The sequence below is a fragment of the Leopardus geoffroyi genome, chromosome X (assembly GCF_018350155.1).
Source record: "Leopardus geoffroyi isolate Oge1 chromosome X, O.geoffroyi_Oge1_pat1.0, whole genome shotgun sequence".
In the NCBI taxonomy this organism is placed as follows: Eukaryota; Metazoa; Chordata; class Mammalia; order Carnivora; family Felidae; genus Leopardus; species Leopardus geoffroyi.
This window is the reverse complement of record NC_059343.1, coordinates 45,743,493-45,815,581: the sequence shown is the minus strand read 5'-3', so window position 1 is coordinate 45,815,581 and position 72,089 is coordinate 45,743,493. Positions and strand designations below refer to the sequence as shown.

Sequence of the window (72,089 nt, the reverse complement as noted above, 5' to 3'; positions counted from 1 at the left end):
GGGGGAGGTTGTGATGAAGACTGAGTAAAAATAGGGCTAAAATGGTGTAGGTTTGGTGGACACAGCAAGGCAAGAATATTAAGTCGAAAGTTTCAAATTCCTTATGGTTGAAAAATGTCATTTGGCACTTTTTACTGAAGAGTTGATGGATCTTTCAGTTAGTTTCTGGAAGGGACAGTAATGTTATTTTCACCTTTTGTCTTCCTAGGCAAGAGATGATTTTGCTAGCAAAGTTATGTTGATAAAGCCCATAGAATAATAAACTCGTTATGTACATAGTAGGTTGTGTGCATGATTTCCTTTCTTATTTGCTTCCATATAACATGTCAGTTGAATGTTTCAGGTAGTCTATGGAAAGGAAGGAGAGGAAGAGGACATTGACCAGCAAATAGCTTTTTGTAGCTAAATTAGAATGTATTTTTAAGGTGACTCATATATTCCATCCAACTGGGCTTAACTTAAAGAAATACCTTGAATTGGGAAAGGGGTGTGTGTGTGTGTGTGTGTGTGTGTGTGTGTGCCCGCGCGCATGTGTGTGAAGCAGTTTAAAACAGTTGTGGTTCTTGGGGCGCCTGGGTGGCGCAGTCGGTTAAGTGTCCGACTTCAGCCAGGTCACGATCTCGCGGTCCGTGAGTTCGAGCCCCGCGTCGGGCTCTGGGGTGATGGGTCAGAGCCTGGAGCCTGTTTCCGATTCTGTGTCTCCCTCTCTCTCTGCCCCTCCCCCGTTCATGCTCTGTCTCTCTCTGTCCCAAAAATAAATAAACGTTGAAAAAAAAAAATTAAAACAGTTGTGGTTCTTTTTTAAGTGAGAGCAGTCATAATCCCCATTCTTTAATATATATGCATATATGTGTAATTTTTTTTTTTCTCAGCAGGCACTATCATTACCAAATTTTACTTTCTCACTCTCCTAATCCTTATTCCTATTGCAGTGCCCTCAGGAAGTGATTTAAAAAGAGTGAGAGACAGTGACTTCTCATTCTAACGCCTAATTAGCAGACGACAAAATTAATGTTATCCAATGCCTGGGTGGCTATGGGTCATGAGAACCTGAGTTTTGTTGATTTCTAAATTGCTCCCCTCCAACTTCAAGGCGTAGGCTCCAACCTGATGCCAATTTTAACTTCCTGTTTGCTCCTGTGGAATTTAAGCCATGGTCAACTGAATGGATTTATAAGCCCATATTTGGACTTGGATGGAGGTAAGTTGTAAGGTAGCTTTTGTGAAATACTGGACACAGCAGAAAGTATAAAAGACATTGTAGAGAGAAGAAAAATGTCCTTTTAGGTGACTCAGGAACTGTCTGTGGCTGCTGAACAAGGAGCCACAGCTGGGACTGACAGCAGCCCCTCTTTCTAGAGAAGGGCGGCAACTTCCCATAAGACCAGAGGTTTCCTTTCATCCAACCAAGAGAATCTGAGAACAAGCTTAAATCCCTACAGGACTGAAGCTCAATGTTCACAGACTCTGGGAGTGGCATTTCCCAGAGGCCCCTGAAGTGCTGACATCTAAGCTTAACCTGCTTGATGCTTAATGTCACATTATTTATTCTCCACCATGTGTAATGCAAACCTCACACTTCCCTCATGAAATGGGAACACAGTAGGGAAATGGGGCCCCTTGGCTAAGTCCCACAAAGTATGGCATTCAGCTGTACCCCAGCCCAAGCACAGCTCTGCACAGGATGCCAACCATACAAGAAATCATATGTACTCTTTTCTTGTGAGTTCCCTCCCATCTGTACCAAATGACAGTTGCAGTATACAAAACAGACAATGTTATCTGAATTTTTCATTTTAATTCCAATTAGTTAATATACAGTGTTATATTAGTTTCAGGTGTACAATATCGTGATTCAACAATTTCACACATCACCCAGTGCTCAACATGAGGCGTGCACTCCTTAAACCCCTGAAGGGGGACTACAGCATGTAGTAGTCATTGGGAATTTTCTGTAAAAAGACTACTGGTTTCCATATGGTGGTTTGTAATCCATAGTGGGTCATGAGATTAATGTCTTGGGTCGGCCACAAGCAGCATTTTAAAGAAATGTGATAAAATAAAACAGAAAATATCAGTGTCCTGCATATAGAATGTACCCATAGACCACACACACACACACATACACACACACACACACACACACACACACACTTTATGTATGTATGTATGTATGTATGTATGTATGTATTTTTTATATATTTATTTTTCAGATTGAGAGCGACAGAGTGCAAGCAGGAGAGGGGCAGAGAGAGAGAGAGAAGGAGGGAAACACAGAATCTGAAACAGGCTCCAGGCTCTGGGTTGTCAGCACAGAGCCTGACGCGGGACCCAAACTCAGGAATGGTGAGATCATGACCTGAGCCGAAGTCAGATGCTTGACCAACTGAGTCTTCCAGGTGCCCCACACACATACATTTTAGTGCCTACTGAATTATATTTAAAAATGCATATTTTTCATGCATTGCAATAGAAAAGTTTCAAGGTCACTAGTTTAGAAGGTATTAGACCAATGCCCGGAGGCCATCTCTTCAAAATACATGAAGAAGATGGGTTGGGACCTGCTCAGAGTAAGTTCATTGTCGTCAGTAGCTTTCTATACAATGCTGGAAATTGTCAGTGTAGTTTACTTTGGTTCAGCTTTACATTAGCCACTTGACCCTAAGCAAACTCGTGGAATCCTGAGGTTATAAGAAGAAAATCTGATGAGTGGTAAGGGGTTTTGATCATTATCTCTGTCAATGCCCAATTTTCTATTGTCTTTTTCTACAGCAGCAATGTGTGTTCATGGGTGTGCTTCTGCACTTATCTGATGCTGCCTTGATCCATTGTCTTTTTTCCTTTTCCCTTTATCATGCTATCATGTGCTTCTTTAGGAATCCAGTGACAATGCCATTTATGTTGTTCAGTGTTGAGTACCAGCACCCACCCAAGACTGTCTCTGTGGTGTGATTCCAGATGGAGTTCTGACTGACTGACTTCCCTTGGTTCCTACCCATTTTCTGACTCTGGTTCTCTAAATTTTCTGTGGATTCTGTGAACTACTCAATTTTTCCTCTGATAAATTTGTTTTTTGCAAAGCTAACCTTGGCTGCAACCAAGGGCCTAAACTGTTTGAGACTTTAGTAAAATGTGTGAAAAGTAGGTACCTGTCATTTACAGACATAGTGGTGTGTGGCGGGAAATCTGGGCTTGATTATCTGGCCTAATTGGGATTGAAAGCAATAACAATCCAGTTAGTATTTAGGGATGATAATTTTTCAGCCCCGGCGGGGCGGTGGGGAGGGGGGCAGTGTTTACATAGTTCATTAAATAATCATCTCGGGGCACCTGGGTAGCTCAGTTGGCTAAGTGTCTGACTTCAGCTCAGGTCATGATCTCACGGTACATGGGTTCGAGCCCTGCATGAGGCTCTGTGCTGACAGCTCAGAGCCTGGAGCCTGCTTTTGGATTGTGGGTCTCCATCTCTCTCTCTGCCCCTCCCCTGCTCACACTCTATCTCTCTCTCTCCTTCAAAAATAAATAAATATTAGAAAATAAAAATAAAAACAAATACAAATAATCATCTAATATACCTGACTCATGACAGAAAGTTTCTATTTCAAGGCAGGGAAAGAGGGACTAAGTTGTTGCTGCGGGAGAACAGTAGTAGGAAGGGTCTGAAAATTTGAAGGACTGAAGTATAAACAGTTTAATGAAAAATAACCATTGTAAATCTTTAAGCTATCAGCTCAAGATCCGTATTTCAGCTAGAGGGTTGAGGTAGTTGAACAACAAGTTGCAAGTTTGGCCCTGTAGGTTTCCTACTTACAATGATGAGTTGCATTCACAGCCTCACCAGATTTCTTTTATGTCGATGTTACGGTAAACAGTGAATTGGCATATGGCTGTAGACAAATTTTCATTGCAAATATTACATTTGCTTATAATCCTATTCTACTATTTTCCTTTCCATCACATAACTTTAAACCTTCTCAAGATTGGCTGTTTTTTGTGTTGATAACCAATTCTGTCTCAATACTTGGTTTTGAAAACTTCCTAACTCTCAGTAGGAGAAATCTCATTATGGTGAGGAGTAGAAAATAGCTGCAGAAAAAACAGAAACTAGTGTGATTCATAAATTGTCCATGTACTGGGAATTTTAAACTTTTTAACGTTTATTTATTGTTGAGAGACAGAGAGAGAGAGAGAAAGAGAGAGAGAGAGCAGGGGAGGGCCAGAGAGAGAGGGAGACACAGAATCTAAAGCATGCTCCAGGCTCTGAGCTGTCAGTACAGAGCCCAACATGGGGCTTGAACTGCAAGATCATGACCTGAGCCGAAGTCAGATGCTTAACCGACTGAGCCTCCCAGGCAGCCCTGTACTGGCAATTTCAAATGAAGGATTCTGAAAGACACCTGGACTTCAGAGATGGTGGTCAGGACAAAAGAAATTTACCTTTTACTCAAAAAAGATCTGTAATTGTGATTGGCTGTCCTTCACAATATTTCTTCCCCTGTCATTACCATTTAAATAAATAGCTCTTTTCTTTAAGGTGCATGCTTTTGAGTTTTCTCCAATCTTTTTTAAAAATTTGTTTTTAATGTTTATTTTTTGAGAGGGAGAGAGCGAGAGACAGAGTGTGAGCATGGGAGGGGCAGAGAGAGAGGGAGACCCAGAATCCAAAGCAGGCTCCAGGCTCTGCACTGTCAGCACAGAGCCTTATGGGGGGCTTGAACCCACACAATGTGAGATCATGACCTGAGCCCCGAAGTTGGACGCCTAACTGACTGAGCCACCCAGGTGCCCCTCTCCTTCAATCTTAAGAGGAACATTGACTCTCACATTTACCTGCTTGGAGGTAAAACAAAACAAAACAAAACAAAACAAAACAAAGCAAAAACAACCTATGACTTTGTTGAAGTTCTTATTTAAATCAGGTTTGTGAGTCAATGTCTCATTTCATTATCAGGGCTGTATTATTGGAGGCCTTAGATGATTGAAGCCCTTCCAACCCCAAACCCAAATGAACCTTCCTTGGCAGACTGAACAGTCCCTCTTCCCTTGTGTGATGAGGTTATTTTTGCCTTGCTTGAGGATGCTGATGGGTCAACTTGCAAGGAAATCTTAGTTCTCCCCATGTCCTGACATTTCCTACTTTTTCCAAACATAAAACTATAGTGGATCCCACTCCGAGGAAGTATGGTTATAAGGTTATATCCTGTAGTAGAGTGTTATGTGAAAAAAAGAACTAGAGTTACTCACTTATTTGTATCTCATCCTTTGGGTAATATACTTGGGAAAGGATTCTGAAGAGTCTACCAAGGAGGGAAAATATAAATTTAGATCAGGAGAATGTTATCAATATGAGTGTCTTTAAAAGAACTTTTAAATTCTATAGAGTAGGTCAGTCAGCTGAGTATATTGGACTCCTTACATCATCATAGAGATTCGAATATATCCTGTCTGGTACAAATATTTATTCTGTACTTGGTTTTTCTTTCACTGCCTGTCATCCTCCTCAACACACCATCATCTGTGATCTTACTGAATGTTATATACAATGTAATAATATCAGTATCTTGCTCGATATTAGTTCCAAGCAAGAAAATTGTTTTATAGACCACATGGAATTGGTGATCTGGTTTTACCATACACCTTTTTATCCAAAATCAGCTGGCTTTATACAATATTGAAATAATTCACCAAAGTCCCAGTGAGAGCGTTTTACTAGCAACCAAAGATTTTCTCCATGTTGCATGGCATATAGTTATAGACCTATAGTTATTTTGTATTGTTTAGGTTCTATTGTCCAACCTCTCTGTTCTTGCTCACCTGTGTTGCTCCTTTCTGATTCTTTGGACTATTTTCTCTTCCACCCTCCTTCCACCCCACTCCCATATGATGTGTGCTGTGCTGCTGCTGTTGGTTACCCAGTGTTCACACTAAGCCAATGATCTTGGCTTCACCCCTTTTAGATCTGTTCAGTTTTGTTGTTGAATATGCCAGCACGGGATGCATAGTTATCTAATACTATTGCAAAAGGAGAACTGACTTAGAGAAACTCTGAGAAGCAACTGTGGCTACATTGCCTTCCAAGTGAAATGATCAGGAGAATGTATTTGTAGGTGTCATTGGTGACACCTTGCAGATGAGAGCTTAACTGTATGCCAAGGGAGAGCTAAAGACCAACAGCAGAATATTGGAGTCCTCTGTCAAAGAGCCTCCATGGTGGCCTAGAGCTGGAAGGCTTTGCCCATGGAGACACAGAGGAGGAGTCTGGTGAGTCAGCTTGGACCAGGGGCCCTCAGGTGAGGGAAGGCAAGAGCATAAAACCTAATTCTATGTCCCCCACTGAGAAGAAAAGCTAGTAAAAACAAGATAAAAGGGGCCAGCCAAATGCCTGATGCTTGATAATCCCCTTGCATACTTTGGTTTTTTTTTTTTTTTCACAGTATTGTTTTTTTTGTTTTTTTTTTTAATATATGACATTTATTGTCAAGTTGGTTTCCATACAACACCCAGTGCTCATCCCAAAAGGTGCCCTCCTCAATACCCACCACCCACCCTCCCCTCCCTCCCACCCCCATCAACCCTCAGTTTGTTCTCAGTTCTTAACAGTCTCTTATGCTTTGGCTCTCTCCCACTCTAACCTCTTTTTTTTTTTTTTTCTTTTTTCCTCCCCCTCCCCCATGGGTTCCTGTCAAGTTTCTCAGGATCCACATAAGAGTGAAACCATATGGTATCTGTCTTTCTCTGTATGGCTTATTTCACTTAGCATCACACTCTCCAGTTCCATCCACGTTGCTACAAAAGGCCATATTTCATTTTTTCTCATTGCCACATAGTATTCCATTGTGTATATAAACCACAATTTCTTTATCCATTCATCAGTTGATGGACATTTAGGCTCTTTCCATAATTTGGCTATTGTTGAGAGTGCTGCTATGAACATTGGGGTACAAGTGCCCCTATGCATCAGTACTCCTGTATCCCTTGGATAAATTCCTAGCAGTGCTATTGCTGGATCATAGGGTAGGTCTATTTTTAATTTTCTGAGGAACCTCCACACTGCTTTCCAGAGCGGCTGCACCAATTTGCATTCCCACCAACAGTGCAAGAGGGTTCCCGTTTCTCCACATCCTCTCCAGCATCTAGAGTCTCCTGATTTGTTCATTTTGGCCACTCTGACTGGCGTGAGGTGATACCTGAGTGTGGTTTTCATCTGTATTTCCCTGATAAGGAGTGACGCTGAACATCTTTTCATGTGCCTGTTGGCCATCCGGATGTCTTCTTTAGAGAAGTGTCTATTCATGTTTTCTGCCCATTTCTTCACTGGGTTATTTGTTTTTCGGGTGTGGAGTTTGGTGAGCTCTTTATAGATTTTGGATACTAGCCCTTTGTCCGAATGTCATTTGCAAATATCTTTTCCCATTCCGTTGGTTGCCTTTTAGTTTTGTTGGTTGTTTCCTTTGCTGTGCAGAAGCTTTTGATCTTCATAAGGTCCCAGTAATTCACTTTTGCTTTTAATTCCCTTGACTTTGGGGATGTGTCGAGTGAGAGATTGCTACGGCTGAGGTCAGAGAGGTCTTTTCCTGCTTTCTCCTCTAAGGTTTTGATGGTTTCCTGTCTCACATTCAGGTCCTTAATCCATTTTGAGTTTATTTTTGTGAATGGTGTCAGAAAGTGGTCTAGTTTCAACCTTCTGCATGTTGCTGTCCAGTTCTCCCAGCACCATTTGTTAAAGAGGCTGTCTTTTTTCCATTGGATGTTCTTTCCTGCTTTGTCAAAGATGAGTTGGCCATACGTTTCTGGGTCTAGTTCTGGGGTTTCTATTCTATTCCATTGGTCTATGTGTCTGTTTTTGTGCCAATACCATGCTGTCTTGATGATGACAGCTTTGTAGTAGAGGCTAAAGTCTGGGATTGTGATGCCGCCTGCTTTGGTCTTCTTCTTCAAAATTCCTTTGGCTATTCGGGGCCTTTTGTGGTTCCATATGAATTTTAGGATTGCTTGTTCTAGTTTCGAGAAGAATGCTGGTGCAATTTTGATTGGGATTGCATTGAATGTGTAGATAGCTTTGGGTAGTATTGACATTTTCACAATATTTATTTTTCCAATCCATGAGCAGGGAATGTCTTTCCATTTCTTTAAATCTTCTTCAATTACCTTCATAAGCTTTCTATAGTTTTCAGCATACAGATCCTTTACATCTTTGGTTAGATTTATTCCTAGGTATTTTATGCTTCTTGGTGCAATTGTGAATGGGATCAGTTTCCTTATTTGTCTTTCTGTTGCTTCATTGTTAGTGTATAAGAATGCAACTGATTTCTGTACATTGATTTTGTATCCTGCAACTTTGCTGAATTCATGTATCAATTCTAGCAGACTTTTGGTGGAGTCTATCGGATTTTCCATGTATAATATCATGTCATCTGCAAAGAGCGAAAGCTTGACTTCATCTTTGCCAATTTTGATGCCTTTGATTTCCTTTTGTTGTCTGATTGCTGATGCTAGAACTTCCAGCACGATGTTAAACAACAGCGGTGAGAGTGGGCATCCCTGTCGTGTTCCTGATCTCAGGGAAAAAGCTCTCAGTTTTTCCCCGTTGAGGATGATGTTAGCTGTGGGCTTTTCATAAATGGCTTTTATGATCTTTAAGTATGTTCCTTCTATCCTGACTTTCTCAAGGGTTTTTATTAAGAAAGGGTGCTGGATTTTGTCAAAGGCCTTTTCTGCATCGATTGACAGGATCATATGGTTCTTCTCTTTTTTTTTTGTTAATGTGATGTATCACGTTGATTGATTTGCGAATGTTGAACCAGCCCTGCATCCCAGGAATGAATCCCACTTGATCATGGTGAATAATTCTTTTTATATGCCATTGAATTCGATTTGCTAGTATCTTATTGAGAATTTTTGCATCCACATTCATCAGGGATATTGGCCGGTAGTTTTCTTTTTTTTACTGGGTCTCTGTCTGGTTTAGGAATCAAAGTAATACTGGCTTCATAGAATGAGTCTGGAAGTTTTCCTTCCCTTTCTATTTCTTGCAATAGCTTGAGAAGGATAGGTATTATCTCTGCTTTAAACGTCTGGTAGAACTCCCCTGGGAAGCCATCTGGTCCTGGACTCTTGTTTGTTGGGAGATTTTTGATAACCGATTCAATTTCTTCGCTGGTTATGGGTCTGTTCAAGCTTTCTATTTCCTCCTGATTGAGTTTTGGAAGAGTGTGGGTGTTCAGGAATTTGTCCATTTCTTCCAGGTTGTCCAATTTGTTGGCATATAATGTTTCTTGTATTCCCTGATAATTGTTTGTATCTCTGAGGGATTGGTTGTAATAATTCCATTTTCATTCATGATTTTATCTAGTTGGGTCATCTCCCTTTTCTTTTTGAGAAGCCTGGCTAGAGGTTTGTCAATTTTGTTTATTTTTCCAAAAAACCAACTCTTGGTTTCGTTGATCTGCTCTACAGTTTTTTTTAGATTCTATATTGTTTATTTCTGCTCTGATCTTTATTATTTCTCTTCTTCTGCTGGCTTTGGGCTGCTTTTGCTGTTCTGCTTGTATTTCCTTTAGGTGTGCTGTTAGATTTTGTATTTGGGATTTTTCTTGTTTCTTGAGATAGGCCTGGATTGCAATGTATTTTCCTCTCAGGACTGCCTTCGCTGCGTCCCAAAGCGTTTGGATTGTTGTATTTTCATTTTCGTTTGTTTCCATATATTTTTTAATTTCTTCTCTAATTGCCTGGTTGACCCACTCATTCGTTAGTAGGGTGTTCTTTAACCTCCATGCTTTTGGAGGTTTTCCAGACTTTTTTCTGTGGTTGATTTCAAGCTTCATAGCATTGTGGTCTGAAAGTATGCATGGTATAATTTCAATTGTTGTAAACTTATGAAGGGCTGTTTTGTGAGCCAGTATATGATCTATCTTGGAGAATGTTCCATGTGCACTCGAGAAGAAAGTATATTCTGTTGCTTTGGGATGCAGAGTTCTAAATATATCTGTCAAGTCCATCTGATCCAATGTCTCATTCAGGGCCCTTGTTTCTTTATTGACTGTGTGTCTAGATATCTATCCATTTCTGTAAGTGGGGTGTTAAAGTCCCCTGCAATTACCACATTCTTATCAATAAGGTTGCTTATGTTTATGAGTAGTTGTTTTATATATTTGGGGGCTCCAGTATTCGGCGCATAGACATTTATAATTGTTAGCTCTTCCTGATGGATAGACCCTGTAACTATTATATAATGTCCTTCTTCATCTCTTGTTACAGCCTTTAATTGAAAGTCTAGTTTGTCTGATATAAGTATGGCTACTCCAGCTTTCTTTTGGCTTCCAGTAGCATGATAAATAGTTCTCCATCCCCTCACTCTCAATCTAAAGGTGTCCTCAGGTCTAAAATGAGTCTCTTGTAGACAGCAAATAGATGGGTCTTGTTTTTTTATCCATTCTGATACCCTATGTCTTTTGGTTGGCGCATTTAATCCATTTACATTCAGTGTTATTATAGAAAGATACGGGTTTGGAGTCATTGTGATGTCTGTATGTTTTATGCTTGTAGTGATGTCTCTGGTACTTTGTCTCACAGGGTCCCCCTTAGGATCTCTTGTAGGGCTGGTTTAGTGGTGACAAATTCCTTCAGTTTTTGTTTGTTTGGGAAGACCTTTATCTCTCCTTCTATTCTAAATGACAGACTTGCTGGATAAAGGATTCTCGGCTGCATATTTTTCCTGTCTAGCACACTGAAAATCTCGTGCCAATTCTTTCTGGCCTGCCAAGTTTCAAAAGAGAGATCAGTCACGAGTCTTATAGGTCTCCCTTTATATGTGAGGGCACGTTTACCCCTTGCTGCTTTCAGAATTTTCTCTTTATCCTTGTATTTTGCCAGTTTCACTATGATATGTCGTGCCGAAGATCGATTCAAGTTACGTCTGAAGGGAGTTCTCTGTGCCTCTTGGATTTCAATGCCTTTTTCCTTCCCCAGTTCAGGGAAGTTCTCAGCTATTATTTCTTCCAGTACCCCTTCAGCACCTTTCCCTCTCTCTTCCTCCTCTGGGATACCAATTATGCGTATATTATTTCTTTTTAGTGTATCACTTAGTTCTCCAGTTTTCCCCTCATACTCCTGGATTTTTTTATCTCTCTTTTTCTCAGCTTCCTCTTTTTCCATAACTTTATCTTCTAGTTCACCTATTCTCTCCTCTGCCTCTTCAATCCGACCCGTGGTGGTTTCCATTTTGTTTTGCATTTCGTTTAAAGCGTTTTTCAGCTCCTCGTGACTGTTCCTTAGTCCCTTGATCTCTGTAGCAAGAGATTCTCTGCTGTCCTCTATACTGTTTTCAAGCCCGGCGATTAATTTTATGACTATTATTCTAAATTCACTTTCTGTTATATTATTTAAATCCTTTTTGATCAGCTCATTGGCTGTTGTTATTTCCTGGAGATTCTTCTGAGGGGAATTCTTCCGTTTGGTCATTTTGGATAGTCCCTGGCATGGTGAGGACCTGCAGGGTACTTCCCCTGTGCTGTGGTGTATAACTGGAGTTGGTGGGCGGGGCCGCACTCCGACCTGATGTCTGCCCCCGGCCCACCGCTGGGGCCACAGTCAGACTGGTGTGTGCCTTCTCTTCCCCTCTCCTAGGGACGGGATTCACTGTGGGGTGGCGTGACCCGTCTGGGCTACTTGCACACTGCCAGGCTTGTGATGCTGGGGATCTGGCGTATTAGCTGGGGTGGGTAGGCAAGGTGCACAGGGGCAGGAGGGGCAGGCTTAGCTCGCTTCTCCTTAGGTGATCCACTTCGGGAGGGGCCCTGTGGCAGCGGGAGGGAGTCAGATCCGCTGCCGGAGGTTTGGCTCCTCCGCAGAAGCACAGAGTTGGGTGTTTGCGTGGAGCGAGGAAGTTCCCTGGCAGGAACTGGTTCTCTTTGGGATTTTGGCTGGGGGATGGGCGGGGGAGATGGCGCTGGTGAGCGCCTTTGTTCCCCACCAAACTGAGCTCTGTCGTCCGGGGGCTCAGCAGCTCTCCCTCCCTTTGTCCTCCAGCCTTCCCGCTTTCCGAGCAGAGCTGTTAACTTATGACCTCCCAGATGCTAAGTCGCGCTTGCTGTCGGAACACAGTCCGTCAGGCCCCTCCGCTTTTGCAAGCCAGACTCCGGGGCTCTGCTTGGCCGGCGAGCCGCCCCTCCGCCCCGGCTCCCTCCCGCCAGTCCGTGGAGCGCGCACCGCCTCGCCGCCCTTCCTACCCTCTTCCGTGGGCCTCTCGTCTGTGCTTGGCTCCGGCGACTCCGTTCTGCTAATCCTCTGGCGGTTCTCTGGGTTATTTAGGCAGGTGTAGGTGGAATCTAAGTGATCAGCAGGACCCGCGGTGAGCCCAGCGTCCTCCTACGCCACCATCTTCCCTCGAATCCTCCCCTTGCATACTTTTGGCTTCTGTAATCTTGTTTGCCTCCTGCCTCCATTAACTACCCATGTAGCACCATTGATAAGGGCCCCCTCCCCTTTATTTTTTGTCTCTCAACCCCTTACCACCCCAGCCATAAAAGGAGGCCGTGATGCCACGGTTTGGGGCCCAGCCTTTGGAGGTGACTCTGCTGGGCCAGCACCGGTGCACAATAAACAGTCTTTTCTGATTCCCTGAGTGTGTGTGGCTTGTCTCTTCCTGGGTGCCAAGTATTTGCTGTAACACCACAAGTATGGAGGGAAAGGCCGCCTTAGCTTCCCCATCCTTTTCCTCACCAAAGGTCAAAATAGGGGCATATTCTTGCCAAAAAAGGAGCCCCTTATCTGTCTACTCCAAAACTGGCTTTCTTCTGTTGAAGAATTGAGAAACTGGTGAGGACTGTGAAGCTTAGAGCTCTGTTGGAGTCTTCTAAGATGGTGGGAATGAGGAAGCCATGGTGTGTGTGTGCCTATACCTGAAGCCCAGGCTTCCTGGAGGAAGAAGGACTGAAGAATGTGTTACCACCTGGGGTAAGAGTATTGTGGATTACTGTTGTTGGGAAGCCAAAGCCCAGGAGGCTAATGTGTGCAAATACGCCTTACTGCTAGGGCTCATTAGCCCCCACAGAGCAAGAGTGGAAAAATCCATGCTGTGGCAGGCTTGTCAGCTTCTACAACCTTTTCCTTGGAGAGCCGCTTGAAATTGCAGAATAAATTGTCAAGAGTTTTTTTTACCCCAACATTTGACTTAGCGGAGTTGTGCCAGGGACCAGATTATGGAGAACTTATCTATAACCAGGGATCAATTTTAAAGATGTCTGTTTCATTTTAGTCTTTAAAAGCAAGTTTAATTCTTGTTTTCTTTTCTACGGATTTTATTTTAAATTATTTTTATAATAATAACAATATTCCAACATGTTTCAGTATTTGTTAGGCTCCGATGATGGCAGGGCACAACACAATGATACCTAGAGATGAAAGAACTCTTTATTACTTAAAGCTCCAAAAGAAAACAGGTTGCCACACAGGGCCACACAGGGCCACACAGGGCATTGTACCCAGGAAAAGGGTAACTTCAAGCTGGAACTGTAGAAAGCAGCTTATATATGGCAAGCAGAGTGGGGTTAGCTAAGTTTCATGGGTTTCCTGGGATTGGGTATTATAAATAATTCTGTAAGCGCAAGGAAGTAGGGAATGTCTGTGGATATTTGGCATCTGACAGTAAGTGTTGTAATTCAGGAGTGTTAGAGCCAGAGAAGGGAAGCGGTTGGACTTAATAAACTGTCCTTGAAGTGGAATTGAGAATTTTACCCATGATGTCTTAATTCGAACAAAATAGAACTTGTGAGATTTATTACAAACAGGTAGGGAAGCAATTGAAACCTTTCTTCTGCCTTGTTTCACTTTTATTTGTTTAACGTTATTAATGCTTTTACATATTTTACATCTTTATTCAAAATGTCAATCTGTGGATAATTCCATGTGTAAAGGCGGTGGGTGGATCCATAAGGGATGGAAAATCAAGTGATAAGGGCCTCCATAGGGGATTTAACTGTTAATTACCATTGCCAAAGTAATGTGCCACAAGAAATGACTTGGTAAAGGAGTTGGTCTTTTTACTTTTTAGTTCATTGAAAATATATTTTGTGAAGGCAGGGTTATTCATGGCATAAAACACTTCGTATCTTGTCCAAAAAGGAAAGAAAAAAATCCCATAACCTGGTTTTAAGAAATAAAATCATTGAATTAGGTGATTTAAACAATAGGAACTTTTCACTGATGTCATATTACCAGTAGCACAAATTAGTAAGATTTTCTATATCTATCTATATCTATATTGATAGATTAGTATAGATATAGATATAAATATAGTGTAAAGTATAAATCACAGCTTTTTTTTTGCCTTATGGATATCCAATTGTTGTACAGTCATTTGTTCAAAAAACAACTTTCTCCACTTAATTGCCTTTGCACCTTTGTCAAAAATCAGTTTTCCATATATAATTGGGACTCTTCTGGCCTCTCTTATGTTCCTTTGATCTATCCAGCTAGTATGATGCTAGCACAGTGATGTCTTGATTATTGTAGTTTTGAAATCAGATAGGATTAGCTCTCCAACACTATCCTACTTTTTCAAAGTTGTTTTGACTATTCTAGGTCCTTTGCATGCCATATGTATTTTTGAATCAGCATGTAAATTTCTATAAAACATGTATAAGGTTTTGATGGGGATTTCACTGAATTTACAGATCAATTTGGGGATAATTGATCTCTTTAAAAGATTGGGTCTTCTGACTCAAGAACACAGTATACTGTTGCATTTTTTAGGTCTTCTTTAATTCCTCTCACCAATGTTTTGTTTTCAGTGTTGTAGTGAAGACCAGAAAATATGAGCAATGACTGAAATGGACAAGAAAGATATAATCTGAGTAATGACTAGAGAAAACCTCAAACCAGGCATAGGACAGAAGTCCTGTTAGAGGCTGGCAGGTGGTACAAGCTTCCTGCAGTGGGATTCAGACATTCCTCCCCACAATGGTGAACAAAGGCATGTTATTGTTTTTGCCCTTAGCTGAGATACTTCAGATTCCAGGCCTCATTCATAGGTATTTTCTTTTGGAATGATATGAATACCATTCTCATACCTGATCCATGGAAACTAGAGCATCTTTAAGTTATATACAAATTATGTTAGGGTTTAGATGTTTATCTTTTCACTATGTAAAATGTCCCCCACAACTTTGTTCTCGTAAAGAACAATGATTACTAACATCCCAGAAATAAGAATAAATATAAAGTTTCATGTGGACTGTAATCTACTTTGTGATCTTGTCTAAGACATAGGGATTTGAATAAACCTTATGATATTTGATTCCTCATGTCAAGATGAGAGTAAAAAATGTGTTTCCTACTTGATAGCTATTTCCTCTTCTGTAACAATAGGATTTCTTTGGAATGCAATGCTTTAGGTGTAATCCTTTCTGTCTCTGTCTCTCTTTCTCTCTGTATCTCTCTGTCTCTCCACCTCCACATCTCTCTCTCTCTCACACTCATATAAAATAGCTTTCCTGATATTCTTCTCCCTCCTCATCCCTGTTTCTAGGCTCGCTATCTTTTTTTTTAATTTTTAAAAAGTTTATTACTATTTTTGTAAGTAAAAAAATTTTTAACTTTTATTTATTTTTGAGAGAGAGAGAGAGAGAGAGAGAGAGGCAGTGTGTGAGTGAGGGAGGGGCAGAGAGGAGGGAGACAGAGAATCCAAAGCAGGCTCCAGGCTCTGAGATGTCAGCACAGAGCCTGATGTGGGACTTGAACTCACAAAGTATGAGATCATGACCTGAGCTGAAGTCAGACACTCAACCAACTGAGCCACCCAGGTGGCCCTTATTATTATTTTTTTTTTTTTGAGAGATACAGAGTGCAAGTGGAGGAGGCAGAGAGAGAGGAAGCCACAGAATTCGAAGCAGGCTCCAAGCTGTCAGCACAGAGCCCAACGAGAGGCACGAACCCACAAACCTTGAAATCATGAACTGAGCCAAAGTTGGACACTTAACCGACTGAGCCACCCAGGTACCCCCCTTTTATTTAATTAAAGAAGTTCAGCTTTTTTAATTTAAATTTTAGTTTATTACAGCAAATACTCTGCATCCAGGAAGGGACAAGTGACACGCACTCGGGGAATCAGAAAAAACTCTTTATTTTGCACCAGTGCTGGCCCAGCAGAGTCACCTCCAAAGGCTGGGCATCTGGCTCAGGTTTTGCTGGTCTTTTATACATATGGGCTTCCAGGATGGGTGGAGCTAGTACAGTCAAGCTTCTGGATCCTGGCTGCAGGCTGATACAAGAGGCAAGCAAGATTGCAGAAGCCAAAATCATGCAAGGGCAGTATCTGGCCTTGGACATCTGGCTGCCCCTTGCTTTTTTTTTTTTTTTTTTTTTTTTTTTTACCAGCTTTCTTTCTCAAGTTAACATACAGTGCAATATTGGTTTCAAGAGTAGAATTTAGTGATTGACAACTTATATACAACAACCATTGCTCATCACACCAAGTGCTCTCCTTAATACCCATCACCCGTCTAGCCCATCTCCCACCCACTCCCTCCATCAACCCTCAGTTTTTTCGCTATCATTAAGAGTCTCTAGTGGTTTGTTTTCCTCTCTCTTCTTCCCCCACTGCCCATATGTTCATCTGTTTTGTTTACTAAATTCCACATATGAGTGAAATCGTATGGTATTTGTCTTTCTCTGACTGACTTATTTCATGTAGCATAATACATTCTAGCTCCAGCCATTGTCATTGAAAATGGCAAGATTTAATTCTTTTTGGTGGCTAAGTAATATTCCACTGTCTGTATGCATATATACATACATATATATGTGTATATATATGTGGTGTATATATATACCACATCTTCTTTATCCCTTCATCAGTCAATGGACATTTGAGCTCTTTCCATAATTTGGCTGTTGTTGATAATGCTGCTATTAAGGTGCATGTACCCCTTCAAATCTGTACCTTTGGGTAAGTATCTAATAGTGAAATTGCTGGGTCATAGGGTAATTCTATTTTTAACTTTTTGAGGAGCCTCCTAGGCTCAGTGTCTTCCCTTCACTGTGGCTCCTGCTCTCTGTCTTCAGCTCTCACAACTAGCGTGGCTGTCACCAACCACATACCACAGCTTCTCCACTTTTTGTTCTGGGTGTCTGGGGTTCACAATTAATCCAGGTCCAAACTGAGCTTTCTGCTAGACTTAGACTTAGACTTAAAGTGGCCTTTTACTTTCATTCAGGGAAGCCTGACTAAAGCCTTGGTTTCATGATGAATGAAGTCTTGGTGTCACGAGGCACAGCACAGCTATAGACTCTCCATGTTACAAGGATACCCACTGTTACCAGCAGGGGAGGGCTCATCTCCAAGACCAGGAAAGCCTCAGTGAAGGCAGAGGAGAAACATAGACTTAAAACATTCACACTTGAGAGAGTCTGGGTATGTGAGCCCCAGTCCTGGGTGTCCCTCAGGGCCTTCTTCTCTGCATGTGGACAGCTGAAGGAAGCCCAGGACCAGTTCTATCTCTTCTTCCTGGAGGACCCTGGTCTTCATCACTTTTGTTCAGTCTTTTACAGACGGCCTTCATTTTCCTCCTGCTCTTCTTCCTGCCAGAAGAGGCTCATTTCTGTGGTTAGGGGTAAGTTCTCATATTTTTAATCTTTTTCTCATTGAAAGGTTGATTTTTAGGCTTTTATTAATGAGACAGGTTGTCTTTTTAGCCTGAGCCCCAAGAGAAATTGGTCTACAGCTTGGCCTTTCCTGAAGGTACAGCCTTGATCCTAAGGCGTTAGGTACAGCCCCAACAGAGCCTGGGGTTTAGGAAAAGGCCCCAAGTCCCCATTCAGATTCTGACCATCTGCCATCTCTGCCTCCACCCAGTCCCCTTCCAGCCTGAATTCTGGGTCTATAAGTCCTAACTGGGCACACCCGTGATGCTAGTCTAGGGGAGACAGAGTCCTAGAGGAAGAAGCAGAAGAAAAGCTCCATATGGCTCGATGGGATATATGGCTATGGGAAGAGGAATGACCCAAAAATACCTGCCCACTGACCTGCTGTGGGGCTGCAGACTCAGCTCCTGACCTCCATGGGTCTCGGTCACCTCATCTGCACAATGGGCAGAATTGCATTCCTAGCACACAGAGGACACTCTTAAATGAAGGGGGATCTGAAGTGATAAGAAAGTAGATTTGGCCCAAGAGAAGGAGAAGCAGATTAGAGTTGCTGTAGAAGACCTGACTTGGACCTCCTTAGGTACAGCCAGGGTCTGCCTCTCTGGAAGTGGTCAGGACAGTCAGACAGGTGAGAAGCTCTGAAATCATAATCATGGGCCAGTTGAAGTCTCTGCAGTGCTCTGTAGTGACCAGGCATCTGTGTCACAGGCCCTGTTTTGTTTATCCTCATCCCTACCCATGGGTAACCCCAGGATGAGCTCAGGGAGCTCACTGCCCCGGTTACTGTGAACATCTACAGTCATTAGAGTCATGTGTCATCTTCACAGCATCCCTTGGTTAGTACTAGTGTAATTTATTCAAACAGTGGCTCACATGTTCTGAAATGGTTTTGACAATGTGTCATTATTTATTATAGCCAGAGTTTATTCAACCACTCTTTTTGTAGATGGATAAGTGGTATATGATTTAAGTTTTTGCGATCTTATACTAGCAATGGTGAACATTCTTTGACATGCAATAATACTCATATACAAATCCTATTTCTAGTAGCTAAAAACTAGAAACAACTCAAATACCTACCAATAGAAAAATACATAAGTAAATTGTGCTAGATTCACATTATGGAATACCACATAGGTGTGAGAAGGAATGAACTAAACCCCACACAGATAAAATGTTAAGTGAAAGGAACTAGATGCAAAACAGGACATGCTATGTGATTCACTTTATATATAGTTCAAAAGCTAACAAAACTGGTGTTTAGGCATACACACAGCTGTGCTGAAACAGTTTTACAGAAAGCAAGGATTCTAACCTGCCTAGCAGGCAATTTTTTAATTTTAATTTTTTATTTGTAACTACTAATCTATTTTTTTAAGTTTTTAATTCCAGTTAGTTAATACAGTGTTATATTAGTTTCAGGTGTACAATATAGTTATTCAACAATTCCCTTCAGGATGAGTGCAGTCCTTAATCCCCATCATCTATTTAACCCATTCCCCCATCCACCTCTGGTATCCATCAGTTTGTTCTCTATAATTAAGAATCTGTTTCTTTTTTTAATTTAAACTAAGTTAGTTAACATATAGTGTAGAATTGGTTTCAGGAGTAGAATTCAGTGACTCATCACTTACATACAACGCCCAGTGCTCATCCCAGAAAGTGCCCTCCTTAATGCCCATCACCCATTTAGCCCATACCCCCACCCACCGCCCCACCAGCAAATTCTGTCTGTGTTCTGTATTTAAGAGTCTCTTCTGGTTTGCCTCCCTCTTTGTTTTTATCTTATTTTATATTTTCCTTCCCTTCCCCTATATTCATCTGTTTTGTTTCTTAAATTTGCCATATGAGTGAAATTATATATTTGTCTTTCTCTGACTGACTTATTTTGCATAGCATTATACTCTCTAGTTCCATCCATGTCATTGCAAATGGCAAAGATTTAATTCTTTTTGATGGCTGAGTAATAGTCCATTGTATATACCTACCACATCTTCTTTATCTATTCATCAAACGATGGACACTTGGGCTGCTTCTATAATTTGGCTACTGTAAATAATGCTGTTATAAACATAAGGGTGCATGTATCCCTTTGAATTAGTATTGTTGTATTCTTTGGGTAAATACCCAGTAGTGTGATTGCTGGATCAAAAGGTAGTTCTATTTTTAACTTTTTCAGGAACCTCCATACTGATTTACAGAGTGGCTGCACCAGTTTGCATTCCCACTAACAGTGCAAAAGGGTTCTTTTTCTCCACATTCTCACCAACACCTGTTGTTTCTTGTGTCTTCGATTTTAGCCATTCTGACATGTGTGAAGTGATATCTCATTGTCATTTTCATTTTCATTTCCCTCATGGTAAGTGATGATGAACATCTTTTCATGTGTCTGTTGTATATCTATTCATGTTTTCTGCCCATTTTTAAATTGGATTATACGTTTTTTGGGGTGTTGAGTTTTATAAGTTCCTTATGTATTTTGGATACTAACTCTTTTTTAAAAAAAAGTTTATTCATTTTTGAGAGAGAGCTTGCAGGCTGAGGAGGGGCAGAGAGAGAAAGAGAGACAGAGGATCCAAAGCAGGCTCCACACTGTCAGTGAGAGCCTGATGTGGGGCTCAAACTCATGAACAGTGAGTCATGACCTGAGCTGAAGTCGGACACTCAACTGACTGAGCCATCCAGGCACCCTGGATACTAACCTTTTATCAGACATGTCATTTGCAAACATTTTCTCCCATTCCGTAGGTTGCTCATAGTTTTATTGATTGCTTCCTTTGCTGTGCAGAAGGTTTTTATTTTGGTGAAATCCCCGTAGTTCATTTTTGCTTTTGTTTCCCTTGCCTCAGGAGACATATCTAGAAAAAAGTTGCTATGGCTAATGTCAAAGAGGTTACTGCCTGTGTTCTCTTCTAGGATTTTTATGGTTTCAGGTCTCACATGTAGGTCTTTGATCCATTTTGAGTTTATTTTTGTGTATGGTGTAATAAAGTGGTTCAGTTTATTACTTTTGCAGGTTGCTGTCCAGTTTTCACAACATCATTTGTTGAAAAGACTGTTCTTTTCCCGTTGGATATTCTTTCCTGCTTTGTCACAAGTTAATTGTCCATATAGTTGTACTACCATATTGTTTTGATTACTACTGATTTGTAATATAATTTGAAGTCTGGAATTGTGATACCTCTACTTTTGATTTTCTTTTTCAAGATTTGCTTTGGCTATTCAAGGTCTTTTGTTGTTCTGTATATATTTTAGGATTGCTTGTTTAGTTCTGTGAAAAATGCTGTTGGTATTTTGGCAGTGATTGTATTAAATCTGTAGATTGCTTTGGGTAGTGTGGACATTTTAACAATATTTGTTCTTCCAATCCATGACATGGAATGTTTTTCCATTTTTTTTGTGTGTCATCTTCAATTTATTTTATCAGTGTTTTATAGTTTTCAGAGTATTGGTCTTTCAACACTCTGGTTAAATCTATTCCTAGATATTTTATTGTTTTTGATGCAATAAAACAATTGGATTTTTGTAAATTGGATTGTTAATTTATCTTTCTGCCCTTTCATTGTTAGTGTATAGAAATGCAACAGATTTATGTACATTGATTTTGTATTCTGTAACTTTACTGAAGTAATTTATCAGTTCTAGTAAATTTTTGGTGAAGTCTTTCGAATTTTCTATATATAGTATCATGTTATCTGCAAATAGCGAAAGTTTTACTTCTCTCTTACCAATTTGGATGCCTTTTATTTCCTTTTCTTGTCTAAGTGAATGCCCAACACAGGGTAACCTCAGCAGTGGAACGTTTTAAAAATAAAATGAATAGATGAACTGTTCTATGGATATTAATTAGCCTCTTTTATCAGCCACCCCTCTCATTGTCCGATGGGCTTCTGAACAAATTGGCCATGAGGCAGGGGAGAAAGTTATGCATGGACTCAGTAATATGGCACCAACCCCCAGGTTATCAGCCAACTAGCTGGTGGCAGGTTGATTTTATTGGACCTCTTCCATCATGGAAGGGGAACATTTTGTTCTTACTAGAATAAACAAGTACTGTGGAGATTAATTTGCATACAGTGCTTCTACCAAAACTATCATCGGTGGACTTACATAATGCTTTATCTACCACTGTTGTAAGCCAGGCAGCATGGTCTGATGAAGAAACTCACTATGGTCATGGAATTCACTAGTCTTATCATGTTCCTCACTCTTCAGAAACTGGTGGCTTGATAGAATGGTGGCATGTCCTTTTGAAGAATCTGTAATGGTGTCAGGTAGGTGGCAGCTAGGTAGGAGTGGGGCAAGGGTCTCCAAGGGGCTGTATATGCTCTGAATCAGTGTCTAATATATGCAGCTATTTTTCCCATAGCCAGGATTTGGGGTCCAGGGGTCAGAAGGTGGAAATGGAAGTTCCATATTCTTTCTTCTCCTCATGGATGTGTGACTTCCACAAGCCTGGCATTAATGGTATGTTTCAGATGTAACTAGGCTGTTTGAATCCTCACATGACCCATACTGGGGAGAGCAGAAGGAGTAAGGTTCGGTCTCAGGGCCTCATCCTCACAGGTGAGTTTAATTTTAGGTGCCACGTTCAAGTCTGACCTGGGCTAAAATTTGTCTAATCCTCTCACACATCCTACCCCTCGATATGTACTGGAAACTGAGCCACTCAGAGCTGCATCAGCTTGCCTAAACTCACAGATACAGTTACTAAGTGATGGAGCTGGGATTCTACTTCAGATACACCTTTCCTCAAAGCTAGAATTGGTGCAGACACATCTGTACTGTGAGGCCTTTTCTGGAGAAACAGGTGTAATTAACCAGAGCATTTTACCAACTGGTTGTGGTAACCATGCCAAAGTCATGTTTGATTCCATGACATACTCACTCTCGGAAGTCTGAAGTGCAGGAAAGCTTCAGGCACAGTTCTTTAACAAGGGGGGGACATTATTATCCATAGAACAAGGTTTTTGTATAAAGGCTGAGCCCTGCTTTACTTCCCTTTTAATTCTATCCCTTGGAAAAGACTATAAAGCAGAACTAAGTAAGTAAAAAGTAAATAAATAACACTGGAGAAGATGAGAGATAACAGTTACTGTGCTACATTTCTGGAAATTGGGAGGCCAGTTAGGGATATACATCAAGACGTCAGTGTAAACTCTGCATGATCCATACATTTTCTTTTTTAAATGCATTTTTTAGGTTTATTTATCTATTTTGAGAGAGAGAGAAAACACACAAGTGGGGGTGGGGCAGAAACAGAGGGAGAGAGAGAGAATCCCAAGCAGGCTCCATGCTCCCCTCTGCATTGAGCCCAATGTGAGGCTCGATCTCATGACTGTGAGATCATGACCTGGGTCAAAATCAAGAGTCGAATGCTCAACTGACTAAGCCACCCAGGCGCCCCTGTTTTAAAATATTTTCTAATCAAATGAGTCAACAGATGTACAAAGGTTTCTGAACATAGGAATTTACCCTAGTTATATTTGAAATGGTGCAAAATTGAAAATAACTGAAATATACATCCATAAGTTTTGATTGAATGAAACAGACTAATTCCATTCATGGGTTAGTATACTTTTAAAACTCTATGCAGGCCTAGAAAGCTTTAGGCAACACTCAGTAAATAAAGTTTGGCCCCTGTAGAGAAAAGTGTTAACATCAGAAAGAACACAAAGCCCCTGTGTTGTTTTTGGGTCAAGGTATCTTACACATGCCACTTGTGTTAGTCCAGAGCCTTCAAGGAGCAGATGTTAAAACAGAATTCAACGTGCAAGAAATTTATTAGGGGAAACAACTGTGAGAGAAAGTGGGCACTCGGAAGAAGCTGGGAGAGCCTTCGGAATAGGATTCTGGTTTGAACTCCAGTGAAGAAGAGAGAAAGAATAAAGGCTGGGTGGAAGCATCTTTGAGAAGTTCTCTTTTTTTTTTTAATGCTTATTTATTTTTGAGAGAGAGAGAGAGCATGAACGGGGGAGGTTCAGAGAGAGAGGGAGACACAGAATCTGAAGCAGGCTTCAGGCTCTGAGCTGTCAGTACAGAGCCTGATGTGGGGCTCGAACTCATGGACCTTGAGATAATGGTCTGAGCTGAAGTCGGACGCCCAACTGACTGAGCCACCCAGGTACCCCTCAATAAACAGGCTCTTAACTATAGAGAACACACTGATGGTAACCAAAGATGGGGAGATGGGTGAAATAGGTGATAAGGATTAAAGAGTACACTTATGATGAGCACTGAGTCATGTATAGAATTGATGAATCACTATATTGAAACTAATAGAACGCCATATGTTAACTATACTGGAATTTACAAAAAGATTTATTGAGTTATAAAAGATATTTAAAAATTGCATCTATTTAGTGTATACATTAAGAAGAGTTTGTGCATGTGCATACACACATGATACCATCACCACAACAAAGATAGTAAACATATCCATCACATCCAAAAATTGTATTGTGTTCTCTTATGTGTGTGTGTGTGTGTGTGTGTGTGTGTGTGTGTGTGTATTTTGGATAAAAACCTTTGAGATCTATTCTGTGAACATAATTTATTTTATTTAATTTTTAATACATTTTATTATTATTATTCTATTTGAGAGAGAGAGAGCATGTGCGTGCAAATGGGGGAGTGGGGCAGAGGGAGAGACAGACAGACAGACAGAAAGAAAGACAAACAGAGAATCTTAAGCAGGCTCCACACCCAGCATGGAGCCTGACATGGGGCTTGATCGCATGACCTGATATGAAATCAAGAGTTGGAAAGCTTAATCGACTGAGCAATCCGGGAGACCCTGAACATATTTTAAAGTACACAATACTGCATTGTTAACTATACATGCTTTGTTGCACAGAAGATCTCTAGAGCTTACTCATCTTGCATAACAGAAATCTTATACATATTAAAAAACAATTCCCCATTTCCACCTTCCTTAGCTTCTGGTAACCATCATTCTATTTTCTGCCTCTATGAATTTGGCTATTTTCAATAGTTTATATAAGTGGAATCATGTGGTATTTGTCCTTCTGTGATTGGCTTATTTCACTTAGCATTATGTCCTAGGTTCATTCATGTTGTCACAAATGTCAAGGTTTCCTTCTTTTTCAAAGGCTGGATAATATCTCATTGTATGTACACATCATATTAACAATTTTTTTAATGTTTATTTTTGAGAGAGAGACAGAATGCAAGTGGGGGGAGGGGCAGAGAGAGAGGGAGACACAGAATCTGAAGCAGGCTCTAGGCTCTGAACTGTCAGCACAGAGCCCGACATGGGGCTCAAACTCACGAGCCTTCAAGCGGTGAGATCATGACCTGAGCCAAAGTCGGAAGCTCAACCAACTGAGCCACCCAGGCACGCCAGTACGTCACATTTTCTTTATCCATTTATCTGTCAATGGACATTTGGGTTGTTTCTTATCTTTTAAAAAATGTTTTTAAGTTTATTTATTCATGTTGAGAGACAGAGAGAGAGAGAGAGAGCAACCAGGGGAGGGGCAGAGAGAGAGAGGGAGAGAGAGAATCCCAAGCAGACTCCGTGCTGTCAGCACAGGGCGCGATGCGGGGCTTGAACTCAGGAACCATGAGATGGTGACCTGAGCTGAAACCAAGAGCTGGATGCTTAACTGACTGAGCCACTCAGGCACCCCTGGTTGTTTCCTATCTTGGCTCTTGTGAATAATGATGCAATGAACATGGGGTTTCTGGTATATCTTCGGAATTTTGATTTTATTCTTTTGGAAATATACTAGAAGATTGGTAGATCATACAGTAGTTCTGTTTCTAATTTTTATGAAAAATCCACACTGTTTTCCATATGGCTGTGCCATGCTATATTCTGACCAAAGTGTATAAGAGTTCCAGTTTCACCACATCCTCCGCAACACCTGTTAAGTTTTTACTATTTTTTTTGGAAATAGCTATCCAAACAGGTATGATATGATATTTCATTGGAACTCCTCAATGATTTCAGTAAAGTAGAAGGATATAAAATAAACATGCAGAAATCAGTTTCATTTGTATACACTAATAGAAACATTTGATAAGGAAATAAAGAAAACTTTATTATCTAAAACTATATTTATCCCATTCACACTAGCCTCAAAAAGAATAAAATACTTAGGAGTAAATTGAACCAAGGAGGTGAAAGACTGTATGGTGAAAACTGTACAATACTGACCAGAGAAATTCAAGGGACCAATGTGTTGACCTTGAGTAAGATATTGATCTTCTTTCATCCTTAGTTATCTCCTCAATCAAATGGGAATAACTGAGCAGATAGATACGTTTTTTAATAAAAAGGGGCCATTCTGATTGCAGTTGACCCTTGAACAACACGGGTTTGAACTATGCATGTCCACTTATATGCAGATTTTGGTGACATAGTACAGTACTGTAAATGTATTTTCTCTTTCTCATGATTCTTTTTTAAAAAATGTTTACTTATTTATTGAGACAGAGAGAGAGAGAGAGAGAGAGAGAGAGAGAGAGAGAGAGAGAAAGCATGACAGCACGTGCCAGAGGGGAAGGGACAGAGAGAGAGGGAGACACAGAATCTGAAGCAGGCTCCAGGCTCTGAGATGTCAGCACAGAGTCTGACCTGGGTCTCAAACCCACAAACCGTGAGATCATGACCTGAACTGAAACCAAGAGTCAGATGCTTAACAGACTGGGCCACTCAGGCGCTCCTCGTGATTCTTTATATAACATTTTCTTTTCTCTAGATTACTTTATTCTCAGAATACAATACATAATACATATGTGGTAAGTTTTTTTTTTTTTTTTTTTTTTTTTAGTTTCAAGTTTCTATTTAAATTCCAGTTGTTAACATATAGTGTCATATTAGTTTCAGGAGTAGACTTTAGTGATTCATCCCTTACATATAACACCTAGTGCTCATCATAACAAGTGCCTTCCTTAATAGCCATCACCTATGTAACCCATTGCCCCCCAACCTCCCCTTCAGCAACCCTGTTTGTTATCTATACTTAGAGTCTGTTTTATGGTTTCATACAAAATAAGTGTTAATCAACTGTTTATGTTATCAATAAGAATTCTGGTCAAAAGTAGTCTATTAGTAGTTAAGCTTTTGGGGAGTCAAAAGTTATGCATGGATTTCCAATTGTGCAAAGGGGTTGGTGCCCTTAACCCCTGCATTGTTCAAGGGTCAATTATATTTAGTTTTTAAGTGAGAGGCCAATTTTAGTTTTAAGTGTAAGGCATAGATGTCGCCCAGTCTTATATCACCAGAATCAAGTATATAAACCCAGTGACCAGTGAATGTGGGAATTCAGGTGAGCTCCTTCACTCTGGCAATGAATCTCCTCTCCTAGTTTTCCTCCTACTTCCTGGCCACGTTTCTCAACGTTTTTATTTTTTTTCTGCTGGGTCCCTTCCCTGTATTTCTCCTTTGCATTTCAACTGATTTTCTGTTTATGTGTGTATCTGCCCCACCAGTTTGGTATCCCCCATAGCAAGTACATTGTTCTTTTCATTTCCAGCATCCCACATAGTTCCTGAAACATGGTGAGAATCTGTGCATGTGTATTGAATTAATTAATCTTTTGTAATGATCCTGACAATAGAAGCATCTCTAGCATTTAGGAGTCAGTATTAGAGATATTACATTTGCAGGCACCATGCATATGACCTTTTTAGTTACAGACAGTGTAGGGGACCATGTCTGCCTTGGTGCCCTTATGATTTTGTGTGTCCCCATGTAGGCTGTGTAGGTAAAGCTAGATTGTAAACACCTGACTCTTGGAAGAACACTTTGTGATTCCTCTTGGAGCAGGGGAAGGTAAGCAGCCTGATGAGGTACTTCCACCAGATAGTTTCTCACCTGCCTCCCTCTCTAGCTGGAGGCTGACACAAGGTCGTTCCTCATCCATCTCTTTTCAGTTGAGTACAGGATGTGCTCCTTGCTCCACCTGAGAGTACAGCTCTGGACAAAAAATGCTCACTGCCTTAGGGTGCAGATGGTTGTCCCCACTGGCAGAGAGACCCCACCACCTGCAGTGTCTGTCGCTGAACACCTTCTATTCAGTCTCAGTCCCTGCAGGACTAGGGTTGCAGGGAGCTGACACCAAGCTGATCTTGCTTTTGCTGTGTCTTTTAAGTGATAAAATGTGTGAAACCATTTGAGCTCATTGTCATCTGATTGGCTGAATCTATAGAAATGCAACAAGCCAAAATAATAGCTGGGGAGTTAACTATGTAGTCCTGTTTGCCTCTGCATTGTAACTTGAAGACTGCCTGACCATTTGACAGACTCTGGTGTTGAGTTGTGCGGGCTGCATGATGAGAATTTTGACTTTTTTGGCATCACACACAGCAAGGGATACAGTTTTAAGCCTATACCACAACTTAGAGCAACGCTGTCAGTCCTCAGTTATTTACAAACCTACTTCTATTAAGTTTCTAAACTCAAACCATTTAAAAAGTTAGTCTTACATCCCTACTTGAAATTCAGAATCAACATCACTTTCTAGAGATGTAAATGTAATGGTAAATGAAATAAAAACTATTTAAATGTAAATGAAAAAAAGAATATAATGGGCCATACCCATTTGCAATGTAATGCCCACTTCATATACATCAACTCCTTGAATCGTCATAACAATCATCTAGTGTAAATATTGTAATTTCTATTTTAGAACTGAGGAAACAGTCCCAAAGGATGCAAATATCTTTTGTATCATCACACACTCAGTGTATGTCAGAGGCAGGATTAAAACCCATGGCTACTTCATGCCACATCCTATAAGGGGACAGAGTAGGTAGGACCCAAATCAACAAGTCTATTTGCCTCAGTCAGTTCCCCTGGTTTCTTTTGGTGTTTTTTTTTTTTTTTTAATCAAGGCCCTCATTTATCCAGTTCCAGAACTTATGCACCTCTCACATATTTTGTGGCAAATCGGGACACCTACCTTTAGTCTCATGTTCAATTTGAACCCTAGATTTTCAGACCTTTTTGACCAGGAAATATTTTAACCTTCTGTAAGAGGGGGAAAAACTGTTGCTTGTACTCCCCTGCCATTCTCTAGGCAGGGTGAATTCTGATTAGGACTCTTAGTTGCCCAGAAGTCCTCAGAAGTATTTCTGGGGGTGTGAGAATGCAAATGGGGGCTCAGAGATGTAATTCTTGTATTATGTAAAGTGATAGGGGTATAAAGCTAGAGCCAGGCCTCTGGAGGTGCTTTTGAGATGTGGTGATTGTTAGGCTGATGGAGGGAAAAGGAGATTTGTGCTTTTCCCTCCCTGCCTTTAAATAACTTTTAATGAAATTTCAAAAGTTTTGCAAGAGACGTTGTGACATTTTCCATGAGGATTGTGATATCAGTTATTCTTTCTTTCTCCTTACAAACTGCCGTAAATGACTTTAATATCCCAGTTATATTAAAAAAAATTTTTTTTAACGTTTGTTTTTGACAGAGAGAGAGAGAGAGAGCATGAGCGGGAGAGGGGCAGAGAGAGAGGGAGACCCAGAATCCAAAGCAGGCTCCAGGCTCTGCACTGTCAGCACAGAGCCCAATGCGGGGCTCGAACCCATGAACTGTGAGATCATGACCCGAGCCAAAGTCGGACGCTCAACTGACTGAGCCGCCCAGGCGCCCTTCCAGTTATATTTTTTATATCACAATGAAATAAGTATATTATTATTAAAAATTTTCAGGGGCGCCTGGGTGGCGCAGTCGATTAGGCGTCCGACTTCAGCCAGGTCACACTCTTGCGGTCCGTGAGTTCGAGCCCCGCGTCAGGCTCTGGGCTGATGGCTCAGAGCCTGGAGCCTGTTTCCGATTCTGTGTCTCCCTCTCTCTCTGCCCCTCCCCCGTTCATGCTCTGTCTCTCTCTGTCCCAAAAATAAATAAAAACGTTGAAAAAAAATTTAAAAAAAAATTTTCAAATGTTTGTTTTTGTATAAATGATTTCATCTGGGCACCATGTGATGTCTGTGTGCCACATTTTGGGAAACCTTCCCTTTAAGAGAAGAACAAAGTCTTTTATGTCAAACAATGAAAAAAAATATATTACTATAAATTTTTATGAAAACATGAGATTACCATGGTAGTCATCATGTACATCATCAGTTTTCCTGGCCAACGTTTTCAGAAGTATTTACTTTGAGAAAGAGCAAGGGCTTCTAACTTAGAACTTGAATCCCCATCTGCTACTTACTGGAGTCAGATATGTTTTGGGTATACTCTGACCCACCTTTTTTGGGGAGGATTAAATAAGGTTATAAATGTATAGAACCTAGGAGAAAGAAGTGGCTAATAGTACACACCATATAAATAGGAGTTTTTGTAATAACTTCTGCTATTATTTCAATTTTTAATGTTTATTTATTTTTGAGAGAGAGAAAGAGACAAGAGTGCAAGCCAGGGAGGGGCAGAGAGAGAGGGAGACACAGAATCTGAAGCAGGTCCCAGGGTCTGAGCTGTCAGCACAGAGCCTAACGTGGGGCTCGAACTCACGAACCATGAGATCGTGACCTGAGCCAAAGTTGGATGCTTAACCTACTGAGCCACCCAGGTGCCCCAATAACTTCTGTTATTATTGAAGAAGTCAATAAATGGAGCTATTGTCATAACGCTACACAGCTCTGGGTTGGTCGGCCATTCACTATCATTAAGCACAGATGGAAATTATCTAGGCAAGTTAATAAACCATGACTTTTAACTTTTTGTGTATAGATTAATCACAGCGTAGAAACTGGAGTGGATGGCTTTCAGAGTGACAATATCATTAGAGGTATTTTGCGGGGATGATGGTTGCCTCACAAAGTTAGAAGGGATAAGAACCTGGAGCTGTCCCTTTGGTCACTGCCCTTCAGGTAGGGTCTAGACATAGAAAAGAGATGCAATCCAGAAACAGCTGAATATGGGAAAGTCTAGCCCTGCATTACTTACAGCCAGGGTATGTTGACTTGGCACTCTGCACGTGCTGTAAAAAGTTGAGTTCACTACTGATGCAATGGCTGAGAAGGCCACACAACAGTGTTTTAAGAAGAACAAATTAAAATAGTGAAACAATGTACATTTTTGTAGTTAAAAGTAAACATATTTTCCTCTGATTTAGTAAGGACTGCATTTTTCAAGAGCACTAATTAAATCCTAAGGTGCATTACTGCATGAAGCTGCACACTGTAATCTCTTCACATTTTCGGGCAATTTTCAGAAAGCTGTGAGATTCTTTTCTAATGTTTTCTTTCCTCCTGCATATGTCATAATGCATAATGCACACATACGGCTCCTGCTTTCTTCTTCCCTTTCCCTTCACCTCGAACCACACATGCTTCTTTAACTTCTTTCTCTTGATCAGGTATAATATCCTGACTCTCAGTTCATGGCTCCTCTTATTTGAGGTCACTCATCAATAGTCTGCTGGGCCTAGGTGTGTGTGTGTGTGTGTGTGTGTGTGTGTGTGTGTGTGTAGATAAAAAGTTTTGTTGTTACTACATGCTGACAATAGAAATACACATTCTACATTTAAACTTTTAAATGTTTATTTATTTGAGAGAGAGATACAGATACAGAGACAGAGACAGAGACAGAGAGAGAGAGCAGGGTGCAGAGCAGAGAGAGAGGGAGACACAGAATACAAAGTAGGCTCCAGGCTCCAAGCTGTCAGCACAGAGCCTGACACGGGGTTTGAACCTACAAACCGTGAAATCATGACCTGAGCCAAAGTTGGATGCTTAACCGACTGAGCCACTCAGGTGCCTCTACATTCTACATTTATATATGAAATTATAAATAAGCTAAAGCCATTTATCAAACATGATACTATATACTTTTTTTAAAGGAAGTTACTCTTCCCACAGAGTGGCTACTCCAAGAGGATGTACTCATAAGGACTTTGGTTATTTTAAACTATGCTGAGATGGATGTGTGTATTCTGTTGTTGATAAGCATGAAAAAAAGCCATAGGGTGTATTTCCACAGGCGAAGCCAGAATGGAATTTTTCTTAATCAGTGTTGCCTTCCCTTCATCAGTATGGGGAAATTTATCACTGTATCCATAGTAATTCAACAAAATTTTCAGAAAAATAAATTTCTGGCAATAGAAAACACCAAATATTAAAGTACTCATAGCCACAGTTTCAATAGGCTGGAACGACTCTTGATTATCTCCTATTTGTTTAAATTTGGATCCTGATCTTACACACCCACTCATATTTCACACTGAAAGAACAATATTGATGGTGCACCCGGGTGGCTCAGTTGGTTAAGCATCTGACTCTTGACTTCAGCTCAGGTCATGATCTCACCATTAATGAGATCAAGCCCTGCACTGTGCCGACAGTGTGGATGGAGCCTGCTTGGAATTTTCTCTCTCCCTCTTTCTTGGCCCCTCCCCCCCATCAAAATAAATAAATAAAATTTAAAAAAGAAAGTAGAATATTGGTATTTGGAAACTGTATTTAAGAGGATAGCTATACCAGTACCATGGCTAAATGTTTTATTTATTTACTTATTATTTATTTATTTATTTATTTAACAAATACTTCCAAAATCAACCCAGGGTAAGAATATGTGTATATGGTTTGTAGTAACACCAAACATAGGGATTTGAAAGACCATTTACATTAGCCAAGCTGACAGTAAGATAGCCTTAAGCATAGGTAAAAGGTGAGGATAGGTTTCACATTTGGATTCCTCATGATGAAGACATTTGGGAAAATACCACTGAAAGTTCAAACTTGAGTCACTATTACTTTTGTCACACTCACATTTACTAGGCCCATTTTTCTTTTTTTTTAAATTAAATTTTATTTTTTTAAATTTACATCCAAATTAGTTAGCATACAGTGCAAACATGATTTCAGGATTTCTTAATGCCCCTTACCCATTTAGCCCATCCACCCTCCCACAACCCCTCCAGCAACCCTCTGTTCTCCATATTTAAGAGTCTCTTATGTTTTTGTCCCCCTCCCTGTTTTATATTATTTTTGTTTCCCTTCCCTTATGTTCATCTGTTTTGTTTCTTAAAGTCCTCATATGAATGAAGTCATATGATATTTGTCTTTCTCTGACTAATTTCGCTTAGCATAATACCCTCTAGTTCCATCCACATAGTTGGAAATGGCAAGATTTCATTCTTTTTGATTGTACTAGGCCCATTTTTCTTCCTTAAATGTTTTGTTGGAACATAGAAAGCACAATCTTTTGTATATTGCCTATGGCCGTCTTCGCACTACAAGGGCTCAGGTGTCTAGTTGCGATACGGACTAGTGAGCCCGCTCTTCCCTTGACACCCTGCACAGTGCACTACAAACCTTGATGACACAGTTATAACCCCGCAGAGTTTTCCATTTCCAGACCTTTTCTATACCGCCTGGCCCGCTTCCCACCCAGGGTCCCACTGAGGACTCTGGCCTCTGCGCTCTCTCTGCTGACAGTTCCAGGTGTTTCCAGGACTCAGATACCTCAAATAACATCAAAACTCGCCATGTATTCATCTGACCCCTTCTCTGCAGCCCACCATCCTCCCCTGTCCCTGCCCCACCACAACGATAAGGGCCTTGGTGGCTGTGATGCCTGTGAGGAGAAGGACAAAGATCTTGAGGATCCTCTTCCTTGGAGGAAGAGCACAGACCATGCTACTCTGACCAGCCTGAGGCCTGCAGGCTCCCTCCTCGTACTCACTCACACTTAATCTCCTGGAAGTACTGAACTGTGGACCTACCAGTTGAGTCTTTGGTTAGAATCAAGATGGAAGGAACATGATCGCCTCTGCCTCAGCCTCAGCTCTGCTCGATAAACTAGAGCAGCAAGGTGCATATACTGCAAAGGGACATGCACAGCAATGGGTATCAGCAGCAGTGGCCATGGCTCCAATAGGCATGCACAATGACTTAGGCATGTGCAATGTGTTTGAGGTTTTTCCTCTGGTACTGTCCAGACCAGGAAACACACGGTCTCCTGAGGGTGAGAAAAGGGGCTTAAAGAGTGCTTTTTCCTCCCGACCAATATTTCTTATGCATCCAGAAACTTTGGGGACAGACAGCCCCATGTTATGCTTAGGGGAGAATGTGTCTCAGAAAGATGGCTCTGACAGGGGTGCTTGGGTGGCTCAGCTGATTGAGTGTCGGACTTTGGCTCAGGTCATGATCTCACGGTTCCTGAGTTTAAGCCCCACATGGGGCTCGCTGCTGTCAGTGCTCTGGATCCTCTGTCCCCATCTCTCTGCCCCTCCTCTGCTCATGCTCTAGCTCTAAAAAATAAAAATTAAAAGAAATATCATTAATTTCCTTAAAAAAAAAAAAAGAAAGATGGCTGTGACAGAAATAGATACTAAGGAACTTAATACCTATTTCATACATGCTTTGATTAATCATTTTCTTCTCTGCTTCTGGGTTTTCTGTTATGCTTGCAATGAATTTGCTTCCTTACAATAAATATATTCACACCTGTTTACTTTTTTGCTTGCGTTTCTGTACATTTAAACCTCTAGATTGGTAACTGACCTCTCTGTGTCTACCTGTGATCATTCAGTCAGTGAATGGTTCAGAAATATCCATATATAGTGATCTTAAGATTTAGGCCTAGTCCACTGTCCCATGGTGTACAGCAGTGGTGACTATGTTCTTCATATACTGTAATCCCCAAATATCAGTCAAACTACTTGTAAGGAAAGCTGACTTTGTTGCATGACACTATCAGGGAGATCATTTCATGGGCAGAGCCTTAGTGGAGTCTCAGAGGTGGCAGGCAGGAGAGATACTCACACAGGTCTTGAAGCGTAGTGTAAAGCAGATCTTGCAATATAGGAGGAGGGTGTAATTAGCATCGAGTAAGTATTGTGATAGAATGGTTTGGGTTTGCTGGACATATTAAGTCAAGAATTTTAAGATAAACAGTTAAAAAACTCATGGGTTTGAAAAACGTCATTTGGGAATTTTTATTGAAGAGTTGATGGGTCTTTAAGGTAATTCCTACGATAAACAAGTAAGTTACTTTCAATCTTTATCTTTTTAGGCAAAAGTTTCCTGGATTAGTGTAGTTATGTTGATGAAGCCAGTGAAATATAAACTCTTGTTAGTGTAGATAGTAAATTGTGCACAGGTTTCCATTCTTACATATTTTTTAAAGAAGTTTTAAATTTAATTTTTTTAAAGTTTTGATTTAAATTCCAGCTAGTTAACATATAGTGTAATATTAGCTTCAGGTGTACAATTTAGTGACTCAACACTTCAATAATGCCCAGTGTTCATCACAAGTATATTCCTTTATCCCCATCAGCTGTTTTATTTTATTCCTTCTAGTCTAATCTTTATTATTTTACTATTTTTTTTTGTTCTCCTTTTTCTAGCTCCTTTAGCTGTAAAGTTAGATTGTTTGAGGGTTTTTTTTTTTTTATTTTTGAGGTCTGTTTAGCTATAAACTTTACTCCTAGAATTGCTTTTGCTGCATCCCAATTATTTTGGACCATTATGTTTTCATTTTCATTTGTCTCCATGTAACTTTTGATTTCTTGATTGACCCATTCATTGCTTAGTAGCATGTTATTTAACCTCTATGTATTTGTGGTTTTTCCAGATTTTTTTCTTGTGATTGATTTCTAGTTTCATAGCACTGTGGTCAGAAAATATGGATGATATGCCTTAATCTTCTTGTATTTGTTGAGACTTGTTTCGTGGCCTAATTATGTGATCTATTCTGGAGATGTTCCTGGTGCACTTGAAAAGAATGTATATTCTGCTGTTTTAGGATGTACTGTTTAAAATATATCTGTTAAATCCATCTGGTCCAATGTTTCATTCAAAGCCACTGTTTCCTTGTTGAGTTTCTGTTTGGATAATCTGTCCATTGATGCAAGTGGGGTGTTAAAGTCTTCTACTATTATTGTATTACTATTGATTTGTTCCTTTATATTTGTTATTACCTGTTTTACATATGGATGCTCCCATACGGTTCATAAATATTTACGATTGTTTCATCTTTGTGTTCGATTGCCCCCCCTTATGATTATACGTGTCCTTTTTTGTCTCTTGTTTCAGTGTTTCCTTTAAAGTCTTTTTTTTTCTGGGGGCACCTGGGTGGCTTAGTTGGTTAAATGTCCAACTTCAGCTCAGGTCATGATCTCGTGGTCTGTGAGTTCAGGCCCTGTGTCAGGCTCTGTGTTGACAACTCAGAGCCTAGAGCCTGCTTCAGATTCTGTGTCACCCTCTCTCTCTGCCCCTCCCCCACTCATGCTCTGTCTCTCTCTGTCTCTCAAAAATAAATGTTAAATTAAAAAAAGTCTTTTTTCTGATATAAGTATTGCCACCCGGGCTTTCTTTTCACATCCATTTGCATGACAAATGTTTCTCCATCCCCTCACTTTCCATCTGCACATGGCTTTCAGTCTGAAATGAGTCTCTTGTAGGCAACATATAGATGGGTCTTAAGTTTTTAAATTTACTCTGTCACCCTATGTCTTTTGATTGGAGCATTTATTCCATTTACTTTCAAAGTAATTATTAATAGAGGCTGAGTCAGTTAAGCGTCTGACTCTTGATTTAGGCTCAGGTCATGATCTCGTGGTTCATGAGTTTGAGCCCTGCATCAGCCTCCACGCTGACAGTGTGGAACCTGCTTGGAATTCTGTCTCTCTCCCTCTCTCTTTGCCCCTCCCCTGCTCTCTCTCTCTCTCTCTCTCTTTAAAAATAAATAAGCTTATTTTAAAAACAAAATAATCATTAATAGTTATGTATTTATTGCCATTTTGCTACTTGGTTTGTGGTTGTTTTTGTAGTTTTTCTCTGATGCTTTATTCTCTTGCTCTCTTTCATGGTTTGCTGGCTTTCCCCAGTGATATACTTGGATTTCTTTCTCTTTATTCTTTGTATATCTATTACTAGTTTTTGATTTGTTGTTAGCATTTGGTTTATATATGACATCTTCTGTATATAGCAGTCTATATTAAGTTTATGGTCACTTATGCTTGAATCCGTTGTTTACTCCTCTCCGCCTCATGTTTTAGGTATATGGTGTCATGTTACATCCTTTTATTTTGTGAATCTTTTGACTGATTTTTACAGATGTATGTATTTTTGCTGCTTTTGTGCTTCCTGCTTCCCATACTCTTACTTATGGTCTTTCCTTTCCAGTCAGAGTCCCCTTTAATTTTTGTTGTAGTACTTTCTTAGTGATCATAAACTCCTTTCTTTATTTTTTGTTTGCCTGAGAGACTCTTTCTCTCTCATTCTCTTCTGAATGATAGCCTTGCTGGATAGAGTATTCTTGGCTGCAGGTTTTTCCCTTTCAGCGTTTTGAATATATCATGCCACTGTCTTCTGGCCTGCAAAATTTCTGCTGAAAAATCCACTGAGAGCCTTATGAGGTTTCCCTCGTGTACAGTTGTCTTCTTTTCTCTTGGCGATTTAAATTTTTTTCATCACTACTTTTTGCCATTTTTATTACTAATGTGTCTTGGTGTGGACTTCCTTGGGCTGATTTTGTTGGAGGATCTCTGTGTCTCCTGGATTTGGATATCTGTTTCCTTCCCCAGATTAGGGAAGTTTTCACTATTATTTCTTCAAATAAATTTTCTGCCCTCTTTTCTCTCTTATTTTTCTGAGATTTCTATAATGAAAATATTATTATGCTTCATGGAGTCACCGAGTTTCCTAAATCTATCCTCACTTTGCATAAATTTTTGTTCTACCTCCTCAGCTTGATTACTTTCCATTATTCTGTCTTTCAGGTTGGTAATTTGCTCCTCTGCTTCCTCTAGGATGCTATTTATTCTTTCAATTATATTTTTAATTTCATTTATTTTGTTCTTCATCTGTGCTTGGTTCTTTTTTATCTATTTGTTAAGAGTCTCACTGAGGTCCTCCACTCTTTTCTCAAGTTCAACGAGTATGGTTATAATCATAACTTTAAATTCTCTATCAGGTATAGTACTTATATCTGTTTCCCTTAGGTCTCTTGATGTATTTTTGTCCTGTTCTTTCATTTGGGACATATTCCTCTGTCTCCTCATTTTGAATAATTATCTGTGTCTGTTTCTGTGCATTAGGAAAGTCAGGAAGGCCCCCTGCTCTTGAAAGTAATGGGTGGGGCAGGCACTGTTTACAAGGTGGTACTGGTCCTCTTCCACAGAGAACTTGCAGTCACTTCAGAGAGTAGCCATGGTCACTTAGTAAAGTGCATGCAGGTGGGGACACGGTGCCCACAGGCTGTGTGCTGGTCTCTTCCACAGGGGACATGCAGCAGCTGCTGTGGAGACAGGGGCTAGCCAGGGACACTTTGAAAGTGCGTGTGGGCAGCAGATGAAGCTTTAACAAGGTGTTCATGTCTTCCCCAGGAAGTGACCAGCTACTACAGCCAGGACTGAGGCCCCACAAAAGGTACAGGTCAGGAGACATGGAATTGTTGAGGTTTATGTCATTTTTCTGGGGGAGGGGACCAGCAATGCTGGGACTGAGGCAAGCATGACTGGAAATGGTGGGTCTGCTGAAAGGTTGGGAGGAGGGCCTTGATGTAACCAAGTTAGGTAGCTAGTGTCAGCTCTGCAATGGTTTCTGCAGGTGGCCATGTGTTTATGCTGAGGCAGGGGGAGGGAAATGCTGCCTGCCAACTTTGTTACTGGAGGGGTCTCCCTGTGAGTCCTGCCTCTCCAGGGCCAACACTGAGATAAACAAATAACTCTCCCTCTTGTATGTCCCATTTTTTGAACTGCTGCTTCTACAGTGGCTCTCCACATGCTCTTTGTCATGCTGTCTCTTTAAGGGCAAGGACTCAGCTTCCTAACACCCTCTGGGCTCTCCCAGAGCCTAGCCTGCTGATTTTTAAAATTACAGGCTTAAGTCCCACTGGTTGTAAGAACTCATGAAATTTGGCCCCTCTCACTTTCAAAGCCAAATGTTATGGGGATTCATCTTCCCTTTGTGGGCTCCCCAATGTGAAAGTCTATCTCTTACCCTTCTCTGCACCCAAGACTTCCTCCCTTCAGTGGCCAGACCCATAGTGTTTAGCTCTCCCCCACATCGCTGCCCTTTATACCCTCTTTTATGTGACCTCATCTTTATTTGTAGGGTTTGTTCTGCGAATCTTTGGGTCATTACCTGGGCCGTTTACACAGATGTATTATCTAGTTGTATACACAGATGTATTATCTAGTTGTATACACTGATGTATTATCTAGTTATATCCATGGGGCAAGGTGAGCTTAGGGTCCTCCTACAAGCCATCTTCCTAACCTCTTAAAATTCTTAATTTTGTTAAGGACAATTAATCAAATTTTGATTTTATTTATTTATTTTTTTTCCAACGTTTATTTATTTTTGGGACAGAGAGAGACAGAGTATGAACGGGGGAGGGGCAGAGAGAGAGGGAGACACAGAATCAGAAACAGGCTCCAGGCTCTGAGCCATCAGCCCAGAGCCCGACGCGGGGCTCAAACTCACGGACCGCGAGATCGTGACCTGGCTGAAGTCGGACGCTTAACCGACTGCGCCACCCTGGCGCCCCTCAAATTTTGATTTTATAGGTAATGCTTTTTATATCTTCTTTAAAAGTCTTTGTATGCTTAAAGTCACGAAGATATATTGTTTTCTTCTAAAACTGTTACTGATTTGGCTTTCAAGTTTCGTTTGATAAACCATTTTATCACTTTATTTTTTTTTTAAGTAAACTCTACACCCAATGTGGGGCTTGAAGTCAAGACTCAGAGACTAATAGTCACATGCTACACTGACTAAGCCAGCCAGGTGCCCCAAACCATTTTATTTTAATTTATTTATTTTTAATTTTTTTAATGTTTATTTATTTATTTATTTTTTAATGTTTATTTATTTTTGAGACAGAGAGAGAAAGAGCATGAACGGGGGAGGGGCAGAGAGAGAGGGAGACACAGAATCGGAAGCAGGGTCCAGGCTCTGAGCCATCAGCCCAGAGCCCGACGTGGGGCTTGAACTCACGGACCGCGAGATCGTGACCTGAGCTGAAGTCGGACGCTTAACTGACTGAGCTACCCAGGCGCCCCTATTTATTTATTTTAAGAGAGAGAGAGAGAGACAGAGTGTGAGCGTGGGAGGGGCAGAGAGACAGAGGAAGATACAGAATCCAAACCAGGCTCCAGGCTCTGCACTGTCAGCACAGAGCCTGATATGGGGCTTGAACCCATGAACCGCGAGATCGTGACCCCCAGCTGAAGTTGAATACTTAACTGACTCAGCCACCCAGGTGCCCTGCCCCAAACAATTTTAAATTAATGTTTTGTATGCTGTAAGGTAGTGATCAAAGTTCATTTTTTCCACATTGAAATAATGTTGCCCCACTGAATTACAGGGGAATATATATCTATAGTGTTTAATCCAGAAGTGTTTCTGGACTTTCTATTCTCTTCCACTACTCTATTTGTCTGTTCTTATGCTGATACGGAATCATCTGAATTAGTATCAATTTTAGCAGAAGTATGTCAATATCTATACCCAAAACCCTACTTTGTTTTGGGTCAGTTGCAGATTAGTTCTATATCTAAATGTACATGTACCTATAAACACTTAGAGTATTGCCATGTTCAAATGAAGCAAACAAACTATTTTATTTCTCTCAAATATTCATCTGAATTACATAAGGAAAGTAGGCTATGAAATTCTAAATGTATAAACTTTTGTTTTTGTTTTTTTACATTGTCCCCTTGAATTGTGGTATAAACCATATAGGATTCGTTTAACTCCCATACTCTCTGGTGCAATCACAAAACTGGAATCCAGTCCCTGTTAATTGGTAAGTCTTGAAGTAATTTCCATGTGTGAAAATATCATGGATTTTACTGAGTCACATTGCTGAAGACTGCATAGGAAAGGAGATAGCTCCAGAGCTAAGGTAGTTTTCCCATTAACAGAATGTTATGTTCTGTGGTGGGGTACTGTCAGAAATTTCTACAGGAACGAAGTTGAGAAATGTAGCTAATTTCATATCATGAAAACCCAAACCACATCTCTAATCTCTGTCATAATTTTGGGAGAAGTACAAACAACATGATTCTGCTTTTAATTCCCTACAGCAGGCATGGGAGTATTGTTCATATTAAACATAGAAGGAGCACCTGGGAGTGAAGAACGTATCATGGAGTGCCTAAGCCAGTGGTAACTGAACAACATGCAGATGCTTACACTCCAGGCAGGATATTCTGCTTCCCATTGCTACCCAGATGGAGAAGTTGGTCCATCCAATGGCATGGTTGCTCCTCACGCCATCCTGACTATGGTATCCCAAAGAGTAATGCAAATGTTTCAAAACCTCTTTCCTACACCTCTACTCTAAATCTACATATGTAGTGTCCCTTGACAAAATATGAGCCAGGCAATACTGAATAAAATATCTGACTTTGAATGATAAGCTTATTTATATACACAGGTATTTGGTGCTGACAATTGAGGCAACACATTAGAAATTCTTTTCATAGGGAGGATTAATACTCAATTTTAAAGAAGCATAAAATATTTACCTATACTTACTTCTTGGTAAGTATGTTCTACCAAAGCAATTCAGTGTGAAGCCCACAAGCTCTATTCACACATCCCTTTACAACACATTCTTTTAATTCAAAACTTTAGATGTGGATCTCATCTTATCATTAACTTCAGAATTCCAAAACACACATGCATTTCATCAGACACAGTGCTTTTTCTTGTGGCCAACCCATAAAACAGAACAAAAGCACTTTGCAACCAGCCAGACATTCACACTACATGGGTCCTTTATACTTTAATGACAATATATAAGAGAAAAAAAGATCCCAGGAGGGAAAAAGCAAGTTGCATCATGAAAACGAAATAATGGCAAATTAAAAGCCATTGTTTAACCATCTTCCCAGCCTCAGAGTAGTTTGCTCCCAGCATGCCCCAGAATCACCCTAAAATCACTGAAACATTGTTTCTTTCTAATATGATTTTTTGCCAGACATTGGATCTTGCTTCTCCTAGTGACCATCCCTAATTGTTTGCTTCCCAAAAAGTTCCACCCAAGGACTTGGATAAAAATCAATATTCACACATCTGAATTAATTCTGATCTCATCACATGAGGATGAGTTTCGGTTTATTTCAATTATTGTTTTCAGGGCCTCTGAAGAACTGTTTGATTTTCTTCTCCCTCTCTTGATGGCTCTTCTTTCTTTTCTACTCCTGTGGAAGCTTTTCTGATGGACAGCGGGACTCTGTGGTATCAGAGTTGATGTTCAAGTGGCTAAAGCCTTCTACTAGCATTTTCCAAGAGGATGCATTTTGCCCTTTAGAGTTCCCGGAAATAGCTTCCCTTTGAATGAGGCAATAATGGCATTTACACTTATTCTGATCTCTATCATGTGAGAAATAGATCTTTCCTTCCCTTTCAACCCGATAAGGTGCCATGTGATAGTAACTTTTCTGTCTCATGTTCTCCATGAATGTCTTTTTCCTCTGAGGGAACTCTGACTTCTCCCACTGCCTCTCATGTTGGCTCATCTCATCTCTGTATTGCTGTTGGATCGTTTCCTCTGGTAGAGGGGTGAGGTAGTTGCTATTAAAACTGAGGCTAACGTTAATACGATCCAGGTTTTGCACTTTGGAGAAAGATGATTGGGAAGTTGATGTAAGTTTCTGGGACATTTCTTTTGGTGGAATCAGCAATGAATCAGAATTAAAAGGTGGGGTAACTTTACGTGGAGGATCCATGGACGAATAGTCTCAGCTCAAAGCTACCTTTGACTCTCAGGGCTGGACAGGAAATTGAAGCTCAAGGTTCTCAGTTTGCTTGAAATTAATAAGAAAAAAGACTTCAGCCAAAAGTTGTCAAGCTGAAAAAAGTGGTGGAAGGAGAAGAAAGAACAGGGAGGGTCATAAAAAATTAGTTTTTATTTTTTAATGTAGAGAAATATCCTTATTTTCTAATGGGAATGAAACCAATAATAATGAAGCATATTAATGATTAAACATAGAGTGAAAGACATATTACAGTGACATTCTTTAGCCAGACTCTACTTTTCTCCTGTAAACATGGGAGACAAAAATCCACTAGTTTGGTAATTATTATCCTGTTTTGGAGAGTTTTGTATTATTAGTCATAATGAGCAAACCCAGCATCCAGGTCTTAGTCTTTTTACTTTATACCATTTTCTAATAAATGGAACCAAGGCTCCTAAGAGAAACTGTTGGTTCTAGAAGACTAAGGAAACAAATGTCAAATATAATATGGCATCCTTAAAAGTCTGAGGAACTGTTAAAGACAGATGCCTATACAAATAATCCATCAGTACTGACCTAAGAATTTAGAGAATGTTCTTCCAATCAGTGATATTATAAAAAAAGTAATTAACTCAGTAAATATTCAGTAAAGCTCACTATGTTTCATGCAGTATCTTGAGTCAGCATCCCACATGCTATGTTTCAGCCAAATTTGATCCTCTTTCTATTCATCACATGGCCTGTGCTCTAATTTCCACAACCTCATACTTGCTCTTGTGCACAACCTCATACATCCTTTGTCAGGAATGATTTCCTCCATCTTAATCTGGCTGATTGCTAGTTACCTTCACTCTCAGGAGGCTTTCTCTGACCCTCTGGAATTAGGTCATTTCCTGCTAAGTGCAGACAAGTCCATACAATTATCTTCTAATAGAAAACACTTATCACAGTTTCTTGTCAGTGCTTGTTTTATTGAATGTCTGCCAACAGACTAGTTGGCTCCTTGAGGTCAGAGATCATGCTGTCTTTCCCTCTCTTCAATCCTAGATCCTAACATAATCTGGGATGATGTTTTATATATCTAGTGTCATAGTTAAATATCAGATGTTAGGAGGGAGAAATAATCAAATGTAAAACCATACATCAAATCCTGTTCATCCAACAAAGATTAAATGTTAAATAGAAGAGTGTAGCTAATAAATTTAATTTTTAATAGATGAAATATGATAGACATTCCTTGTAAAACTACAAATATATCAACATTTTATTCAAGTTCAAAATGAGATGATTGGAAATGCAGTCTGAGAGCTCTGCTTTGGGGGGAAAGGCTTCCTTACTCAGAATACCACACACATGGTAAGGGTCAGACCTTTGTTTTCCATCAAATGCTGATGTGTCCGGATATGGTGCCTGGACCTGTGACAACAATTTCTGTACCACAAGGGGATCTGGACTTAGGAGAAGCCCATCCAGTGAGAACAGAAACTCAGAAATATGGAGTTTGTTACTTTATGGCATCATTGACTTATGAAGTTAATCATGTATATAACTACTCTGCAGTGGACTTTTGTTTCTCTGACATAATTTCTTATCACAAGTTAAACTAATTTAATTATGTTTTCTTCTATGTCAAGAGTGAATCTTAACTAAGTTATTCTAGTTCTCTCTAGTGGTTCATTTCTGGTGGCTGTTTGTCACCAGGGAGACAAAGTTAAGTCCTCTGTTGACTGCTGGCAACCCTCCCAGTGACTTTGACAAACTTCATCCATGACCTTTGGATTCCCCAACAGGTTCCTTAAACCCACCCAAGGTGTGCCAGTTTCTACAATGTTCATTTAAAGGTGGGGACCTGAATGATGGTACAATAGGCCACAGAATAAACTATGGGTGTTAGATCCATACTTTTTTTTTTTAAATTTTTTTTCAACGTTTATTTATTTATTTTGGGACAGAGAGAGACAGAGCATGAACGGGGGAGGGGCAGAGAGAGAGGGAGACACAGAATCCGAAACAGGCTCCAGGCTCTGAGCCGTCAGCCCAGAGCCTGATGCGGGGCTCGAACTCACGGACCGCGAGATCGTGACCTGGCTGAAGTCAGACGCTTAACCGACTGCGCCACCCAGGCGCCCCTAGATCCATACTTTTACAATATATTATTTTACCTCTACTTAAACAACTCACCCAAGGATGAAATAAAGTGAGTGTTTTAGATAGGTAAACTAAGAGAAAAGCATACAAGTGGCACCAACCCCATTGACTTCTGCACATTGGTAGTGCACTGGTAAACTGGTTCTGGTAGGGGGAGGGGAGAATGCACCAGACTGTAACATATGTTGGCTAATTTCTGTCATGTAAACACTCCTGCCTTTACTGATTTCAAGCTGCTGACAATCTAACAACTGGTTTGTAAAATCCCTAGATGTTTTTCTACCGGCCCTTATGAATTGGAATGATCTTACTCCTGCAATCACTGAGTGCTGTGAAACTAAAGGAGATTGTCAGGAGTCCTGGCATTTTTCTCCTCCTCACTCATGTGTGACTTTCCCAAGCCTGGCATTAATGGCATCTTTTAGACCATAACTAGGCTGTTTGCAACCTCATATGTTTCCTTCTGGGGAGAGCAGGAGGAGAAGGAGTGGGTTTCAGAGCCTCATCCTCACAGGTGAATGGAACCTCAGGTGCTATGTTTAAGTCTTTGACCAGGACCCAAACTTGCCTATGCCTGTCACACCTCCTGACCCTCAATTATGTACCAGAAACTGAGGCACCCACAGATACAGCAGCTTGCTTAAGGTCACAGACACAGTTAGTAAGTGATGGGGCTGGAATTCTGCTTCAGATATGCTTTTCCTCAAAGCCAGAGTCAGTGGAGACACATCTGTGCTGTGAGGTGTTTCCTAGGGGGACAGGCACAATAAATCCAAATGTTTTACTGAGTGGTTGTGGAAACCACGACAAAGTCACGTTTGATTCAAGACATGCTCCCTGAAGTCTGAAGTGCAGGAAAGCTTCAGTTACAAGGGAGACATAATTATCCATAGAACAAGATTATTGTATAAACTCTGAGACCTGCTTTACTTCCTTTTTAATCTCATCCCTTGAAAAATACTACTAAGCAATAATGGCATCAGGACTCTAGGGAAGATGGCCGCGTAGGAGGACACTGGGCTCACCGCGCGTCCTGCTGATCACTTAGATTCCACCTACACCTGCCTAAATAACCCAGAAAACCGCCAGAGGATTAGCAGAACGGAGTCGCCGGAGCCAAGCGCAGACGAGAGGCCCACGGAAGAGGGTAGGAAGGGCGGCGAGGCGGTACACGCTCCACGGACTGGCGGGAGGGAGCCGGGGCGGAGGGGCGGCTCGCCGGCCAAGCAGAGCTCCCGAGTCTGGCTGGCAAAAGCGGAGGGGCCTGACGGACTGTGTTCCGACAGCAAGCGCGACTTAGCCTCTGGGAGGTCATAAGTTAACAGCTCTGCTCCGAAAGCAGGAAGGCTGGAGGACAAAGGGAGGGAGAGCTGCTGAGCCCCCGGACGACAGAGCTCAGTTTGGTGGGGAACAAAGGCGCTCGCCAGCGCCATCCCCCCGCCCATCCCCCAGCCAAAATCCCAAAGAGAACCAGTTCCTGCCAGGGAACTTCCTCGCTCCACGCAAACACCCAACTCTGTGCTTCTGCGGAGGAGCCAAACCTCCGGCAGCGGATCTGACTCCCTCCCGCTGCCACAGGGCCCCTCCCGAAGTGGATCACCTAAGGAGAAGCGAGCTAAGCCTGCCCCTCCTGCCCCAGTGCACATTGCCTACCCACCCCAGCTAATACGCCAGAACCCCAGAATCACAAGCCTGGCAGTGTGCAAGTAGCCCAGATGGGCCACGCCACCTCACAGTGAATCCCGCCCCTAGGAGAGGGGAAGAGAAGGCACACACCAGTCTGACTGTGGCCCCAGCGGTGGGCCGGGGGCAGACATCAGGTCTGACTGCGACTCCACCCACCAACTCCAGTTATACACCACAGCACAGGGGAAGTGCCCTGCAGGTCCTCACCACGCCAGGGACTATCCAAAATGACCAAGCGGAAGAATTCCCCTCAGAAGAATCTCCAGGAAATAACAACAGCTAATGAGCTGATCAAAAAGGATTTAAATAATATAACAGAAAGTGAATTTAGAATAATAGTCATAAAATTAATCGCCGGGCTTGAAAACAGTATAGAGGACAGCAGAGAATCTCTTGCTACAGAGATCAAGGGACTAAGGAACAGTCACGAGGAGCTGAAAAACGCTTTAAACGAAATGCAAAACAAAATGGAAACCACCACGGCTCGGATTGAAGAGGCAGAGGAGAGAATAGGTGAACTAGAAGATAAAGTTATGGAAAAAGAGGAAGCTGAGAAAAAGAGAGATAAAAAAATCCAGGAGTATGAGGGGAAAACTAGAGAACTAAGTGATACACTAAAATGAAATAATATACGCATAATTGGTATCCCAGAGGAGGAAGAGAGAGGGAAAGGTGCTGAAGGGGTACTGGAAGAAATAATAGGAAAAAGGCATTGAAATCCAAGAGGCACAGAGAACTCCCTTCAGACGTAACTTGAATCGATCTTCTGCACGACATATCATAGTGAAACTGGCAAAATACAAGGATAAAGAGAAAATTCTGAAAGCAGCAAGGGGTAAACGTGCCCTCACATATAAAGGGAGACCTATAAGACTCGTGACTGATCTCTCTTTTGAAACTTGGCAGGCCAGAAATGATTGGCACGAGATTTTCAGTGTGCTGGACAGAAAAAATATGCAGCCGAGAATCCTTTATCCAGCAAGTCTGTCATTTAGAATCGAAGGAGAGATAAAGGTCTTCCCAAACAAACAAAAACTGAAGGAATTTGTCACCACTAAACCAGCCCTACAAGAGATCCTAAGGGGGACCCTGTGAGACAAAGTACCAGAGACAACACTACAAGCATAAAACATACAGACATCACAATGACTCTAAACCCATATCTTTCTATAATAACACTGAATGTAAATGGATTAAATGCGCCAACCAAAAGACATAGGGTATCAGAATGGATAAAAAAACAAGACCCATCTATTTGCTGTCTACAAGAGACTCATTGTAGACCTGAGGACACCTTTAGATTGAGAGTGGGGGGATGGAGAACTATTTATCATGCTACTGGAAGCCAAAAGAAAGCTGGAGTAGCCATACTTATATCAGACAAACTAGACTTTAAATTAAAGGCTGTAACAAGAGATGAAGAAGGACATTATATAATAGTTACAGGGTCTATCCATCAGGAAGAGCTAACAATTATAAATGTCTATGCGCTGAATACCGGAGCCCCCAAATATATAAAACAGGTGATCACAAACATAAGCAACCTTATTGATAAGAATGTGGTAATTGCATGGGACTTTAACACCCCACTTACAGAAATGGATAGATCATCTAGACACACGGTCAATAAAGAAACAAGGGCCCTGAATGGTACATTGGATCAGATGGACTTGACAGATATATTTAGAACTCTGCATCCCAAAGCAACAGAATATACTTTCTTCTCGAGTGCACATGGAACATTCTCCAAGATAGATCATACACTGGGTCACAAAACAGCCCTTCATAAGTTTACAACAATTGAAATTATACCATGCATACTTTCAGACCACAATGCTATGAAGCTTGAAATCAACCACAGAAAAAAGTCTGGAAAACCTCCAAAAGCATGGAGGTTAAAGAACACCCTACTAACGAATGAGTGGGTCAACCAGGCAATTAGAGAAGAAATTAAAAAATATATGGAAACAAACGAAAATGAAAATACAACAATCCAAACGCTTTGGGACGCAGCGAAGGCAGTCCTGAGAGGAAAATACATTGCAATCCAGGCCTATCTCAAGAAACAAGAAAAATCCCAAATACAAAATCTAACAGCACACCTAAAGGAAATACAAGCAGAACAGCAAAAGCAGCCCAAAGCCAGCAGAAGAAGAGAAATAATAAAGATCAGAGCAGAAATAAACAATATAGAATCTAAAAAAAACTGTAGAGCAGATCAACGAAACCAAGAGTTGGTTTTTTGGAAAAATAAACAAAATTGACAAACCTCTAGCCAGGCTTCTCAAAAAGAAAAGGGAGATGACCCAACTAGATAAAATCATGAATGAAAATGGAATTATTACAACCAATCCCTCAGAGATACAAACAATTATCAGGGAATACAAGAAACATTATATGCCAACAAATTGGACAACCTGGAAGAAATGGACAAATTCCTAAACACCCACACTCTTCCAAAACTCAATCAGGAGGAAATAGAAAGCTTGAACAGACCCATAACCAGCGAAGAAATTGAATCGGTTATCAAAAATCTTCCAACAAATAAGAGTCCAGGATCAGATGGCTTCCCAGGGGAGTTCTACCAGACGTTTAAAGCAGAGATAATACCTATCCTTCTCAAGCTATTGCAAGAAATAGAAAGGGAAGGAAAACTTCCAGGCTCATTCTATGAAGCCAGTATTACTTTGATCCCTAAACCAGACAGAGACCCAGTAAAAAAAGAGAACTACTGGCCAATATCCCTGATGAATATGGATGCAAAAATTCTCAATAAGATACTAGCAAATCGAATTCAACGGCATATAAAAAGAATTATTCACCATGATCAAGTGGGATTCATTCCTGGGATGCAGGGCTGGTTCAACATTCGCAAATCAATCAACGTGATACATCACATTAACAAAAAAAAAGAGAAGAACCATATGATCCTGTCAATCGATGCAGAAAAGGCCTTTGACAAAATCCAGCACCCTTTCTTAATAAAAACCCTTGAGAAAGTCGGGATAGAAGGAACACACTTAAAGATCATAAAAGCCATTTATGAAAAGCCCACAGCTAACATCATCCTCAACGGGGAAAAACTGAGAGCTTTTTCCCTGAGATCAGGAACACGACAGGGATGCCCACGCTCACCGCTGTTGTTTAATATAGTGCTGGAAGTTCTAGCATCAGCAATCAGACAACAAAAGGAAATCAAAGGCATCAAAATCGGCAAAGATGAAATCAAGCTTTCGCTTTTTGCAGATGACATGATATTATACATGGAAAATCCGATAGACTCCACCAAAAGTCTGCTAGAATTGATACATGAATTCAGCAAAGTTGCAGGATACAAAATCAATGTACAGAAATCAGTTGCATTCTTATACACTAACAATGAAGCAACAGAAAGACAAATAAACTGATCCCATTCACAATTGCACCAAGAAGCATAAAATACCTAGGAATAAATCTAACCAAAGATGTAAAGGATCTGTATGCTGAAAACTATAGAAAGCTTATGAAGGTAATTGAAGAAGATTTAAAGAAATGGAAAGACATTCCCTGCTCATGGATTGGAAAAATAAATATTGTCAAAATGTCAATACTACCCAAAGCTATCTACACATTCAATGCAATCCCAATCAAAATTGCACCAGCATTCTTCTCGAAACTAGAACAAGCAATCCTAAAATTCATATGGAACCACAAAAGGCCCCGAATAGCCAAAGGAATTTTGAAGAAGAAGACCAAAGCAGGAGGCATCACAATCCCAGACTTTAGCCTCTACTACAAAGCTGTCATCATCAAGACAGCATGGTATTGGCACAAAAACAGACACATAGACCAATGGAATAGAATAGAAACCCCAGAACTAGACCCACAAACGTATGGCCAACTCATCTTTGACAAAGCAGGAAAGAACATCCAATGGAAAAAACACAGCCTCTTTAACAAATGGTGCTGGGAGAACTGGACAGCAACATGCAGAAGGTTGAAACTAGACCACTTTCTGACACCATTCACAAAAATAAACTCAAAATGGATAAAGGACCTGAATGTGAGACAGGAAACCATCAAAACCTTAGAGGAGAAAGCAGGAAAAGACCTCTCTGACCTCAGCCGTAGCAATCTCTCACTCGACACATCCCCAAAGGCAAGGGAATTAAAAGCAAAAGTGAATTACTGGGACCTTATGAAGATCAAAAGCTTCTGCACAGCAAAGGAAACAACCAACAAAACTAAAAGGCAACCAACGGAATGGGAAAAGATATTTGCAAATGACATATCGGACAAAGGGCTAGTATCCAAAATCTATAAAGAGCTCACCAAACTCCACACCCGAAAAACAAATAACCCAGTGAAGAAATGGGCAGAAAACATGAATAGACACTTCTCTAAAGAAGACATCCGGATGGCCAACAGGCACATGAAAAGATGCTCAACGTCGCTCCTTATCAGGGAAATACAAATCAAAACCACACTCAGGTATCACCTCATGCCAGTCAGAGTGGCCAAAATGAACAAATCAGGAGACTCTAGATGCTGGAGAGGATGTGGAGAAACGGGAACCCTCTTACACTGTTGGTGGGAATGCAAATTGGTGCAGCCGCTCTGGAAAGCAGTGTGGAGGTTCCTCAGAAAATTAAAAATAGACCTACCCTATGACCCAGCAATAGCAATGCTAGGAATTTATCCAAGGGATACAGGAGTACTGATGCATAGGGGCACTTGTACCCCAATGTTCATAGCAGCACTCTCAACAATAGCCAAATTATGGAAAGAGCCTAAATGTCCATCAACTGATGAATGGATAAAGAAATTGTGGTTTATATACACACTGGAATACTATGTGGCAATGAGAAAAAATGAAATATGGCCTTTTGTAGCAACGTGGATGGAACTGGAGAGTGTGATGCTAAGTGAAATAAGCCGTACAGAGAAAGACAGATACCATATGGTTTCACTCTTATGTGGATCCTGAGAAACTTGGCAGGAACCCATGGGGGAGGGGGAGGAAAAAAGAAAAAAAAAAAAAAAGAGGTTAGAGTGTGAGAGAGCCAAAGCATGGGAGACTGTTAAAAACTGAGAACAAACTGAGGGTTGATGGGGGGTGGGAGGGAGGAGAGGGTGGGTGATGGGTATTGAGGAGGGCACCTTTTGGGATGAGCACTGGGTGTTGTATGGAAACCAACTTGACAATAAATTTCATATAATAAAAAAAAAATACTACTAAGCAGAAGTAAGTAAGTAAATATATAACGTTGGAAAGAATGAGACATAACACTTACCTTCATACACTCTTAGTGAGACTGAGAGGCAGGCTAGGGATATGCATCAAGATTTAAATGTAAACTCCATAGGGTCCATACATTTTCTTTTTAAAAATGTCTTCTAATCAAATGATCAGATTGATGTATAAAGCTTTCTGAACAAAGATATTTACCCTAGCTATATTTGAAAAGGTGTAGAACTGGAAAGAACTTAACCTTTATGGATGTATATAGAACTTAAATATACATCCATAAAGGTTTGATTGAATAAAATAGACTAGTTCCATGGACAGGGTAATATGCATTTAAAACTTAAGGTTTCAGGCCACACTCAGTAAATAAGACATAGCCTCTGTAGAGAAAATATTATCATCGCAAAGAAGATATCCCTCTTCTGGATCAGAGTATCTTACTTTTGCATTAGTCCAGAACCTGGGAGGAGCTGATGTTAAAACAGAATTCAATGTGCAAAAAATTTATTAGGGGAAACATCTGTGAGAGAAAGCATGAATTCAGGGGAAGCTAGGAGAGCCTTTAGAACCTTATTCTGGTCTGAAATCTAGTGAAGAACAGAGAAGGAATAAAGGTTGGGTAAAAGCATCTTTGACTACATAGCAGTTTTTTTTTTAATGTTTATTTATTTATTTTTGAGAGAAAGGGAGAAAAAGGGAGAGAGAGCGCGAGAGAGAGCTCACAAGTGGGGGAGTGGCAGAGAGAGAATCTGAAGCAGGCTCCAGGCTCTGAGCTGTCAGCACAGAGCCCAACAGGGGGCTTGAACTCACAAACTGTAAGATCATGACTGGAGCCAAAGTCAGACGCTTAACCAACCCAGGTGTCCTGACACATCAGTTCTAAGTAGAGTTTGCAAAGTCACTGGGGCGGGGCGGGGGAGTCCTTGTGTCACAATTGGCTATCTACTTGTATTGCTAGCCAAAATGGTATATTTAACTTTGAACTCCCACTTGTAACAATGAAAAAACAGACCAAATATATAAAACATTTTCTGGCAAATCCTTGTATATCAGGTAATGTGAAGGACAGTGATCCTTGAGAGAGAAGAAACAAAAGAGATGTGAACAATGACTGCTTAGAAAAGGTTTTCAGGCTACAGCACATGGGTGGGTAGGGGACCCAGATGGAGCCAGTGGACTTTCTGAGTTGAGACGAGAGAACTGAGTTTCTGAGAAATCAAGGCAACTAGTGTTCAAAAGATACCAGAGAGGAGAAAGCTGCAATGAGAGAAAACCGTAGGGGTCAAAGGGTCTCCCTCATGTATTAAGCACATGTATGTGATGCCAGGGAAAGTACCATCTGAAAGGATTAGAAGGAACAGTGCCTAGTGCTTGGAGTAGGTGGTAATTGTGCCTGTTAAATCAGTAAGACTGGAAAACCTAGTGATACATGGGTAACTGGATTAGTACTCAGAAGAGTCTTTTGTCAGTAGTGGGGAGTAAGCATCCCCAGACCTGGTGCTGCTCTAGTTCCACCAAATAGTATTAAAACATAAGTAAATAGATGAATGAATGAACAAATAAATAAGTGAATACACAAAAAATATTGGAGAAGTTGAGGGATAAACATTATTTTCATACACTGCTGGTGTGACTGGAGGGTAGGTTAGGAATATATGTCAAGATTTAAATGTAAAATCTATAGGATCATAAGAGGGTTCCCGTCAACACTTGGGTGTGAGGTAATTTCTGAGGACAGAGAAAGAATCATGTGCTAGGATTAGAGAAGACAATATTTAGTACTTGCACAGAAATTAGAAAAGTACCTGTTGCCAACAGCCAGGCTGGAAAACCTCAGGATTTATGGGATGTTAGGTAGAGTACTCAGAAGGATCATTTCTTGGTCATGGAGAATAATTAGCCATCTACTGCTCCATCTACAGCTCCAGTTATACTAAATCCTAAATGGAAGACCCAAAGAATCAAAGTGTTTCCAAGTAATTTAATTGCATAGTAGAAAAAGCACAAGAATAATTTTAGCATCACAGTAATATCCATCATTCGATAAGGTAGCATCCATTATCATACATTCAATCAAAACTTAGCAGGCATGCAAATAAGCGGGAAAATTCAACTCATAATGGGATGATAAATGAATCAATTGAGAATAGCCCAGACTGACACAAGTTAAAAATAGCAGATAAGGACAGTAAAACAGTTATTATAACTATATTCCATATGTTTAAAAAGTTAAGAGCACTGAGTAATATATAGAATACCTGAATCACTATATTCTACACATGAAACTAATATAATACAGTATCCTCACTATACTGGAATGAAAATTTTAAAAATTAAATTGGAAAAAGTCAAGATATGTAAAATACCAAAAAAAAAAAAAAACCCCACAAATGAACTATAGATGAAAAGTACAATGTGAAAGATAAAAAAATACACTGGGTGTGATTAAAGGCACATTAGATATTGCAGAAAAAGTACTGAACTTTATTTTATTTTATTTTTTTTACAATAACTAAAACTATTTTATTTTATTTTTTTTTAATATATGAAATTTATTGTCAAATTGGTTTCCATACAACACCCAGTGCTCATCCCAAAAGGTGCCCTCCTCAATACCCATCACCCACCCTCTCCTCCCTCCCACCCCCATCAACCCTCAGTTTGTTCTCAGTTTTTAACAGTCTCTTATGCTTTGGCTCTCTCCCACTCTAACCTTTTTTTTTTTTTTTCCTTCCTCTCCCCCATGGGTTTCTGTCAGGTTTCTCAGGATCCACATAAGAGTGAAACCATATGGTATCTGTCTTTCTCTGTATGGCTTATTTCACTTAGCATCACACTCTCCAGTTCCATCCACGTTGCTACAAAAGGCCATATTTCATTTTTTCTCATTGCCACGTAGTATTCCATTGTGTATATAAACCACAATTTCTTTATCCATTCATCCGTTGATGGACATTTAGGCTCTTTCCATAATTTGGCTATTGTTGAGAGTGCTGCTATGAACATTGGGGTACAAGTGCCCCTATGCATCAGTACTCCTGTATCCCTTGGATACATTCCTAGCAGTGCTATTGCTGGGTCATAGGGTAGGTCTATTTTTAATTTTCTGAGGAACCTCCACACTGCTTTCCAGAGCGGCTGCACCAATTTGCATTCCCACCAACAGTGCAAGAGGGTTCCCGTTTCTCCACATCCTCTCCAGCATCTAGAGTCTCCTGATTTGTTCATTTTGGCCACTCTGACTGGCGTGAGGTGATATCTGAGTGTGGTTTTGATTTGTATTTCCCTGATGAGGAGCGACGTTGAGCATCTTTTCATGTGCCTGTTGGCCATCCGGATGTCTTCTTTAGAGAAGTGTCTATTCATGTTTTCTGCCCATTTCTTCACTGGGTTATTTGTTTTTCGGGTGTGGAGTTTGGTGAGCTCTTTATAGATTTTGGATACTAGCCCTTTGTCCGATATGTCATTTGCAAATATCTTTTCCCATTCCGTTGGTTGCCTTTTAGTTTTGTTGGTTGTTTCCTTTGCTGTGCAGAAGCTTTTGATCTTCATAAGGTCCCAGTAATTCACTTTTGCTTTTAATTCCCTTGCCTTTGGGGATGTGTCGAGTGGGAGATTGCTACGGCTAAAGTCAGAGAGGTCTTTTCCTGCTGTCTCCTCTAAGGTTTTGATGGTTTCCTGTCTCACATTCAGGTCCTTTATCCATTTTGAGTTTATGTTTGTGAATGGTGTAAGAAAGTGCTGTAGTTTCATTCTTCTGCATGTTGCTGCCCAGTTCTCCCAGCACCATTTGTTAAAGAGACTGTCTTTCTTCCATTGGATGTTCTTTCCTGCTTTGTCAAAGATGAGTTGGCCATACGTTTGTGGGTCTAGTTCTGGGGTTTCTATTCTATTCCATTGGTCTATGTGTCTGTTTTTGTGCCAATACCATGCTGTCTTGATGATGACAGCTTTGTAGTAGAGGCTAAAGTCTGGGATTGTGATGCCTCCTGCTTTGGTCTTCTTCTTCAAAATTCCTTTGGCTATTCGGGGCCTTTTGTGGTTCCATATGAATTTTAGGATTGCTTGTTCTAGTTTCGAGAAGAATGCTGGTGCAATTTTGATTGGGATTGCATTGAATGTGTAGATAGCTTTGGGTAGTATTGACATTTTGACAATATTTATTTTTCCAATCCATGAGCAGGGAATGTCTTTCCATTTCTTTAAATCTTCTTCAATTACCTTCATAAGCTTTCTATAGTTTTCAGCATACAGATCCTTTACATCTTTGGTTAGATTTATTCCTAGGTATTTTATGCTTCTTGGTGCAATTGTGAATGGGATCAGTTTCTTTATTTGTCTTTCTGTTGCTTCATTGTTAGTGTATAAGAATGCGACTGATTTCTGTACATTGATTTTGTATCCTGCAACTTTGCTGAATTCATGTATCAGTTCTAGCAGACTTTTGGTGGAGTCTATCGGATTTTCCATGTATAATATCATGTCATCTGCAAAAAGCGAAAGCTTGACTTCATCTTTGCCGATTTTGATGCCTTTGATTTCCTTTTGTTGTCTGATTGCTGATGCTAGAACTTTCAGCACGATGTTAAACAACAGCGGTGAGCGTGGGCATCCCTGTCGTGTTCCTGATCTCAGGGAAAAAGCTCTCAGTTTTTCCCCGTTGAGGATGATGTTAGCTGTGGGCTTTTCATAAATGGCTTTTATGATCTTTAAGTGTGTTCCTTCTATCCCGACCGTCTCAAGGGTTTTTATTAAGAAAGGGTGCTGGATTTTGTCAAAGGCCTTTTCTGCATCGATTGACAGGATCATATGGTTCTTCTCTTTTTTTTTTTTGTTAATGTGATGTATCACGTTGATTGATTTGCGAATGTTGAACCAGCCCTGCATCCCAGGAATGAATCCCACTTGATCATGGTGAATAATTCTTTTTATATGCCGTTGAATTCGATTTGCTAGTATCTTATTGAGAATTTTTGCATCCATATTCATCAGGGATATTGGCCTGTAGTTCTCTTTTTTTGCTGGGTCTCTGTCTGGTTTAGGAAGCAAAGTAATAGTGGCTTCATAGAATGAGTCTGGAAGTTTTCCTTCCCTTTCTATTTTTTGGAATAGCTTGAGAAGGATAGGTATTATCTCTGCTTTAAACGTCTGGTAGAACTCCCCTGGGAAGCCATCTGATCCTGGACTCTTATTTGTTGGAAGATTTTTGATAACCGATTCAATTTCTTCGCTGGTTATGGGTCTGTTCAAGCTTTCTATTTCCTCCTGATTGAGTTTTGGAAGAGTGTAGGTGTTTAGGAATTTGTCCATTTCTTCCAGGTTGTCCAATTTGTTGGCATATAATGTTTCTTGTATTCCCTGATAATTGTTTGTATCTCTGAGGGATTGGTTGTAATAATTCCATTTTCATTCATGATTTTATCTAGTTGGGTCATCTCCCTTTTCTTTTTGAGAAGCCTGGCTAGAGGTTTGTCAATTTTGTTTATTTTTCCAAAAAACCAACTCTTGGTTTCATTGATCTGCTCTACAGTTTTTTTTAGATTCTATATTGTTTATTTCTGCTCTGATCTTTATTATTTCTCTTCTTCTGCTGGCTTTAGGCTGCTTTTGCTGTTCTGCTTGTATTTCCTTTAGGTGTGCTGTTAGATTTTGTATTTGGGATTTTTCTTGTTTCTTGAGATAGGCCTGGATTGCAATGTATTTTCCTCTCAGGACTGCCTTCGCTGCGTCCCAAAGCGTTTGGATTGTTGTATTTTCATTTTCGTTTGTTTCCATATATTTTTTAATTTCTTCTCTAATTGCCTGGTTGACCCATTCATTCGTTAGTAGGGTGTTCTTTAACCTCCACGCTTTTGGAGGTTTTCCAGACTTTTTTCTGTGGTTGATTTCAAGCTTCATAGCATTGTGGTCTGAAAGTATGCATGGTATAATTTCAATTGTTGTAAACTTATGAAGGGCTGTTTTGTGACCCAGTGTATGATCTATCTTGGAGAATGTTCCATGTGCACTCGAGAAGAAAGTATATTCTGTTGCTTTGGGATGCAGAGTTCTAAATATATCTGTCGAGTCCATCTGATCCAATGTATCATTCAGGGCCCTTGTTTCTTTATTGACCATGTGTCTAGATGATCTATCCATTTCTGTAAGTGGGGTGTTAAAGTCCCATGCAATTACCACATTCTTATCAATAAGGTTGCTTATGTTTGTGATCACCTGTTTTATATATTTGGGGGCTCCGGTATTCAGCGCATAGACATTTATAATTGTTAGCTCTTCCTGATGGATAGACCCTGTAACTATTATATAATGTCCTTCTTCATCTCTTGTTACAGCCTTTAATTTAAAGTCTAGTTTGTCTGATATAAGTATGGCTACTCCAGCTTTCTTTTGGTTTCCAGTAGCATGATAAATAGTTCTCCATCCCCTCACTCTCAATCTAAAGGTGTCCTCAGGTCTACAATGAGTCTCTTGTAGACAGCAAATAGATGGGTCTTGTTTTTTTATCCATTCTGATGCCCTATGTCTTTTGGTTGGCGCATTTAATCCATTTACATTCAGTGTTATTATAGAAAGATACGGGTTTAGAGTCATTGTGATGTCTGTATGTTTTATGCTTGTAGTGATATCTCTGGTACTTTGTCTCACAGGGTCCCCCTTAGGATCTCTTGTAGGGCTGGTTTACTGGTGACAAATTCCTTCAGTTTTTGTTTGTTTGGGAAGACCTTTATCTCTCCTTCGATTCTAAATGACAGACTTGCTGGATAAAGGATTCTCGGCTGCATATTTTTTCTGTCCAGCACACTGAAAATCTCGTGCCAATCATTTCTGGCCTGCCAAGTTTCAAAAGAGAGATCAGTCACGAGTCTTATAGGTCTCCCTTTATATGTGAGGGCACGTTTACCCCTTGCTGCTTTCAGAATTTTCTCTTTATCCTTGTATTTTGCCAGTTTCACTATGATATGTCGTGCAGAAGATCGATTCAAGTTACGTCTGAAGGGAGTTCTCTGTGCCTCTTGGATTTCAATGCCTTTTTCCTATTATTTCTTCCAGTACCCCTTCAGCACCTTTCCCTCTCTCTTCCTCCTCTGGGATACCAATTATGCGTATATTATTTCATTTTAGTGTATCACTTAGTTCTCTAGTTTTCCCCTCATACTCCTGGATTTTTTTATCTCTCTTTTTCTCAGCTTCCTCTTTTTCCATAACTTTATCTTCTAGTTCACCTATTCTCTCCTCTGCCTCTTCAATCCGAGCCGTGGTGGTTTCCATTTTGTTTTGCATTTCGTTTAAAGCGTTTTTCAGCTCCTCGTGACTGTTCCTTAGTCCCTTGATCTCTGTAGCAAGAGATTCTCTGCTGTCCTCTATACTGTTTTCAAGCCCGGCGATTAATTTTATGACTATTATTCTAAATTCACTTTCTGTTATATTATTTAAATCCTTTTTGATCAGCTCATTAGCTGTTGTTATTTCCTGGAGATTCTTCTGAGGGGAATTCTTCCGCTTGGTCATTTTGGATAGTCCCTGGCGTGGTGAGGACCTGCAGGGCACTTCCCCTGTGCTGTGGTGTATAACTGGAGTTGGTGGGCGGGGCCGCAGTCCGACCCGATGTCTGCCCCCAGCCCACCGCTGGGGCCACAGTCAGACTGGTGTGTGCCTTCTCTTCCCCTCTCCTAGGGGCGGGATTCACTGTGGGGTGGTGTGGCCCGTCTGGGCTACTTGCACACTGCCATGCTTGTGATGCTGGGGTTCTGGTGTATAATTGGGGTGGGTAGGCAAGGTGCACGGGGGCAGGAGGGGCAGGCTTAGCTCGCTTTTCCTTAGGTGATCCACTTCAGGAGGGGCCCTATGGCAGCGGGAGGGAGTCAGATCCGCTGCCGGAGGTTTGGCTCCTCCGCAGAAGCACAGAGTTGGGTGTTTGCGTGGAGCGAGCAAGTTCCCTGGCAGGAACTGGTTCCCTGTGGGATTTTGGCTGGGGGATGGGCGGGGGAGATGGAGATGGCGCTGGCGAGCGCCTTTGTTCCCCACCAAACTGAGCTCTGTCGTCCGGGGGCTCAGCAGCTCTCCCTCCCTTTGTCCTCCAGCCTTCACGTTTTCTGAGCAAGAGCTGTTAACTTATGACCTCCCAGACGCTAAGTCGCGCTTGCTGTTGGAACACAGTCCGTCAGGCCCCTCCGCTTTTGCCAGCCAGACTCGGGGGCTCTGCTTGGCCGGCGAGCTACCCCTCCGCCCCGGCTCCCTCCCGCCAGTCCGTGGAGCGCGCACCGCCTCGCCGCCCTTCCTACCCTCTTCCGTGGGCCTCTCGTCTGCGCTTGGCTCCAGAGACTCCGATCTGCTAATCCTCTGGCGGTTTTCTGGGTTATTTAGGCAGGTGTAGGTGGAATCTAAGTGATCAGCAGGACGCCCGGTGAGCCCAGCGTCCTCCTACGCCGCCATCTTCCTCCCTCTCCCTAAAACTCTGTGTACTTTAGGCGATCTGCAAACACCTTGGAAGGCTCACTTGAACAATTGTGGCCACAATCCAAAGATAGAATTTCCCCGGTAATTGGCAGCAGAGGACCATGAGCCTTTGAAATTCAGCCAGGAATCATATCCCAGGTGCCATCTTGAGGACCTTTTCGCTGTTTGGCCAGAGACATCTTTCAGAATTTAAGTGCGAGACCAAATGTTTATTCTGCTGCGTCACTGGGCTCCTGGCTAAGGTAAAGAATCCTTCATACAACCTAAGAGACCGGTGCACCCTGGTCCTTGCCTCCCTCCCTGCTGTCTGTGCTCCACACAAGGCGCAGTGCTTTCTTTGAGCTCTTGCAATTAGCCATGCAACCTCCTCCAGTACTGAACTTTAAAGATAGCAATATAAGTTATCCAAAATTAAATGAAGAGGAAAAAGAAATGTTTTTATAAATCACAGAGCATCAGTGAGCTGTGGGAGAACTTCCAGCAGCTCTCATATTTGTGTAATTGGAGTCCCTGGAGGAGTGGATCAAGAGGTGGGGACAGATACAACATTTGAAGAAATAATGCCCCCAGTTTTTCCATATTGATGAAAACTATAATCCCAGAAATGGAAGAAACTCAATAAAGCACAAGCACAAGTAACATGAAGGAAACTATACTAAGGCACATGATAATCAAATTGCTCAAAACCAGTGATAAAGAGAAAATCTTAAAGCAACCAGAAAGGTAAGAAATGTTAATTACCCAGAGGGATTTTTCCTGAGAAACAACCCAAGTAATGACAACGTAAGCAACATTTGCTAAAGCAAAAAGAAAACCTCTGAGCCTAGAATTCTATAAGCAGTGAAAATATTTTTCAAAAATAATGACAAAATAATGTCTTAAATAACATCTTTTTCACATACACAGAATCTAAGAGGATTAATCAACAGCAGACCTCCCCTTATAACAAATGTTCAAGCAAGTCATTCAGGCAGAATGAAAACAGCACCAAATGGGAACATAGATTTCTGAAAAGCAATGGAAAGTACCTGAAATAGTAACTGCATGAGTAGAGGTATAAGATTTTCTTCTTACTATTTAAACTCTTTGAAAGATATTTGACTCTTCATGAAAAAAATAATGTAATGTAGGGATTTAAACATATGTAAAAGTAGGGGCACCTGGGTGGCTGAGTCGGTTAAGCATCTGACTTTGGCTCAGGTCATGATCTCATGGTTCATGGGTTTGAGACCCGTGTCGGGTTCTGTGCTGACAGCTCAGAGCCTGGAGCCTGCTTTGGATTCTGTGTCTCCCTCTCTCTCTGCCCCTCCCCTGCTCGTGTTCTGTCTCTATCTCTCTCAAAAATAAATAAACATTGGGGCGCCTGGATGGCGCAGTCGGTTAAGCGTCCGACTTCAGCCAGGTCACGATCTCGCGGTCCGTGAGTTCAAGCCCCGCGTCGGGCTCTGGGCTGATGGCTCAGAGCCTGGAGCCTGTTTCCGATTCTGTGTCTCCCTCTCTCTCTGACCCTCCCCGTTCATGCTCTGTCTCTCTCTGTCCCAAAAATAAATAAATGTTGAAAAAAAATTAAAAAAAAAACATTAAAATTGTTTTAAACATGTGTAAAAGTAAAATGTATGGAGAAAAACCCACAAAGGTTGGGAGGAGGGAAATGAAATATTAATGTAATGTTCTCATTAAGTTAAATAAAAATAGCTTTATTTAAAAGTATACTGTGACAAAATAAAAGTACATTTTAAGCTCAAGATCAAACCCTCAAATAGCAACCAAAGTTATTGCTAATAAGCCAACAAAAGATAAAATAGAACCAGAAAATATTACCAAAAAGGCAGAAAAAGGCAGAAAAGGAATAAAGTGCATATGGAACAGAAACAAAATCTGCCTCCCAGGAATAGTCTTATCTTATTATCACTGCCACACTCAGTCATGGACTGAGAGCAGCCTGTGGGAAATGTGGTCTAATAAAAATGTGGAGATGGATTTCAGAATGCAACAGCTGGTGGCCTAAGACAATTACCTTCCCTACAGGCAGAGTTATGAGATGTACTTCCTAATGGCAGTCACGCTAATGCCTCTGTCTGGATAACTCTTTCCCTCATCCTGATTAACTTCTATCCCTTCAGTTCTGAGGTTCAGGGCACTTCTTCAGGCAAGCACATCTGACTTCTCTAAAAGGCAAATGCTGACAAAGTCCCCTTTATTCTCTCTAACTTAGGTTAAGTACTTACAAATTTGTTGTAACTGCTCATACAATTATGTATCTCTCCCAAGCCCACTAGAGTGTGACTTCAGAGTTGTAACAGCAGTGCCCAGCTCAGTGTTCTTGGGATTCATAGAATACACACTCCCTCTTCAGGAGTGTGTAGGGTTCTTCTCAATGCCTGCAGCATTGTTCCTCTACATACCCTTGTTCTCTGATCCCTCACCGTCTTCAAGTATCTGCTTAATGTCACCTTCTCAACAAGACTGGCCATGAACACACCATTTAAAACTGCATACCCACCAATCAGCACTCCCATTCCTCCTTTCTTTCACTACTTTTCTAACAGCACATTACCTTTGACTGCATTTCATCGTTTGTTGATTTATTTATATTGCTTATCATTGTCTCTCCCACTAGAATATAAACTCAACAAGGGCAGGCATTTTAGATTGCTTAGTTCACTGGTGCATCCCCTGCTCCAACAACACTGCCTGGCACATAGATTATTCTTAATCAATATTTGTGGCTGAAATGAATTAAGTGCCCAATGCTAAGTAGGTGTTCAGCAAATGGTAGGCTTTATTAACGCTGCTTTCCTGGTTGAGTGATACTGGACAGGAGGTAGTCAGAGAACAGTGCAAATTGCTAAACACAGAGGGAGGAAATTGCTTGGATGTGGTCACCACCATCCACCTAGTGCTACCCAGAGCACAGTCCTGACAGGTGTTTTGGACTAAGTGGGTGCCTCTCACTTCCCCAGAGTACAGGCTGTCCTTATTAGTCAGCCACCCACACCCAGCATGGAGAGGGACGCTGAGGCAGAAAGCAGGAGCTGGATTGTTTGGTAGTTTCCTCTATGACATCACGTCAAACCTCACATTTACATTTGAAGTGCTTAAAATTCCTAGTCATACCATGTTCAACAGTCAATATCAACAACGGATATGTTGCCATGAGAAAGAGAAATGTTTTCACTGCAACCTGATGTGTTTGTTCTGTTAAAGAACAATTAGGAGTACTAAGAATGATTATTATTGACAATCACCAAGTGTCGAACACATAAAACTATAATAAGATTTATTAGGCTTATTTAACTGAGGAGGAACAGACTTAGCAAAGGAACATAACTAGACTAAGGTTAATAGAGTCAATAAGAGGCAATGCACTGATTACCAGATCAACTCGTGAGCTTTCTCTCACACATTTCCAATATTCACGTTTTTAGGAAAACTGTATTATAGATAAACTTCAAAGGATGGGGTTGGGTTCACAGGCAGATATGAATACTTAGCTAGTTTTTTTATTCAACAAACAGAGGTTAAAGCTGCTTGAGAATTCACAGAGCTTCACTGGATAGAATACGATGGAAGCTCAAAAACACTGAATAAAAAATAGTCTAATTTTGGCTCATATGAAGGTAATTAGATAGAATTTTCACATAATTGATATACACAACCTAAGACACAGCATATGAATCTTTAATTTTCTACCAAATAGTATACATTCTATCCTATAAAATAATAAAGGTAGAATATTCAGAGAGTCATATAACTCCAAACACACAGAAAAGAAAATAGATCACGGGCAAACACTAACATTTTTACATATCTCTATCCAACCATTTTGTTTCTATGTGTAGGTATGGATATATGTATATATACTTTACAACATTAAAATGTACTTTATATACATTTTTTGGCCCAGCATGTTTTGTTAAATTGTTTTATTTTTTTTTAAGTTTTAAATGTTTATTTATTATCAAGAGAGAAAGAGAGACACGGTGTGCGAGTGGGGGAGGGGCAGAGAGAGAGGGAGACAGAATCTTAGTCAGACTCCAGGCTCCGAGCTGTCAGCACAGAGCCCGAGGTGAGGCTTGAACTCACAAACTGCGAGATCATGACCTGAGCCATAGTCAGATGCCTAACCAACTGAGCCACCCAGGCGCCCCTAAATTGTTTTATTGTTAAATTGATTTATTTTCTTTTAAAATTCAATAACGTTAAAAGCAAATATTGGGGCGCCTGGGTGGCTCAGTCGGTTAAGCGTCCGACTTCGGCTCAGGTCATGATCTCGCGGTCCGTGAGTTTGAGCCCCGCGTCGGGCTCTGTGCTGACAGCTCAGAGATTGGAGCCTGTTTCGGATTCTGTGTCTCCCTCTCTCTCTGACCCTCCCCCGTTCATGCTCTGTCTCTCCCTGTCTCAAAAATAAATAAACGTTAAAAAAAAATTAAAAAAAGCAAATATCGAACAGTGGACATGTAGAAAAGGAGAACAATATGGGGAAAATCTGAGATAGTACAAATCTCATATTAAAATCGATGTGAAATAAACAGAGTCACTGGTTGATTGAAAAGACATGATTTTTGTGTATCAATATTATATGCCCACAAAAGCAAGAGAATCACTTGGGAAATATCTTAAAATGAAATACTGAGAAAATCCAAAATGAAATTCGTAGTGTGTCATAGAAGGAAATAATAAAACTTTACTTACCACTCAAAATAGAATTTAAGTGAATGAAGAGAACTTCAAGATAGCTTGGTGGTGAGGATGGTAGTTAGCTGAGCTGGGGATGAAGGGTGATAGTCACCCTGGTCCTCCACCCTTATGAATCCTCTAGGACACAGTGACATCATGGATCTACCTCACAATTACAAGGCTGTGTTGCTATGGCACACTAGGGGTGCCATTTTTGGGACCACATCCTATTACCTCTCTTCCATCCTAATGCCTCCACTTTTACTTTAGTTTACTTCTTTACTTTACTTTACTTTACTTTACTTTACTTTACTTTTGGGGGAGGGTGGAATAAAAATATCATAGTACATAACAAGGAGTTATGGTATATTCCAACCCCAAATACTATTGACAGAGACTGGACATGTGTCTGGATCAGATGACCCATAAATTATTAATATGTTCACCCTTTAGTGCTTCTGAGGGAATAAGATTTTGGGGACACGGGGATATTTGTCTATTTTGTGTACTGCTGTAACCCAAACATCTAGAACTTTTTTTGGCACATTGTAGGCACTTAATAAATCTTCCTAGATTGAACAGATTGGTCTGGCTCCCCCATGAAACTATAAGGACCTCCAGGGCAAGGACCCTGATCTTTGGAAACCAATTCTCCAGGACACTGCTAAACTCCTGCTAGGTATCACTGAATATTGACTCAATCAAGCAAATAAATTCCCAAACACAGTCAATAAGTGTTTGAATTTTTACTTTAGAGTTATTATTTTCTCTGTAGTGCACCTGAACTGTGACTTAATAATTTTCTTTAAATAAAAAGCACCAGTTAGTTAAAAAAAAAAAAAAAAAAACAAGTACGCAACTAATTAAATATAGGAAAAAGAAAATAAAACTATGAAATTTTTACAAATAAGGTTCAGATTGGGTAGTAAAAATGCTATAATTCCCTAAATTTCATAGAGACAGAGTAGAGTGGTTGTTTCAGGGGCTGGGAGAAAGATGAACAAGGAGTTAATTGATAAAGAGTTTCAGTTTTGCAAATGAAAAGGGTTCTGAAGATTGAGTGGGTGACAATATGAATGTACCTAAACTTCCCCTAGAAGTTGAGGGACCAGATGACAGAAGCTTGTGGCAGGAATGATTTAAGAAGAGATTTGGGAAGAAGTCTGGAGAAGATGGCGGCATAGGTGGACACAGGGCTCACCTCATCCTGCTGACCCGCTTAGATTCCACCCACATCTGCCTAAATAACCCAGAAAACTGCCAGAAGACTAGCAGAATGGACTCTCTGGAGCCAAGTGTAGACAAAAGGCCCACGGAAGAGGGTAGGAAGGGCAGAAAGACGGTAGGTGCTATGTGGACTGGCGGGAGGGAGCTGAGGCGGTGGAGGGGCAGCCCGCCCTGCAAAGCAGAGCCCCTGAAGTGTGGCTCACAAAAGCAGAGGGGCCGGATGGAGTGAGTTCTGACAGCCAATGGGACTTAACATCTGGAAGGTTAAAAGTCAACAGCTCTGCTCTCAGAGAGCAGGTAGGCCAAGAGGACACCGGGAGGCAGAGTTGTTGAGCCCCGGGAGACAGAGCTCAGCTTGGCAGGGGAAAAAAGCCCCCTGGGAAGCACCATCTCCCTCTCCCATCCCCCAGGCAATATTCCAAAGGGAACCAGTTCCCGTCACACAACTTGCTATCACCACGCAAATGCCCAACGTTGTGCTTCCGTGGATCCATCCCTCCACTGGGCCTGCCTCCCTCCTGGTGCTGCAGGGCCCCTCCTGCAGGGGACCACCCATGGAAAAGTGAGCTAAGCCTACACCTCCCGCCCCTATGAACCTTGGATCCACCCTGGCTAATACACCAGGTCCCATTGAAGCAGCACCACAGGCTTGGCAGTGTGCAAGCAGCCCAGACAGGGGCCACATCACTCCACAGTGAGTCCTGCCCCTGGGAGAGGGGAACATAAGGTACACACCAGTTTGACTGTGGCCCCAGCGGTGGGCTGGGGGCAGACATCGGGTCCGACTTCAGCCCCGCCCACCAACACAAGTTACTCCAGACAGCACAGGGGAAGTGCCCTGCAGTTTGGAGCTACCACAGGGACTACACAAAATGATGAAATGGAAGAATTCTCCTCAAAAGAAACTCCAGGAAGTAGCGACAGATAACGAGGTGATCAAATCCGATTTAAGCAATATAATGGAACAAGAATTTAGAATAATCATCATAAAATTAATCTCCGGGCTTGAAAAAAGCATAGAGGACAGCAGAGAATCTATTGCTACAGAGATCAAGGGGCTAAGAAATAGTCATGAGGAGCTGAAAAATGCTATAAATGAGGTGCAAAATAAAATGGAGGTGGCCATAGCATGGATTGAAAAGGCAGAGGAGAGAATAGGTGAATTAGAAGATAAAATTATGGAAAAAGAGGAAGCTGAGAAAAAGAGAGATAAAAAATCCAGGAGTATGAGGAGAGAATTAGAGAACTAAGTGATGCAACCAAGCGCAACAATATCTGTATCATAGGAATTCCAGGAAAGGAAGAGAGACAGAAAGGGGCTGAAGGAGTACATGAACAAATCATAGCTGAGAACTTCCCTGATCTGGGGAAGGAAACAGACATTGAAATCCAAGAGGCACAGAGAACTCCCTTCAGACGTCACCTGAATCTATCTTCTGCACGACATATCATAGTGAAACTGGCAAATTACACGGATAAAGAGAGAATTCTGAAAGCAGCTAGGGATAAATGGGCCCTAACATACAAAGGTAGACACATAAAGGTAGTAGCAGATCTATCTACTGAAACTTGGCAGGACAGACAGGAATGGCAGGAAATCTTCAATGTGATGAACAGAAAAAATATGCAGCCAAGAATCCTTTATCTGGCAAGTCTGTCATTCAGAATAGAAGGAGAGATAAAGGTTTTCCCAAACAAACAAAAACTGAAGGAATTAATCACCACTAAACCAGCCCTACAAGAGATCCTAAGGGGGATTCTGTAAGTGAAATGTTGCAAGGACCACCAAGTACCAGAGACATCACTACACGCATGAAACCTACAGATATCACAATGACTCTAAACCCATATCTTTCAATAATAACACTGAATATAAATGGACTAAATGCTCCAACCAAAAGACATAGGGCATCAGAATGGATAAAAAAAAACAAAACAAAACCAAGACCCATCTATTTGCTGTCTACAAGAGACTCATTTTAGACCTGAGGACACCTTCAGATTGAAGTGAGGGGATGGAGAACTATCTATCATGCTACTGGAAGTCAAAAGAAAGCTGGAGTAGCTATACTTATATCAGACAAACTAGACTTTATTTATTTATTTATTTATTTATTTATTTATTTATTCAATATCTGAAGTTTATTGTCAAATTGGTTTCCATACAAAACCCAGTGCTCATCCCAAAAGCTGCCCTCCTCAATACCCATCACCCACCCTCTCCTCCCTCCCACCCCCCATCAACCCTCAGTTTGTTCTCAGTTTTTAAGAGTCTCTTATGCTTTGGCTCTCTCCCAATCTAACCTCTTTTTTTTTCCCTTCCCCTCCCCCATGGGTTTCTGTTAAGTTTCTCAGGATCCACATAAGAGTGAAACCATATGGTATCTGTCTTTCTCTGTATGGCTTATTTCACTTAGCATAACACTCTCCAGTTCCATCCACGTTGCTACAAAGGGCCATATTTCATTCTTTCTCATTGCCACGTAGTACTCCATTGTGTATATAAACCACAATTCCTTTATCCATTCATCCAAACTACACTTTAAATTAAAGGCTGTAACAAGAGATAAAGAAGGGCATTAGATAATAATTACAGGGTCTATCCATCAGGGAGAGCTAACAATTAAAAGTGTCTATGCGCCGAATACGGGAGCCCTCAAATATATAAAAGAATTCATCACAAATGTAAGCAACCTTATTGATAAGAATGTAGTAATCTCAGGGGACTTTAATACCGCACTAACAACAATGGATAGATCATCTAGATGCAGGATCAACAAAGAAACAAGGGCCCTGAATGATACATTGGATCAGATGGACTTGACAGATATGTTTAGAACTCTGCATCCCAAAGCAAGAGAACATACTTTCCTCTCGAGCGCACATGGGACATTCTCCAAGATAGATCACATACCGGGTCACAAAAAGGCCCTTCATAAGTATACAAGAATTGAGATCATACCATGCACACTTTCAGACCACAATGCTATGAAACTTGAAATCAACCAAAGGAAAAAGTCTGGAAAACCTCCAAAAGCATGGAGATTAAAGAACACCTTACTAAAGAAGGAGTGGGTCAACCAGGCAATTAGAGAAGACATTAAAAAATATATGGAAACAAATGAAGATGAAAAGACAACAATCCAAACGCTTTGGGAAGCAGCGAAGGCAGTCCTGAGAAGAGAATACATTGCAGCCCAGGCCTATCTCAAGAAACAAGAAAAATCCCAAATACAAAATCTAACAGCACGCCTAAAGGAAATACAAGCAGAACAGCAAAGGCACCCCAAACCCAGCAGAAGAAGAGAAATAATAAAGATCAGAGCGGAAATAAACAATAGAGAATCTAAAAAAAAACTGTAGAGCAGAACAATGAAACCAAGAGTTGTTTTTTCGAAAAAATAAACAAAATTGACAAACCTCTAGCCAGGCTTCTCAAAAAGAAAAGTGAGATGATCCAAATAGATAAAATCATGAATGAAAGCGGAATTATTCCAATTAATCCCTCAGAAATACAAGCAATTATCAGGGAATACGATGAAAAATTATATGCCAACAAACTGGACAACCCGGAAGAAATGGACAAATTCCTAAGCACTCACACACTTCCAAAACTCAAACAGGAAGAAATAGAAAACGTGAACAGACCCATAACCAGCGAAGAAATTGAATCAGTTATCAAAAATCTCCCAACAGGGGCGCCTGGGTGGCTCAGTCGGTTAAGCGTCTGACTTCGGCTCAGGTCATGATCTCGCGGTCTGTGAGTTCAAGCCCCGCGTCGGGATCTGGGCTGACAGCTCAGAGCCTGGAGCCTGTTTCAGATTCTGTGTCTCCCTCTCTCTCTGACCCTCCCCCGTTCATGCTCTGTCTCTCCCTGTCTCAAAAATAAATAAACATTAAAAAAAAATTAAAAAAAATAATCTCCCAACAAATAAGAGTCCAGGACCACATGGCTTCCCAGGGGAATTCTACCAAACATCTAAAGCAGAGATAATACCTAACCTTCTCAAGCTGTTCCAAAAAATAGAAAGGGAAGAAAAACTTCCAGACTCATTCTATGAAGCCAGTAGTACTTTGATTCCTAAACCAGACAGAGACCCAGCAAAAAAAGAGAACTACAGGCCAATATCCCTGATGAATATGGATGCAAAAATTCTCAATAAGGTACTAGCAAGTCGAATTCAACAACATATAAAAAGAATTATTCACCATGATCAAGTGGGATTCATTCCTGGGCTGCAGGCTGGTTCCACATTCTCAAATCAATCAGTGTGATACATCACATTAATAAAAGAAAAGAAAAGAACCATATGATCCTATTGATCGATGCAGAAAAAGCAATTGCAAAATTCAGCATCCTTTCTTCATAAAAACCCTCGAGAAAGTCGGGATAGAAGGAACGTACTTAAACATCATAAAAGCCATTTATGAAAAGCCCACAGCTAACATCATCCTCAATGGGGAAAAACTGAGAGCTTTCTCCCTGAGATCAGGAACACAACAATGATGTCCACTCTCACCGCTGTTGTGTAACATAGTGTTGGAAGTTCTAGCATCAGTAATCAGACATGAAAAGGAAATCAAAGGCATCAAAATTGGCAAAGATGAAGCGAAGCTTTCACTTTTTGCAGATGACATGATATTATACATGGAAAACCCGATAGACTCCACCAAAAGTCTGCTAGAACTGATACAGGAATTCAGCAAAGTCGCAGGATGCAAAATCAATGTACAGAAATCACTTGCATTCTTATACACTAACAATGAAGGAACAGAAAGACAAATAAAGAAACTGATCCCATTCACAATTGCACCAAGAAGCATAAAATACCTAGGGATAAATCTAACCAAAGATGTACAAGATCTGTATCCTGAAAACTATAGAAACCTTACGAAGGAAATTGAGGAAGATACAAACAAATGGAAAAATATTCTGTGCTCATGGATTGGAAGAATAAATATTGTTAAAATGTCAATACTACCCAAAGCTATCTACACATTCAATGCAATCTCAATCAAAATTACACCAGCATTCTTCTCGAAGCTAGAACAAGCAATCCTAAAATTCATATGGAACCACAAAAGGCCCCGAATAGCCAAAGTAATTTTGAAGAAGACCAAAGCGGGAGGCATCACAATCCCAGACTTTAGCCTCTACTACAAAGCTGTAATCATCAAGACAGCATGGTAATGGCACAAAAGCAGACACATAGACCAATGGAATAGAATAGAAACCCCAGAATTAGACCCACAAAAGTATGGCCAAGTAATCTTTGACGAAGCAGGAATGAATATCCAATGGAAAAAAGACAGTCTCTTTAACAAATGGTGCTGGGAGAACTGGACAGCAACATGCAGAAGATTGAAACTAGACCACTTTCTTACACCATTCACAAAAATAAACTCAAAATGGATGAAGGACCTGAATGTGAGACAGGAAGCCATCAAAACCCTAGAGGAGAAAGCAGGACAAAACCTCTCTGACCTCAGCCGCAGCAATTTCTTACTTGACACATCTCCAAAGGCAAGGGAATTAATTAAAAGCAAAAATGAACTATTGGGACCTCATGAAGATAAAAAGCTTCTGCACTGCAAAGGAAACAATCAACAAAACGAAAAGGCAACCAACGGAATGGGAAAAAGATATTTGCAAATATCGGACAAAGGGCTAGTATCCAAAATCTATAAAGAGCTCACCAAACTCCACACCTGAAAAACAAATAATCCAGTGAAGAAATGGGCAGAAGACATGAATAGACACTTCTCTAAAGAAGACATCCAGATGGCCAACAGGCACATGAAGAGATGCTCAATGTCACTCCTCATCAGGGAAATACAAATCAAAACCTGGTTTATCTGGTTTTGATCCATATTTTTAAAAATACACTGAGATATCACCGCTTGCCAGTCAGAGTAGCTAAAATGAACAAATCAGGAGACTACAGAGATGCTGGAGACGATTTGGAGAAATGGGAACCCTCTTACACTTTTGGTGGGAATGCAAACTGGTGCAGCCACTCTGGAAAATAGTGTGGAGGTTCCTCAAAAAATTAAAATAGATCTACCCTATGGCCCAGTAATAGCACTGCTAGGAATTTATCCGTGGGATACAGGAGTGCTGACGCATAGTGGCTCTTGTACCCCGGTGTTTATAGCAGCACTGTCAACAATAGCCAAATTATGGAAAGAGCCTAAATGTCCATCGATTGATGAATGGATAAAGAAGTTGTGGTTTATATACACAATGGAATACTACTTGGCAATGAGAAAGAATGAAATATGGCCGTCTGTAGCAACGTGGATGGAACTGGAGAGTGTTATGCTAGGTGAAATAAGTCATACAGAGAAAGACAGA

At 40.8% G+C, this 72,089-nt stretch overlaps 1 long non-coding RNA gene across 1 annotated transcript; it reads right to left on the bottom strand.

Moving 5' to 3' along the window:
- Window positions 1–41,649: 41,649 nt before the first annotated feature.
- Window positions 41,650–65,217, bottom strand: LOC123594939. Its single transcript, XR_006710953.1, has 2 exons — window positions 64,523–65,217; window positions 41,650–42,401 (listed from the first exon to the last, which is right to left on the bottom strand). It is a non-coding gene; the product is annotated as an uncharacterized LOC123594939 (long non-coding RNA).
- Window positions 65,218–72,089: the final 6,872 nt, after the last annotated feature.